We start from the raw sequence: 72,089 nt of genomic DNA, 5'->3' as shown, positions 1-72,089 counted from the left end.
TTAATCCCTGCAAATCGAAATATAATATAATTTATATTTTTACAGAAATGAACACCAGAATTCAGGAGATCCCTACATAAAGAATTCTTACTTCAAAGGTAAGAAATTATATCATTATATTGTTTATATTGGATGATATTTTTGTTTTTGACTGTGACTTTGGAACAAAATGATGTATTTTTAAATACATAAATATATACATATTCCAGTATTTGAAGTTTAATGCTACAACGAATAGATAATGTTCAATTTGTAATTACTTACACAGATATGCATCATTTGAAATTTTAGAATTTTATTACACAATCATACATTATAATGTAAATCAATGTAAACTTTTTTAAATTATTTATTTATCTACTGTCATAGTAAAGTACTTACTTTGAGATATAGTGCTTTGAGAAGTTTACATAAAATTTGATTTTATTTAAAGTTCTTTTACTTAAAAAAGATTTGAAGTTTGTTTGAACTCTTCTATTGTAATATAGCTATATATAAATGAAATTGAAGAATGAGTGACTTTATTTCCGACGTGTTGGTATTGTATTATATTTACGAAGACCATTCACGGTTTAAATATCCGAACAATTATGAAACTTCTCGTACTTCTATCTCAGGATCGACCGTTTTCGACCCTTTTAACCATTGGGTCGATTCCACTTACCATGAATCGGGTTCACCTACCTTATTACGTTCCGTGATAATCGATAGTGATGTTATTTCAGAAACGATAGGCACCTTAAAGCACGATAGTTTCATATAACTGTTTGAAACTTATGACTTATAGGTACTTTTTCATCGATGCTATTCCCAAAATCGATTTGTAACGAGGACATTCAATGTTAGAATTAGTTATTAGAAGTAATATACTAGAATCTCATGATTTCTTATACAATTCTACTAGAATTATTTACGAAGTTTTACAAGTCATAAGTTATAAATTGTGACCAATAAATGTTTTTCCACAGTCAAAATAAGTTTGATCAAACTAAACTATACAGTATTTACAAGAATTATAGTAAAAGAAAAAATTAACAATTGTGTTGTCTTCTGATTTAGATCTCATTGAAAAAATTTGAATCAAAATTAGGAGAGAAATTTAATTTAATAAAGGAGCATCGAATTGTCTTAGCTTCCTTTTATTAAAATAGTAATTTTTAATAGATTTGATAATTTTCTAATGATTATTTAGATTCGTTTATCTTTTCAAGTATCTTCATAGAATCTATTATTGAGGGTAGTCTTTGAAAGAATCAATAATTAGTGGAATTAGCAAAATGAATAATGCGATAGGTACATACATAAATGAGAAAAAAATTTAGTACAATTATACATATCTAGACATGTTATCAACGGATAATTGCTCAGGATTTATCTTGATAATCTTGATATCTTGATAATATTTATATATATATATATATATATATATATATATATATATATATATATATTATCTTAATCTATTTATATTTATCTACATCGATACACGTGACAAAAGAAATAAACTGCGATCGAGAGTTATTTTTATTCGAATGGAAGGACCACACTAGTAGACCACCGCATGGCGGTGCGTTGCAAAGTGAAAGATATCAGCAGCAAGTATCTCGGGCTTTTGTCCTTTAACGGGGCTGCAGAGAGCACCGAAGAACCAGTGGTTTGCGTGCACGATGCGATAAGCTAATTAATTAGATTCCTCTGGAAAGGCATAGCGGCAGCCGGTAGAAGGAATTGGGCGACGTGGATGACACGGGAGATAGGTTATGTATTCTAATCCAGCTAGGCAGAGATACTTGCACATTCCCCCGGTGTGGTACGAGTTCGCATTTCAATGAGAGATCCGTTCGTAAGACGTTAGATCGTCGTCGTTCCCCCTGTTTCGCTCTCTTTATCTTTCATCGAGCTTCCTCTTTCTCCTACATGCCTGTTCGCAGGCTAACCCGATCCATAGGATACGTTTAACCCCTCTTGCGCGACGTCTATCTTTGGCGGATGGTTTGTAGTTCGCGCCAACAACTCGGAAACTGCTCATATCGAGCATATACCGCGTATGAAACCACCATCACTTTGAAATTGAACTGTGTGGAGTTACTAGCGTCGTTCGAGATGCTTAGTTGGAGGGTTACTCGGTGTTATACCCTCTTTCACGTATGGAAGTTAGTTCGACCGCAGTCCTTCCGTCAAGACTTACTTACGTTATTCCGTCTAACAAGACACTCGAGATCGTTTCTCGGCCTTCGGCTGAAGAACGGATACGTGTGCGTGCGGAATGACAAGTGGCCGGAGTTATGGACCTCCCTTGGAATTTGGCTTTTCTACAAAACGCCAGAGAGACGCTCCGTGGATCTGGTTTTTGTTAATGATAACAGGCACTTTAGCCTGGCGCCTGGCGATGAACCTGTTTCTCGAGGTTCGGAGCACGATCGCGATAATGCGTGTCGACTTGTTCGCCTCGAGTATATCTCGTACTTGGGTCTCGAGCGTTCGGCACCTTTGATGAACTGAAACTTTGAAGTTTAGAAGTGGTTTGATTAATTCGCTCCGAAAGTTGTTTTGTGGTATTTTGTTCAGGAACTGTGTGACAGGGAACTGTGTTATCATAGAAATTATCGCTTATTGCGAAGATAATTTTCAAGTTAATTGTAGGTTTAATATTATGAAATGACTGAAACGAGAACAGATTTTTATTTGATTAAATGTTTTATATTTGCGAATCTGAAAGGAAACGATATTGGACGTTGTGTAGGAAAGTTCAAAATTAATTTCAAACATTTATAATTCGCAACACAGTCACTTATACATACAAAAGAATTATAAACGGATGAATTGAAATGTAAAAATTATCTATATAATTATATAGAAAATAACCAAAAGGTTAGGTCAAGAAATGACGATGAAATCGCTGTTTCTCAATATAATATTTTTAATTTGTTCGTCTGTTTGTTTTAACAGAAAATAACAAAAATTTTATCATTTAATATAACATAGCATGTTTTACTTAACTATGTAACACGAACTTAATTATTTGAAGACGTAGTTCTCTCCGCTCACGATATTTAACAATTAATCTTGCTTGTTGGTAAACTCTGAGAGGATTTCACCAACTACGAAGGTTAGACAGCAGTACATAAAAATTTACTCGAAGTCGAGTATTTTTAAGCGGCAGCTCGTGAGAGTTACATCTCGTGAATTACGTCAAGAACAGGGTAGGACTCTCCTAGAGCGGGCTTAATTTGCGAATTACGTCGGGTACACGAGAGAAGTGCAATGTCTCTTGCAACGAGACAGTCCTCCGCAGCTTTCAGACGGTTTATGCTCCGCTCTGTTGAAAAACGAGTCAAGGGCCGCAATAATTCGAAACGTCCCGTGAATAATTTTCGCCAGGGTATTTATGCACTCGCTACCGCATCGCGATAATTATCGGCCCATTAAATATCAATCCGGCATGAATTCTCCCACGACAAGATAAGATAGGTCACGGGATATTTCGTCACGAGAATATTTTCGTTGAACCGAGCCAGTTTTTCTTTCTCGCGAAGTATCAGCGATCAGGTAAAACGACGATTTCCTGCAGTTCTGCCTCGCGAATTACGTTGGCAGCAGAGTATCGCGAAAGTTGGCTGAATCGAATCGTGGCAGGCTCTCGCTGCCTTTCAGGTGACTTATCGTCCTCGTCGACAGGAATTACGAGCACCGACATGGAGAGACGAGGGGACACGCGAGCCTCCGATCGATCGATCCGTGGAACAACAAAACCATTATCTGCTTCAGGCGTTCAAGCACAAGGTAAACTGTTTCTCCTCGTTGAAGTAGGACTGTTCTGTCGGAAGTCGCAGGGTCACTGGATGCTTCTCGACGTTGCGGCAAGACGTGCACCCTCCTCCGTTCTATCTGTTAGCCGTTTCCAAACCATTGAGATCGACTTAAAGTTCACGTTCCAGCGATGAAAAGACAATATCGACCGTTTCAGCGGTTTTAGCATATATACATACATATTGGACACTTGCGACAAAGGCCAGACAACTCGAAAGAGGACAAGCGAAAAGCAGTTCTTGGATATACTTAGACAGTCTTGTCATTTGTTCACTGTAACAGGGTGAAACTTAGAATAAGAAACATGTATTTCTTGACAGAGTCACGTGAATCAGCTTTCCATCGACCAAATTATAAAGATAAATGAATAAGTCTAATCTTATAGCGTTGACTATCACGTTTATTGCAAGTATATGCGATATCAATGTAATTTTTAAGTATTTTTAACATTGTATAGATATATTTCAAATTTCATATATTTCAATACTCCATTTCATAAACGTACGTAAACTTGTTTTCTAACTCGATATTAATAGAGCTTTAATTTTTCAATAATCGAGGTTTTATCAGTTAACGTACAAGTACTTTCACTTCATTTGCGCCGACGACTTCTCAATGACATTTCACAGCTTCTCAATCAATATGTCGCATTTCTCAATCCTAGTTCAAGTTTCTTTCAATGAAAGGAATAATTTAACTTTCTGCCAGGGATTCATTTAAAGACGATAAACAATGGACGATTGTTTTCGAGGAAAGTTTCAGCATAATATTTAGATTGGCGTAGCTTCCAACTGGAATCGTCGGTATCTTTTCTTAATTTCAGCCTGCCTCTTCTCATGAATACCGTGGTTTACTGAGGGCGACACGCTGACGTGGAGCTAAGAAAAGGATTACAATGATTATTTGTACAGGCCGATTCCGGCAGCGCTTTGCATCTGCCGTGGGAAATAGAGCATTGAACCCGGGTGCAGACACATATTTTCCATTTTCTTACCACGAATACCGCTTCCACGAATTGATTCTTAATCTCTCGAGAATAGATTTAATCGATACACGCGTCAGAAAATTTAGAAACTCTTATTTACGAAGGAAATTATATATAAAATTTCAGATTTAAGTTCTAAATTTTGATATCGACTGGTTTAGGAATTAATAAATACTTCGCCAAATATATTTTAGTAGAGATGCTTAATATTTCAGGATGTTGTGAATGCGTGAAGAAATTCAATTATAATAAAAGTCGATTCCTCAGAAAGGGATGTTGATTATTTGTATTTTTAAGATAAATTATAAGTTGAATGAATTTTGCTCCATTCTTTTTTCACAAAAATACGATAAAATTTATTTGTTTCTGAAATCTTGGTCTTTAGAATAATTAGAATAATTTAAATGAGAAAAATTATTACGAAAGAATATCTATTCTGTTACAACGCACACATTGTAAAACATTTTTCTGTTTTGTATTACATTTGTTACGAACGTGTTTGTATCCACACATGTTTCATTTATTAATGGAATTTTTCACAAAAAGAAATGAACGGCAATAGAAAAAAGTAAGAGAAATTAAAAGTCAAGGGATATTATTCTCAAATTATTTAAATTTCTGTCAAGTTTTAAAATTAAATCGCAGAAATATGTAAAAAAAGAACGATGTCATAAGGCGATAGTCATTAAAACAGCAAATATGATTTGACATTCAACCTTCCATATAATTATTTCCATCGCTATGAGACAAATTTAGCAAAATAATGAACGTTTCGTTAAAATTTTTAATACTTCTTGTATATCTGCGGACCTATTTTATTGAAATGTATAAAGTCTCTGATTGAAATACTCGCCGAGAATTCCCGACGTAATTATTTTCAACGTAGAAAATATTCGAGGAAAAATAAATCGCAATGTTGTTACATTTCTATCGAAATTTTTGACACAAAAATGTTTACTTTTTATTAAAAATGAAACTCAGGAAGTTATTAATAATACGAAGTGGAATATTTGTTGATTTTTTAGACTTTAAAACTGCACAAAAACGCAACAATTTATCAAAAATTTCATTTAATTTCATTTAATTTCTCGCAATGATTGATCTTAATTTAATCTTGAAATTGAAAAATTTAATATACGAATGCAATCAGTTGGCAATTTTTTTCATTAATTATTTATTCTTTTCAGTTCATTTATAGCGAATTTTTTGGATAAAATAATTTAATTAATTGCAATAGTTTTTTTTTAAATATCTCACATAAATGTGTCTTCTTTAGATATGTATTCTCAGAAATTTATTAGACTGTATTAAATTATGGATAGTTACAAATTTGTGAACACAATTAAAAGAGTATGACTTCAACAAAGATTTGTATGACTGTAACAAAGATTGTACTCATTAAATATAATGCTGGCAACTTAAACTTTTTTATACTCTTTGTATATTACATTCCACGTATTTTTATATTTTTAAATTGTAAATCTCCCATAAATACACGAGAACAATGGAATAAATCTTTCTCTTATTTTCCTGTCGTGCGTGGAATGAGGAGAAGTTATCATCTATTTTAAGATTTCATAAAAACAAGTATAAGAAACATCAACGCGAGTCAAAGTTGAAATGTTTCAACCTCATTAGTATGTAAATTTCAATGTAAAAGCGTGTTTGATTTTTATCGAGAGGTTGAAAGAACGGTGTTAGAAGTGATTAAGTGGGTTGGTCTACGAGGCGTTTTACGATTTCGCCAGTCGTGCAAAACGTCCATATGACGTGCACGATTCTGCGACGTTATGCTGCAATCAGCCATACGTTTTTTGTTGATTTGACCTATCAATTTCAAGGGATTAGAGGCTCCTGAACCCTTTGGTTAATTAGGTTTCTACTATGCAGGCACGTACGCTAGAAAGTCGTCTCGCGACGGTGTCGAACCTTTGACTCGAGGTTATCAGATCTTGTAAGTGGTAGGAAATTTACGAACAGCCAGCACTTGCTAATGCTCTGATATGTATCCAAGGCCTTTCTAACTATACCTTAGGATATCAAATGCTTTGTTACCTTCGTTTCCTTTCTTGTGATCGATAATTCTAGGTTTGTCCAGTCCCGTTGTTCAAAAAGGAAGAAATCGACCGTCTTAATTTAAATATTTTCATTCGTCATTTAAATGTTTTTATCCCTTTTGCAACATTTTCCTGAATGTTACGTGTATTTTAGGACAACAGAGGGAATATTTTTAAATAATAGTGAGACACTGTCTACGATTCAAACATGTCTTGGCATTAAATCTTCGAGTTAAACCAAATTTCCATTTTCCTTAATTTTCTAACTGGTCGTTACTCGAGATATTAAGGTGTACCTATTTGAAATTAATTTCTCTGTTGATTATGATAGTTTACCAAACCGACGACATGCTACGTATTTGACAATAGAGATCGTTGAAAGCGTACCTTCGCCACCTGCTGTGGATAGGATTGTGCGTTATTGTCGATGAATAATGTATACAGCCCATAACGCGTGTTCTTATGAAGAAAACCCTATTCTATTCTCTAACACACGTGTGGTTGCATATGCGTTCATGCACGAAAAAGTGCGCCAAGGGTGGTAAGAATTCTCTTTAAAAATCCCGTCAACGTTTCTCCTCCATTATTATTTTCTTTAACATTCTTCCCCTTCACATTCAACTCGTGTATTATTCTGTCCATAAATTTGATTGTACTACTATCACTTTCAATGGTCTCTTCCTTCTTTTTTACTTTTTTTGCCATACATTATTCAATCATTAATATATGTTAATTATTATTAGTGAATAAGTAACGCGATTTCCACAATTCTGTGTCGAATTGACCTGAATTTTAGGAAATGTTAGACTCTAAAATTAATCATTGGAAATTTGGAAGCAAAGAAAGTCTACTGAATATTTCACTTTTTAATCAACTTTGATTTGGATTAATTAGGATTTCTATTTCTCTCTCTTTCTGATTTGAACAACGGGCTGAATTTTAATGTATATATGTATGTCCTCCTACTACCGCAGATTTTTATGAAAATTCATCTATGTCTAACGACATAATCAAGCAGGTAGAATCTCGGTAAAATATTTGTTTTACGTGCCAAACATTAGAGAAAGTATATTTTCATATTACATGAATTCTATTTAAAATTTTTTATAAATGATATTATAAAACTCCGCAGCCTAATTATGAGTTTTGTCCTATCATCATGAACGAATATGTACGTGTATAATGTTACAATATACTTTGTTTTCCACCTCTTCTGGGAAACATACTTTTCCGAGTTATAAATAAAAATGTAAATAGAGCGTAAACATTTTAAAGTAACAAATCAGAGAATATCCCAAAGTATCGTGGATCCGTTTCAGATAAATACGAGAAATATCATTCTTCGAACCTAAATAGCCAAAATACACGTGTGCACATACACATATACATACATATGTCAACGTGTAAATTCCTGCACACGAATAATTTCAGTAAATGTATTTGTCACGATCGTGGCATGTAATCGCTGCGTTGTACAACCTTTAGTTGTAACAAATTATGCATTCTCGCGGCTGCGACAGCTGTTGTTTACTTTACGTGCTATCAGCATGCATTTATTTGCCTATTGGCATCATTAGTCACGTTCGCATGCTTGTTCCGTGCTCTTTCACGTTTCTAAGCTCTATAGCCGACTTTGATAGATTGATCCTCATGATCCTCTAATAAGCCTGACATTCGTTGCTAAACGATAACAAAATTCGGTATTCTAGTGTTATTTCGGTGATTCGAATGCGATTTAACTCTCGCCGTTGTACGATCAACAGTCGTCAATTTTCCTTGAAAACACACGAAAGACACAGGTACATATGTCAAGCATGTAGACAGTAGAAAACAATGTTTGTTGGGTTTTCAGAAAATTTATAAAATTTGCGTACAGTCTTCCTAATTTATACTGTAACACCTGTCTTTGAGTTTAGAGATTCTTTTTATAAAATTTAATTGAACAATTGCCAAATGATGAGTAATTTTCCTTTTTCAACAGCCGATTCATTGTACTTTTAATTCGGGAATACGAAATTGTTTAATTGAGTAAAGTAGAATCCCCAATTGGAAATAATTTTTCAAGATGGAAAATATCAACAAGAATTACAGATATTAATATCTCACCATTTTACAACATTAATCATATAACATTATGTAATCGTTAAAAGCGAAACATCACACGAAAGCTAAATGCCAAATTATTGAAAACCGCGATTAAGTTACAAACAACATACATGTAAAAATACTAAAAATGATACAAAACGAAAAATAGTTTATGATTATACAACGGCTATTCTCATAAATCTACAATATGATATAATCTTCATCACGAGAAATAATTAGCACGGTATTGCAATATTTCAATTTCCTAAAATTCAATGATATTACCAATACAGGTGCTATTGTTCAAAATTATTATAATTGATTCAACGCGTGAATAAATAAATAAATAAATGTTACGAAATTTCTTTCCAAATTGTGTTATGTACGACTGACAAATATCCGTCTTATTTCATTCGAAAACGATCCGTTTCGGATTGGCTTCCCCCTGGGCCGAGTATTTTCTTCGACAGCCGGTCTCTGATATTTCAAGCGCGTCGACGGAAACGTAAGAAGTGATATCTTTACGAGAGTGCTTTTTTTCCGTCGTTCTCCAACGAACTCCTCGTGTTTTTCTTCGAGCTTACCCGACTGCACCGGTGGTCGTATACCGAACGACAACCCTGCGATGAGGGATCGAAACGAGGGTAGGAAGTGACTCACTTTCCAAGCATTCTCAACAGACGCAACACTTGCATCGAACGAGCTTCCATTGTTTTCCTTCTCCCCATCGGATTTTGATGAATCTCAAATACCGAATCCGATTTTGATCAGCACCCGATCGCTTGGCAAGGCAGGAAAATTGGTACGAGTAATTGTATCACTTTCGAAATGCAACGATCCTGTTATTCCTCTGTTATAGACTCATTGTTCTTTTTTATTCTTAATAACTGCAGAAAATACAACTAATTTTCTTAACTTAAAAATTAAAATATATTTAAAAAAAAATATACGTGTATATTTTACTAGGATGAACGTCAATGTGAGATTCAGTTTATTCCAGACATTATGTATCTTTAAACGTCTTCATAATTTTAATCATTTTTTAAAAAGAATATTGTACGTGCGTTAAAGTATTTAAAGAACTTGTGCATTTACTAATACCTTTGCAGAGAATTATTGCAATTCACTGATCCTGCAGCTCTTAATAGAATTACGGTGATAGACGAAAGAAATTTAAAATTAATATTTGATAGGTGACTTGTGTTTATATTAAACGCTATAGTAGTTATCCGTTCTAGGACAAATATCATACATTCATTGTACGTTCATGATAATTTATTCCTCGCTGTATCTCAATTGTTACACGGTTGAAACGATTCGTAATTCTCCTCAAGGCACATTGATATTTATTTAATTGATAGCGAGAAACAAAGAAATTAAGTTCCTCTCGAATAGATTATCTGCAATGAACTTGCGTAACGGTGTCCCATTCATTTTTTCTCTTCGGTCGACAATTCAAACGGGATCCTCCGCGAACAACGCGTTTCACATTTGCATTTGCGCTGGTAATTGTAACTTCCTGAATGAATGTAATCTTTCTCGAGCCGAGGATTTTTATTAAAAGGAACTACGATGGCGTTTCCAACGTTATGAAGGAAACATTCGCGTTTCCCGAAAGGAAGGAAAGTGACTTCGTTCCGTTCCTTTCGCGACAGGGTGGCGTATTAATGGGGAAAAAACACCGGAAAAGTGTGAAACGAACTTAAAGCGATGCTGCGCCACTCTTGTTTATGTAAAGTCATCCTGTTGTTGCCTGTTTCGCGAGGAAAATTCTTTTAACGTGAAAAAAACACGGCTAAGTGTTTTTATACCAATTGAATTTTCAATTGTTGCGAATCTCTCGTTTAATTTCGATTTACGTTCCATTTTGTTGTTTTACGACGTTCATTCCTCTATCCCGTGTTCGGTTTTAAAACAAATGATAGCACATCATAGTACTGTAAATATACATCTCAATTTTTTTCTTTTTAATTCAATAATATTACATTAACTTGTTGAATTTATGCAAAATGTATTCATTAAATTTTTCAACTATATAAAATCACGCTGTAGTATCTATGAAATAACTATATGAATATTTAAAATTGGACAAGAATTATTTTGACATAGATGGAAAATATAATAAAAGTGTATGATTCCCCATTTATATTAAAATAACTCAATTTTGAAGATAACGGAGGTTACGCAATGAAAGTTGATACCTAGAAATATAGAAAAATAAAGAAAATATGTTTTATGGTTATACCGTATTCTGTCATTAACATCTCTCCGGAGAAGTCACGCGAACACTCAGACGTCAATTTTTGATCAGCCCTGTTCAATTTCGTTCGTTTATAAAGCAAACTATCATTTTTATCAGCTAGATTAGTTCCCCGTTACTTGAGATCGTTCTCTCCGCGGAAGATTAAATTTTGTTTGTTCTCTATAACGGGCTTCACGAGAGCTTTCATCTTACAAAGAGGCAAACTGCGGCTCGACGTAATGCGATTGCTCGCTACCTTTCTTCTGCCTTTCCTTTCACCATCATTCGTGTCTATACGCTTATGACAACTCGCGTTTTAGGCTAACCGAGTCGTTTTCACGTCCATTTCCCGATGTCGATCCATTACGACCTCTTACATACAGCGTAGCGTTAGATACTTGCACGTGTTAGACACACGCACGTGGAACGATGACGAAATCACTATCGACGATTAAACGAAAGTTGCACAAACGAGGAAGCGTCTGTTTCATACACTGTGCAACTGAAATACTATTATGACTGTCATACGGCGGCTCAACCGATGCATTATGCTGTTTCACGCGTGGAGCATGTAAATCTCTCTGAGGGAACGTGTAACAACAACTGCGAGCGTTTTCCTTTGTTTTAATTCATTGCTTGAAATAATTGCAAATCGCGTTGCTTAAGCGAGGCGCGTGGTCGATATTCCAAAAGTCAGATTGATGTCGTTTTAAGTGAAAATGGAGTTAAAGGAAATTTGATTCGAGTAGCCGAGTACTCGATGAAAATATTTTTTTATGCCGTGGTTGATTGAGATTGCTGGTTGATCCAGAGTTTCGTAAATATCTGAGATTTACAAGTTCTTGCCTGTATCGTCTGTGGCAATGATATTTGCCTGTAAGTTGAATCAATTTCAAAATGGATATAATACATTAAATATTTTGTTATATGTGAAAGTGTTAAAAAGTAAATTTTATATCCTCGTTATATATATATATATATATATATATATATATATTTGTTTTTGATCAAATTATTTTATAAGTAGGCTTTGATTGAATTCCATATATCGCATTGTTATAAAATGATAGTTCGAAATCATTAGAATTTATAATATTAACTTTTTCTGAAATTTAGTTTCATGGTTGTGAGTAATTGGATCATTTACATTTCTTGGCTTCACGTTAGATGTACACATGTAAGACGATGACCTTTCGACGGTTAGTTGGAAAAATCTATCATATTAAAATTATATAAAATCTTTTTTTTTCACGATATTGAATCTCTCCCATTTTATGACAATTTATACTTGTTCAAATTTTATATCGGTACACGCGAATTACATTATTTAGCTTAATTTTCAACTTAATTATGCAGATTGAAAATCAAACTATATACCAGGCGTTTAAACTGCTAAATAAATATCAACGCACGGACATTCATATTAAACATTAAAATGTCACATTCGACGAGTTAAAAGCGATTAAGAGTTTTTTTTTTTTCTTTCCTTATTATCGACAGGAATTTGCGGTCAAACTTAATAATAAATAACGACGGTGGCATTTCGTGGAAACGACGCGAACGATTTAATTGAAAAATACTCGGTTTTTTAATCACGAGAAATTGATAGAGAATGAAATGGAAACATTGTGCGTATTCGTTGTTTAATTAATAGATATTTTAAGCGTTTCTTAATTAATCCATACGTATATGCATAACCCGCGTAACGGCGGATATTTGTTTCAGCCGGATCGGTAATCAGTTTACAGGATTTTACTCAAAAATCATCGGCAGACAGATAATGGAATTAAAAACCAATCCGTTTTAATCAAACCGCTGCCCGATGAATATTCACGCCGCTGTCGCGCAAGATTATACGCGTATAATCCGATTCACACTTACTTATTAGTATGAATTACTTCTGTCAGAGTGTTTTAACGTCGTGCGTAGGTTAATTAATACAAACTGTCTGTAACAGTTGATTTATCGGTCGATCGCGAGACCTCCAAAGGATAATTTTTTATTGAAAGTAATTTACCAGAGACGCGCGAACAAAAGTGTAATAAATAGCGCGAAAGGCTATAAATCATGTGCGACGCGTATCATGCGTTGAAAAATGCAAGGGATAAACAATACAAGAGAATGATTTCGATGTTGCAACGAAAACCAAAGTGCGGAATTGTATTGATTCAACAAAATGTCCGCCACTGTTTTACTGGTTCCCACATCAATCACGATAAATAATTTCATCTTAAACATCACTCGTTTTTTTTTTTTTTTTTAAGTTTTATTAAATCGTACTGTTAACTGTTTGGCCATGCTTAAGAAAAAAAACGATAATTTAGTTTGTAAAATATCGTAAATTAATTTAACGATTAAACTATGATTCGTTTATACTAGAAAGATAGAGTTAGATGCAATAAGCATAAAATATTCGTAGTTGGAAAAGAGCTATGTATTTTTATATATATATGACGTTTTATATTTCGTATCGAGGCTATAATATGACATAGATTAGAATTTGCAATTTGAATTTAAATATAGAATATGAATGCGTTATGCGTGTTCAAACTTTTGATCGATGGTATAAGTACATAAACTCGACTCGTGAATATTTATGCAAATGCTTATATTTATGGAAAATTGATAATAATGCAAGACCTAGATGGAAACTCGTTCTCCCTTTAGGCGATTGAAACCTGGTATTACGTATTTTGCATATTTTATATCTTATCTATATTTTTCACGGAGTTTGAATTTATGATATTTGCTTTGTAAAATTTACTAAGTTTTACTGAATACGAGCAATACGAATTGTGTAATCGTGAATATTTACTCTATAAATTAGAGGAGTATTGCAATTTCGCAAGTATTAATCATTAATTCGTGACCTTTTTAAAAAATTTTGTTATTGTCGTATTTTAATACAGTCGGATATAATTGGCATTCTCAAAAGTACGAATTACTTCAAGTCAATTTTATTGTCATGTTATTTCACAGAAAAATATTTCTGCGTCTTATACATTTGTCCCTATTTCATACCCATATATTATTTTTTGATTGCATTTTAGAGATCCATATGTATGGATCTGCAGTCTAGTAATAACATAGGTTGCAATGTTACATTTTTAAACTATTTTCTCGAAAACGTTTAATTAACTGTAACTCACGTACTCGGTCATTATTAAGGCCCCTTTCATACTCGAGCAGGGGATAATTTTGTACTCGCATGCACGGTCGAATTCGATTCCGTATTACATTTAGTATATTTCTATTTTTACGTACCCGGAAGCGAACTTTCGTATCACATTTTTCGCAGATAAATTTCAATAGAAAATTCTGCATGTTTTCGAACATTAATATATATTACTACATTACTTCCGAACTCGTTAGTGCCTGGAAACTCCTATTAAAATTTCCCGAATAAATTTAAAAAAGCGTTTAATAGATTTCAGTTTTAAATGATTGAAAGTTTAAGCTGTCCCGACATATAACAATCGAACGGAGGGGAAGGAACATCTACAAAAAATTCACATATTATCTTACAAATCGACAATTTCGTTTCGAATCGAAAATTGTATCGTCAACGCAAATTTACCTACCGACTGTATAAATTCTTCGACACTCAAATAACTTCGTTCGAAAGTTAATAAAGCACAATCGATGCTAATCTCCCAAGAACACAGCGTTTGCAGCGTAGTAATTCTAAATAAATTGGGGACGATGATTCGACGCGGGATTTACATTTTTACGAGGGCTTATTTCTCCATTTCTATTTCGCTGGAAAAGGAGGAGGTCGATATCGCGTGGCAACGACGGTGTCGTAGAGTCTAAGGTAAATGCAGATCCGGAAGAAACGTATACGATGGTAAGAGCAATATTATCGTTGAGAGGGAATGATAACACCTGGTTGCATACGTTACTCCACGCTGATACAAGTGTTCCTCTTCTCTTTGGAACACTGATATACTTCCTGCGGGCACGCTTGAACCAATACCGCGAACGGACGTAAGAGTGTTTTAAAAGAGAGACAAACGTACCGCGAACGTACGTACATACATATGTACGTAAGAGACGTTCGGAGCCGAAGGAACGATCGCTTTGAAGGTAGTATCGGCTCTATATATATCGACCTATCGAAACACGAAGCAACTAGGCGAATTTGATCGTTTAGGTGCGCGTAAGTTTCAATAATTTGCCATTAAACCCGGTAATTCGACCGTAAGACGACTATAGACGATTAACTCAAGACGTTAGCGTAATTTATTTTCTCGAAATGTTTTTTGCATTTTTGCATACCGTAATTGCATGATGCAAGTATTAATTTAAAATTACTTCATTGCAGCTGTGTTGCAACAATACCAAGTTATTGCCTAAACTTTTACGGATGAAATCGAAATGCTCAATTTCTGTTTAATTTCTTGCGTCTGATCCAGTGAAAATGATCGTAATTAGGAAACGTTGCATAGTGAACGACAAAAAAAAAAAAAAAAAAAAAAATGAGAAAAATGAAATCGAAATGGTTAGGAAAAATCGGATGAAATCGATTTACTCGTTACAGGTTGACTATGTTGTAAAATAACTAAGTTGCTTTCATATTTCCTCCGTACAGAGACTTATTTGTCAATTTATCACAAACACAAATATTTATCACGAGGGGGAAGAAATATTTCGTAAAGTCCCTTCATAATACGCGATAGTTAATCCTCCGTGAATTTTCCCCGTTTTCCCCTGTTTTCGGCTGTTAATACAGAAGCGCCGAAATTCCAGGAACGAGCATCGAAAAACGAAAGGAACATCAGCTGCGATAAAGTGGTGCAAAACAAAATTTAACGAAGGCACTTTATACTTGATCCAGGCTGGCAAGACGGAGAGAAAGAGTGAGAGGAAAGGAGAGAGAAAGAGAGAGAGAGAGAGAGAGAGAGAGCAGTACCGCGATCGAGAATATGTAAAGCCAGCCGGATCGTTAGAACTCCATTTCACTTTATTGTAATTCCATTTTTCTCGTCTGCAAATAAATGCTCGGCTGGTTAACATTGCGTTAACCGCGAGCGGTGGAAAAGTTTCGATTCGGTTCGAGGGTTAAATAGCCCTCTTTCCTCTTTGCCGTCTCGCTTCTCCGCCATTCCTCGACTTCACCCCCTGTTCCTCTTCTACCATCCCAAGTCTTCACCCGTCACTCTCTATTACCATCGTATTTTTCGTGCCACTTCCTCTCCCGCGCCGGGGCTCTCTCGCCTTCCCGCGCCATATTTCGTTCTTCTTATTTTATTAGCCGGCGATTGTGCCTATTTACCGTTGAACATTTCGCTCTTTCTTCCATTTTGCCACAATTTCTCGAGCCTTTATCGCATCGCCTCTGTCTCGTTGTACCGTTCACCAGGCCGCTTTGATCATCGGCTCTTTCCCCCTCCAACCCCCTCTTTTTTCTCCCTCAACTCCTCTTATAACGCCTGAAATGATTTCCTTTTATGCACCCCTATATCTGCTATCCTCCTGTCGTGTGTTCCCGCACTTTCTTAGTCGCTCTTCTCTCGCGACAGGAATTACCGTTATATCCAGTTCACTTTCTGCCGCTTCGCGCCTCGTCGTTTTGCCACCTTCATTCTGCGATTTGTCCTTCGCATTCTCTTTCGCGATCGTTCTTCGACTCATGCCATCATCGGCAAGATGGCCGATAATATCAGCCATTCCTCAGCAATCACCGAATATGCACTACTTTGCTTGAGATAATATCTTCGTTGTATCTGGAGCTATCTTCTGTTCATCCTCGCTGCTTTACCAAGCATTTGTTTCTCTCTTTACGCTCACCGAGAAGTTTTTGTCTCCATAATTTATGAAATGTTAATAAGATTTCGTGTCTCGTAATCCCGGCAACAGCTCTTGCAGCTAGGTAAAAGGATTTCCTACTTTTTTTCGTTTCGCTGAAAAAGTTCTCGCGTTTTACGATTCACGTGTAAATTGAAAATAATTTCGAGCTCCGTCGTCCGAGCGATATTTTTTATTTCTAATCAATCTGCCGGTCGCCGGCGAAAATTTTCGATCATCTTTTAATAGTCATAATGGAACCGGTCGAAACAGCTTTTAACGTTTTCCGATATCGTTGCTACGGCACGCTAAAAGTGTCTGCATTATTCGTTTCCTCGCTGAAAATGTAACGCCGTGAAAGCGTAAGTGACAGACTGCTTCTCAGTATGTGAAATTCGTCGAGTGTTTCGTGTAACGCGAGGCAGTTTCGTTTCTTTCGTTTGACCATGGACTAAATTCCAAATCGATGGCAGAATGAACGCGTATGATTCGCGGACGGAGTTGATAATTAAATAGAATCGGCAGTTTATGCATTTCATCGACAGAGAGCGTGCGAGCGTCTCGTGAAAGAGGACGGGGGGCGAAATTTCAAATCGACGCGTCGAGCCGCTAGGCGCCTCTGTTTTTATCGGCGTGCACGCGAACGGAATTCAACGTTAGCCGGAATCGCGTTTTAATCAATCCTGTTATTCAAAATTATATTTGCGTTGCAAGATTTAAAAAAAATACTCCGTATCATGCCGTATCGTGACTTTTACTATTTTTTCTTTTCTCTCTCTCTCTCTCTCTTTGTCCTACGTACGACTATTTTGCTTTCGCGTAGAGAAACGAGACTGTCCCATTTTTTATTCGCGAACAGCGACGAAAAAAAAAAAAAAAAAAACAGGAAAAAAATACGTTCCGTCAGTGCAAATAAAGTCGCCGTTTGGACATCGTTAAGTATTATTCAAAGATACGCGCGGTGTTCTGCACGCGCTTGTTTCAGCTCGTTTGTTCAAATCTGCGGGATGATAAAATAGTCGCGTGCTTGAGCGGGAAGGAAAGACAAATATACAAAATGAATGGCGAACCGGTCGCGCGGTCCGAGACCAGAATGGAGTGGACGGAAATAGTGGTCTGTTCAGTCGATTTCCGAAACAGGTAACCGTAAAAGCGAGTATACGAAAATACATACGCGTCCGATGCATGGTTCCAGGAGCTAACGAGTCGTATGCGCGGCCCGTTTTATCCTCAATCTTATTATAAATATTTGGTAGAGGCTGATGTTGAAAGAGCTAGGCTCCACGGAGGGATATTCCGTCCAGATGGCACTGTCTGACTTCTTTTTTTCCTTCGATAGTGTTTTCATAAGGCCGGGAGAACGTTATCTCGTCCACTCTCTTTGAATATTTAGGCAGCACACGTGTAGGTACGATCGTGACCGTACTTATGGTTTACCACGATGCATATGTACATGCACACACACACACACACACGGTGCATGATTCCAGTAAAGTGGTTGTCATCGCTTTTTCCATTCTCGTTACGCTGCATATTGATCCGCGTTTGTTTGCGGTTTGCACGCAATTTTGAAGCGAAACGATTGGTCGATATTTATTTAGAAGGAAAGTGAGTTCTGCTCGAGATTTTATTTTCTCAACTGGATGATATGCGAGTTCCTTTCGTACAATTAGTTGGCATTTCTAACTTGATGTATGAAAATCGTTAGTTGGAGCTGCAAGGAGTTGTTTGCTTAATCTCTAAGTAAGGAACTGCACGGTATAATTTTCTTAATTATTTATTACGCAATTAAACGTGCATGCAGTTGACCCAGATTCCTGAAGATTATCACACTACATGCCCGTTTTCATATATTTAAAAATAGTTTTTAACCCAACGAAAAATAAAGAAAAATTATTCCTTTCTTTCCTACGCGGAAGCAAAGTTCTGTATTAAATTTTCCTCTAGTCGAGTGTCTTAGTTGTTCAAGTTAGTCTAGTCAACGTTATTAAGTTGTAACTCGTAATTGTTTTAAATTTTTGCAATGCATGATAATTGGAGGAAAGAAATGTTATTACATTAACAAACGTTATTATTGTATTTTTATTAATGTAGTATTTATACGATAATTATTCTACAATTATACAATCACTACCGTTCGAGGATTAAACTTAACAATACTAACCACGCGTGCCAGAACAAGTGTTCATTGTTTGCAACTTCGTTCGATAAAATCGTTTCAAAATTATCCGGCATTTTTGTGTATCCATTCGAGTTTCACCGCTACTTTGCCGCAGGCAACGCTCGCTTTGTGTCTAAATTCAGCAGTTTGTTCTTCGTGAAACGTCAACCCGCTCAGAGCCAGAGCCGCGCTCCATGCATTCGTCATTTCGCAGTTGCAACGATATGACTCGCGTTCGATCAATTCGTCCCCCGTTCCCTGGTGCACGCTTCTGTTTTGTCGATGTTTCGAACAGTCCTTAACGAGTCATTGTGAACGTGACCGGTCGGATATTATTTATGCGCGGCGCGGCGTGGCGCATCCGTGATAAAAGCCAGATTCCAGAGGCCCTTTCGGTCAGCCCGGATGAAAGATCGGCCGTGCCAAATGAGTTGTAAAGGATGGCTCGTAAAGGAATTTCTGTCAGCTCGGTTTTACGATTTTCGAGATTTAGGGGTGGCCACGGTCACACCGTGTTGAAAACACGGCCGAAACGAACAAAGCGACCGCCGCGACGCTGTTACAATCGGTCGAATGGCTTTAAAGTATATTAGACGATCTCTCCTTTCACTTTGCACGCAATCGAATTGGCAACGCGATTTTGTTTACCGCTGATCGGTAAATGAACGACGCGGGTAATTAAGAGTGACTGAGAAGAACAAGGCTGAAACGGAGTAATTTCAAGTTGGAGAATTTGTTCTGTTTTCTTTGGCGAAAAAGAAATTTGTAAATTAACATGTCGATAATTTATATAAATTGTTGCTAGATAATATTGTCGTTATATTTGATGCACGACGGAATGGAAAACTCTTCGCGATCGAAGTACGCGTGCTTGATTGAAATTCGTGACATTGCAGTTACTTTGCGTATCGAAATACCTAATAATGTTAATACGAAACCGCCTGAAATGAAAAGTTATTCAAATTATGCTATACATGTTATACAAGTATGTGTAGAGTTTCATTTTACACCAAATTGCAATATGAAACTTCGTTCATAAATATTGCAATCCTACAATTATATCATCCGTCAGTGTGGAAGTTAAGAAATTACATTCAAATGTTAAACAATACAGCCCATTCAGATTCATACGTCATTTCTACTTGAATGATAACAAATCTACAAAGAAGATATTACTCCATCCTCGATCTAACATGGAAACGAAAATCAGGATCAGAATTGCTGATGTGGGTAACTCCGTTACCCTTCATTAATATCATTTTCGACGAAATGTTAGCTTTGAAAATCCCACGTTGTACGGAGGCATCGATCTCGGTGGTTCGTATGAAAGAGACGAAACGTATCTTGAACGTGATCGAACGGATGAGCTTTAATCGAAAGAGGAGCGGGTTCCATAATCTCGGAAAGTGGACTCGAGTCCCTCTATTTCTCTGGCAAAATTATCCCTCTTCCGATATTCGAATCCTTCGGCCGATTTCATGCGAGAGCGCCGGACGACGAGCCTGGAACGGAGACAACCGCGAGCGAACTTTTTTACTCTCATTGAATTATTATGCAAAGTAGCAATTAATCTCTCTATTCGGATAATGTTGCCGAGGGACTTTCATATAAGATGTCGTCGATGAATATTTAAATATTACGCGGTCGAAACGCGGTGGGAACCGATTGAACGGTTCCTTTTGCTTTAGAAATGAAGCCTTTCTCCTACTCTCCGTCGCCTGACGGATAAAACGTGATTTCAGCTTCACCTCGCTCTCGTCAAACGAACGCTTCGAAGGTCTATGCATGCAGAGGAATATTTTAATTCTCTCTGATGAAAAGGTCTCTGCGAAAATATTTCTGTTTTATGAGACGTTTCGACTTTGGAATTTTTTGGAAGGAGACAGGACACTGTGACGAACCTAAAAATTACGTACACTTTGGGGGGCTAGTAAAAACGACATGTTTGATTGACATGAGCTTTTGTGGCTTATTTTAACACATTAAGAACTATAAAAAACAACATTAAAAAAGGAAAAAAGAGGGCTGTTATTTAGTTTTTTATCAGCATCTTTTTACATAACTTTTTTTTACATTGCCTATGCGGTGTGCACGATTCCAACGAAACAGGATTAGCTGCAACAGAAAGGCAAACAAAGTTCAAAAGTAAATAATATTCTCTAGGGATTGACGATCCAACATTTTCATGTTTGTGAAAATTATGAAAGTAGCAGCTATTTGTTTTTGATGTGTCGAATTTGCGCCAAAAGTTTCTACGTTTCTTTGTTTGTATTTTTCGAAATTGTTAAAAATTAAAAAATGTTCGATCGTCGATCCCTAGTAAATCTCTAGTAATTACTCTAAAGATACGCATCAAGTTTCACAGTAATCGGTTGGTTAGATTCCGAGATACCTTGCACACCGTTTCTAAAAACCCAGTTTCGAGAAAAACGCGTTTAAAGTTCCAGAACGTCATCTTTCATATGTATCATTTACTTATTTTTTTTTACTTATATATCGCGGCTCACAGTTCCTACAATTCACACAACTAAATTGAATCCAAGTCCCCTAATATTCGATTTCAGCAAAAGTAATATTTGAATCACACGATTTACACTTTATAATACTGCTTAACGTACTAAACAGTGATACAAATTCAATTATTCTATATCCGCGGATTTATTATTATACTCCAAATGAAGTCGTTTTAAAGACTAGGACCTTTTGTATCTCATTTCTAAGACTTCCAACTACTATTTAAAACAAAAACATCGATTTTTTGAAAATTTCACACTGTCCTAAGACTAGAACTACCTGTGAGTAATAGAGACGAGCAATTTTCTATTTGTCTCTAATGTTGTATAAATTCACAACAGTGTTTCGGTTAGGTTTGAGTTTCAATTTCAATTTCCGCTACGCTGATTTCAAATCATGAATTGACCAAAACGGTCGTGACGAGTGATTCCCAGTTTGATAAGTTCACGTCCCGTCGTCAGAGGGTTCAATAATTTTTCGTAAAATACTCGTATTGAATGAAAGCTCGCGTCATAAACTTTCTGTCCATTCCTCGCGTTTCAATTTCTCTGATACAAATCTTTCACTTCAGCCATCGGGGAGGGGTAGTTTCCAGTGTCAAGGATATCGGGCGATATTTCGCGTTACGGACACGAGTCAATTATTTGATAAACCCCGAACGTTCCGCGCGAACAAACGTCCGAGAGTGAATCTAATAGCCGGTGCAAGTTTTATAGCATCGAGATCTGTAACGCGCGTACTCGCGATTTATTTCACGTTACACGGATATAAAAATTCCGGGTTCAATCACCCGGAATTTTTATATCCGTTATATAAACACGCGGTCGTTAGCTCGCGAATCGTTGCATCGCTCGTTAGCAGAGAAGACAGAGTCGATTTTCTCAAAGAGCTCGCTCTGATACCTCGTTTCGCTTGGTCTAAACATTCGGGCGCGCCAGACGTCGCGGCTCCGCCATTGCCAATGTAATTACCGTTGTTGTACGAGAACAAACTGTTCCAGCCGCGAATATGCACGCGTGCGCCGGGGACGTAGGCTTTTGGTGCGCTTTGCTTTAAATTTAGACAGGAGGGAGGCCAAGTTCCGTTCCCGGCGGTCTCTCCGGTGTGGGCCTCTGCCGTGTTGTGATGCGCTCGCAAATTCGAACGACGCACGGAGAACAAGGCTGGACGTGCCGTGACGATGATTGCCGAGTCGCAATGCAGTCGCGCATTATGTCGCACGCATAATGACGAGCTCGCATGAATGCATTGCATTTTCGGGACGTTCACGCCGATTCGAGTGCCGACAAAGGCCGAAATTGGGCCGAAACCTGTGCCCAAGCTACCCCTAGCTGTCTGCCCGGTCGTCTGTCTCTTTCGGCTCGTTGCCCCGCTCTTCAACGCGCTTTCACACTGCCTTTCTCTTGTAATTTCCTTGTCCTCTCTCTCTCTCTCTCTCTCTCTCTCTCTCTTTCTCTCTCGCTGCTTTTCTTTGTAGCCTTCTCGCATGGACGAGACAATGACGTTCATTGAATGGTTTACCTTCATTACGGAAGAAAGAGGCTTTGACGTTTGAACGTATTACTCGGAATATAGAGCGAGACCGGTGGAAATTATTCGTTTACAGTTAATCGTGAAAAGAGAAGGACGTCGTCGGGAATTGTTGTAAATATATTATACGTGTTGCGTAAAACACTTTGACGTTCGAGATTCGATTACATCGAAGCAACGCTGCAAGATATTTCGCACAATTGTTTGTGATAAATTATTTTTGAAAAGTGACGATTATTTGTATTAAAATAAAATTTATTATTTGCATCTGTTGCCATTAATATTTTACACAAGTATCAACAACCATAATGTTCCATGAAATTATCCTCAACAATCACACGCTTCAGATTCATCAATAAGTACACGTGCGTTTACAATAAATATTAATCTTCAACGAGATTCGATTAGACTGAAGCAGTGTGATAAATTATTTTTGAAAAATATCGATTAATTATATTAGAATAAAATTTATTATTTGCATCTGTTACCAAGTATCAACAACCATAATGTTCCATGAAACTATCCTCAACAATCACACGCTCCAGATTCAACAATAGTACACGTGTGTTTGCAATAAATATTAATCTTCAACGAGATTCGATTATACTGAAGCAGTGTGATAAATTATTTTTGAAAAATATCGATTAATTATATTAAAATAAAATTTATTATTTGCATCTGTTACCAAGTATCAACAACCATAATGTTCTATGGAACTATCCTCAACAATCACACGCTCTAAATAAGTACACGTGCGTTTGCAATAAATATTAATCTTCAGCTGTACTAATGTAATCGCAATAGTCGCGTCTTGTTACGATATTAATGAAATCTCAAAGTGTTTTATGTAATGCGTATAATTAATTGCCGACTGGTCATAAATATATCATTACATTTTATGACATTATACACGGTATCTTTGACACTTGTAACCTACTCCCCTACGATGCATAAATTAATTCATTGTGAATCCAGTAGAAATTGTACATTCGATCTCCTCAAATGTACCATTTAAATAATTAGTTTGCCCTTCGTCGGTCTCACCTACGTTAATTTGAGAAATTACAAAAGCGTGCAATCACGTATTATATTACTAATGTAATTAACCAGTACAATATCTTGTAATTGATTTACACTTAAACTAATGAACTGCTACCTCTTCTCACTTGAATTATCAATGCACAGACAGAATCCTCCATACGGCCGAAGGATAAATTTTCGCTGAAAATTTCCATAATTAATTTCACCAGCGAAGGGGTTATTGTCTGTCGTTCGAGTTTTCATTAACGCGTAATCGCATTACAGCGAGCAAAGGGATGGGAGAAAAGTCGCGGGAAGAAATAATCCCAGGAGCAGCGTTCGAAGGTAGGTGAATTATCCCTGAACGCGGGCAATTCGATTACTTAATTCGCGAGCAGATACGTCGCGTCGATCGGGTTGCGCGACGGGTTGAAAAGCAGAGGAAGGATGTATATTCGGCGGTGAAGGTACGATGCAAACTCCGTAATCCAATTAACGCGGTGAAAGGCAAGATTGACGGTGAGACGACGGAGTTTCGAGGGGTCTGTGCAATCGATTCGCAATCGCGGGGGGGACCTCGTGGACCAGGATCGATCGTCGGGACGCAAACCTGTCAAACTGTACTCTTGGGACTGGAGGTTGCATTACGATCGACCTATCAGTCGCGCGTGTTCGCACGATTAGCGCATTCCAAAGCGTCTGTTCATCGATGCTCCTGTGTCCGAGCAGAGATAAGTCGATTTGTGGCCCGTTCACGACGGTCGCATTGTGTTGTTCGCACACCTGCTGCGATCGACGTTTCGAATACCATCCGGCCTCCGCGAGAAGAGAGCAAACGTCGATCGTCCTCTCTAGCTGCGTCGATCGTCGTTCCCTTGACAGCCCGTTTCTCCGTCCCTTACGCCTCATTGTCCGTTTGTCTTCGACGACTTCATTTTAGAGAAACGATCGTGGATCCAGCGTGCACGAATTAGAATTCGCACTATAGATCTATAGAGGGAAATTAAACGTGAGATGTGATTATTACAAATGGAATGCCTTGGCACAGGTGCTATTATACATTTCTTTCAGAAATAATGTCTTGTAGACAATTGTATTGCAATATATATATATATATATATATATATATATATATCCACGATAATTAAATAATTTCATGGAGTTTTTTTTAAATGAATTAAATGATATATTCTTCATATCTTCCATTGGATGGGCTTCTTGGTTTTTGTTTGAAGTTAATACAAACGGAATGTAATTTAGAATTGAATATATTTCTTTTTTTTCTTTTCCTTTCAAAACCATGTTATATTATAATTGAGTCGAGAAATGGTAATTACGAACGAGATCAATAGAAATGTTTTAATAAATAAAATATTTCCCCTCTGCGTTCATTGTCACGTACTAGAGGAGAGAGAAACAACGCAACTTTCTTAATCAAGCGACATTATTTATCAGACGTCGGCGAAATATTAATCAGTCTTTCGATCAATCAGAAATCGATATCGATCAACGAACGTTTTAACGCTCTAACGCGAATTCAATAATTAATCAGTTGCCGCGAGTATCGGAAAAGAATTTTCATAAACGCGAACTTTCATTACCGAGGCGCTACTCTCGCTAGTCTTCAATCATTTTCAGATTTCTCGCCGGGTGAAGCGCGCTCATTTTCTCCGTTTTCTTCGCCGAAATTTTGCGGCGCGGTGTGAATTTCAAGTTACACACGGGAACACAAAATATCCCAGCCAACGCTTTTCCACGTGGATACGGCGCGCGGTAAACGTGTATTAGTCAAAAAAATCAAAGTGATTGCTGTGCAGAAGCATTCAACTTATCAAATCATCGAACATTTGATCGCAATTGTGGACAAAATTAATATTGGAAATTTAAGATGACTTGTTGAAATAAATTTCAGTAGTACGACTGTAAGAAGATCTAATAATGTATATACTTTTCGACCTAAAAATGTATATACTTTTTTTTCATGCGAAGTATTAAATTTGTCTTTGCAGCGCGAATTATACTGTTATAATAGACATTCGTAATACACGGGTAGTTCTACTTGAACTCAAACTGTGCTTGTATAAACATTGTATTTGAGGATAGATATAATATTGATTTAATATCAATTACTATATACTAAATACATTCTGTCAAGTGCACGTACACCCGTTACAATGATATACATACAAAAAAATAGAAATATGTTAATTTGGAATATTGTTAAAATCCTAAGAACCTTGCACACTGAAAGTTCACGGATGAAGTGCCTCGTACAGATCTGGCGAAAATTAAGAAAAAAAAGGAGAATTTCATTTTTATCGACGATTTCGGGCAAATTCAGCAGTGCGGTGGTTCGCAACCCCTTCGTTTCGCAACGAAGCGGCTGCTGCCGGCTGCTGCCATCTACACAGCGGTACGAAACGCTTACTTACGTAAATCCACGTGGGTCTCTGACGACCCAACACACTCCCGCTGGCGCACAGAGAGGCGAGGATCGCGCACAAACGTATCGACGTGTCTCTTTATAACTGATTGCAACGGAGTAGTAGTTGGAGAGAAGGTGGGTAGAAGCTTTTCATTCGATCGCCTTCCTTCCTTCCTTCCTTCCTTCCTTCCTTCCTTCCTTCTCTCCATTCCCTTCTCTCCTCCTTCTTTCGCACAGCACCAACACCGACCTCCCATTCTTCGCGCGATCGTCGTTCTCAGCCCTCGCTCGCATTTCTGTCCTCCGCTTCACCCGGCTCGCGCGCAGCCTCCTTCTCTTGATTTCCTTCCCTTCGTCACGCTCCTTCCCAGCGTACGCTGCCCGACCAAAGGGAAGTCTATAAATTTACCGGGAGAAATTGTCACAAGAAATATGGAATATTGAGTGCGAGAGGAGTTCTCCGGTTTCGCCGCAGCGCGCCGGATGCTGAAAAAGGAGGAGAGATTTGCCAGCCGGTGTAACATTGGTTCGCGCGTCACCTTTCTCCGCGCTTACACCCGTACAAGGTCCGAACCAGTTGCCTCTACTCGTCTATTTCTTTCTTTCTTTTTCCTTCTTTCTTCTTCTTTCTTTCTTTCTTTCTTTTCCGCCTCTTTATTTTTCGTTACTCGAGTATCGCGTACGACAGCTCCCAAGTTTGCCAGATTCCAATGTCGCTCACCTCGGTGGAAAATTCGGCAGCATTTACGAAAAGTTTTCGAAAAAAAAACATTTCGAACTTTTAATTTTTAGAAAGAGTTAATCTTTCTCATAAAACGTAGATCCTGGGGAAAGAAGTCCTTTAATTTTGTGAATGATTTGAACTTGAAACTTGAAAACGAAAACGAATATCTGGATTTATTTTGTCTGTTTTTATTTATATCTGGATCATTATCAGAGGACAAGTATTAGATGTATTAGATATTTGTGAATTTTTGGACTTTTCGGTCGTTGATTATTCCGAAAATTTCTCGAATTTCCCAGTTGCCGGACTTTCTGTGTCAGCTGGCGTCGAGATACGTTTATCTCGCTGGTTGTCATCGATAACGAGAGCCGCGATGATTGTGCAAAGCGAGTTTAGTATTTTTCGGTGAAATTTTCACGCTCGATGGTGTACGACTGTCATCGTGGCTGCTGTTTATTCATCGGGGACGATTAAAAATCGCGAATCCCCGTGTTTTCAGCACCGTGAAGTGCTGGGGAAAGTGGGGGAGGGGGGAGTGCTTTCGTTCAATTAACCGATGGGGGATTCGGGGATGTAATTTTTCGAAACGATGCTCGTTAGATTGGCCATCGAGACGAACGAGCGCTCGAGAACGCTTGTCGAACTTTGTTCGATTGCACGTTATTTATTCGAGGCAACGAGTGAACGCAGACCGGCGTACGTTTCGTGTATTCGACGCGAGGCCTCGTTTTATTCGATTCTTAGGCAGAGCGACCGTTGAACTTTCGATCGTATGCTTCCCGCGCGCGCTAGTTTTTCCCAAACGTAAATTTCTGACTAATTATTTGCGAACAGCTTTTGTTCGAATGGAATAGAAGAGCCTATGCGGCAATTATTATTAAACAAAAGCTTTGCGGTAATGTGTGGATTTTGGTGAAAAGCTTCTGCCAGGAATTGAAATATTTAGTTTAATAAAAGTTTCGTGAAATTTTGGTATATCGACGCGTTAATTATCGTTCAGTCGTTCAAAACCTGTCGAGGAAATTTAGAAATAATTTTTATTAGTTAAAAGCAACGTAGCAAAAATAGTAGTTACAATTGTCGTAGAACACAGGGGTGGTGTTGTATGAAAAATTTCACGAAAACTTTGCTACGAAGTTTTTCATTCGAGGCTTTGTTTTCTAGGAAATCGAATTTGAAAACTTGTCAAGTACGCATGCACGTCAATTTTTAATTCAATCTATTCAAATACTCCTTTTCAAATAACGAAGATTTGAATGGAAATGTTCTACATTTTTCTATCGATTATTTGTTTTTTGTGTCCGAAGCTATCCAAGTTCGAGTGTACTTGATAAGTTTTCAAATTCAAATAAATATCAATTCCGTGTATATAACAAAATATCAATTTCATAATAAAATCCAGAATCCATAATGCATTCAGTTTCTATATTTTTTTTATTTTCCTCCATCACTTTTTCATCGACAACAGATGTGTTATTTAACTAAAACAAACTTTTCTATTTCTGTTATTTATTACCAATAACATTGCAAATTCCACCAAAAATTCCATCGTTTCGCTTGCGATTGTAACACTCGAGTGCCTCAGTACTCGACAGTAGCTTTCTTTGCGTAAGTTAAGTACAGGTTAGCTACTATCACGTGGTAAAAATATGCGAAGAGTGGCAGCTGTCGAATTTCAGATTTCGCGATCGAATACCGATAGCGCTGAAAATGCTTTTGACGAAAAGAATGTCCTTTGCCTCGCTGATCGAATGATGAGTCTGAATATACCCGCCACGTTCCGTCCATCCTATACAAATCGACAGACAGTTTTGAATATCACATAAGTGAATGAATGATGTTGTGCAAAGAGACATCGGATACGTCTATATTTTTTTTTTTTTTTCCGAAAAAGAATACGAATTTTCGTTCACACAATCGAGTTGTATATTTTCTTTTTTCTCTTCCTCGTTCTATTCATTCTTCTTTGAGGTGCACAGAATATCTTTGTTATACAACTTGATATTTATTGACAGAAGTGACACTTTTATGAAATTGTATAATACAACTTTTTTATACAGAGTGTCGAAAGTGAAATGTTGACACAGTAAAATAACCAGACTCGTTAATTCGCTTACCTTGGGTGAAGTATTTCCTTTTAAATTGTCAGACACTCAAAGTTACTTACATTAAATACATAATTGTCCGAAATTCCTATTCTCAGGAATAGTCAAACTACGTTTTACATTGAATCATCATTTGCTAAATTTTCACAGTCACAACTTTTTGATCAATTCTAAAAGTAACAGTACCTTCACAATGGTGATTCCAAACTTTAGGCATATTTATTTTGTAATAATTCTATTTCTTTTACTCTTGCAACTGTGTGTCCTGCAGTACTATAATTAATTATTTAACAATATTTCCGATTTTTTTTCGCTGCAATCTGCACACACGGAATTCTCACTCAGGGAAAGTAAAAAAAAAAAAAAAAAAAAAAAGTACTCTTTACCCTTTTGACACAACGAACGTTGTTTATCGTTCTTCGATAAGTTTGGCTGATCAAAGCCAAATTATTGCTGCTCAATTACCCGTAGTATTGATGTTCCCGTGCCATACAAAATGTTACATAATATTGCACGTGTATATCCGTTATCCGAATTATAATGCATGTTGTATTATGCGAAACTTCGTTGACGTGCATTCGCCAGAAGATCCGTATATGCGCAACGATTTGAGGAAGAGCACGACGACGGGGATGGCGAGACACGGGCTAACGGGATAGGGATGGGGAGGAGGGTGGACCATCCATCATACGGCGGAAACCAACCGGCACATTGCCGGAAGTGACGTCATGCTTGAAATATCGACTAATAATTTATACGCAGACGTTAGCGCCCGCTTCGCGTTTTGCAGGGTTACCTATCCGTAATAACAAACTAACGCCTCCCTGTATTTGTGGCCGGCGAGCGTGCACGCGACGTGTGAACACACATTCGACGATCCGACTCTCCGACCCTCCGAAAGCCACGATCGTCAACGTTTTTCTTACATTCGTGCGAGATTCTTAATGACTCTTAATACCTGCGTAACTGCTGCTTTCAGAATAATTTTTAATATACAATAACACGAAGTTTGCGATGATAACTTGGAGGAACATGAGCTGTTTTCATTCACACGATTATAATAGTACGCGTATAAAAGTTACAGACTATTTATCGCAAGCATATATTATAATTATGTTATATTTATTTATATATTTTAGTTATTTCTATATTTATAATTATATATTTTTATTGCGGTAAAAAGTAAATGAAAGAGAACACGCCAAGTATTTTGTAACTGCTAAAAATTTCATCGGTATAAGCATTTCGTTGTAATAGACGTTGCAATGACGTGTCATTGAATACACCTAATATATTCGCAAAAGTCTATATCGACAGTTGCCGCTATGTATGATACAACGTGTTTAATAAAAAAAAAAAACGTTGTAGTTTGAATTGTGTATTGAGTAACAGACTTGGCCAGTATCTACTGGTTTATAACCTGTAAGTCGAGCAGTTTCCGCTTTCCAACGAACAGGGTTGTGTACGTGTGTTTGTGTAAAGAAACCGGAGAGGCGATGCCTGGAGAATTCTCTGGTTAGCTGTTGCCATTGCAGTTGGAATTTCAGGTCGTCGATAAATAAGACGGCGGGGTTATTAGATATCATGGCCGCGGATCAAATTCCAATTTCACCGTCAGAGGGCAAAGAGTTTCTTCGCCAGTGGATCAAGCTCAAAGGGGTCGGAATCAGTGTCTATCCGGGCGCCAAAGGATCCACGCCCGATGCCCTAACTGGAACCACCACGTTCGGTCATTTGCAACGTTTTACGCTTGATCTGTTGCAACGATACTCGAAAGCTGATCGATCGTAATTTCCTAATCTTTGTTTCACTGCCTCTCGTTTCTACGAAAACTTGTGTTCTTACACTGCAAAAGAAAATGTTCACTTCCGGAATACAGTCGAGGATGACTAAGGAATTAGTTCGCTTAATTTGTTACGACGATGATCTTTGAGAAAGTTGATCGACGTAATTTCACAATCTCGTAGAAATTCGTACTTTTATTACAATAGGGGAGAAAGTTTGTCTTTGAAAGATCGGTGTATTTTATTCGAAGTTGAACGAGGAATTATCCTTCGTTCACTCGGAACGTTTGCGCTTCATCTATTACAAACGATACCTGGATCAGTTGATTAATCGTTTAATCGGAGTCGGTTAAACGTGATTGATTTGTAAAACGTTGATTTCGTTGGTTCTCGTCCATCGTAGGAATTCGTAATTTCAATCACAACAGAGAAAAATTTGCTTCTGAAACGTGGCCAAGTGCGAGAACCGTATGAGAAATTATCTCTTTGATATTTAATAGTTTAAACATTAGATATATCTATATCTCGTCCACGTTTCAACTTTCAATCATATATGTTTATACGTACATACATGAAACATGCTTTGCAATACGAAAGAATGGAAGATTCAGCACAAGATTGCTAAAAAAACAAAAGATTTTATACTGCTTTGTATTATATTTTCCTTCGTACCTCCCAGTAGGTATTTAAATCCAGCGAAATTCAGATTCATTTCGTTCTACAAGTCGAATCAACCGCTCAGCACAAACAGAAAGAAAAACAAAAAAAAATCAGCCTCTCCAACGTCCACTTCCGCTCGGGTCCAAAGGTTTATCGTGCTTTTGTGCGAAATCTCCAAACGCGCGACGAAAGCGGAAAAGGCCGGCTTTCGACAATACAGCGGCGCGGAAAATATTGGTTTAGGGTTCCTCGCGCAACCCGCGTGACAAATAACATATCCCCGTGGTCTCGTGCCACGAAATGTAGGTCGATCTTTGTGATTTACTTGACACGATTCTCCCTCTTTCCCCACCGGCGGCCGCGTATTAAAACTCGGCGTTCCGCGCGGAATCGAAATTTATCTGACCAAGGTGATTGCCGACGTTCGTTACGCGGCGTTCGACAGTCCTGACAACGCGACGAGATTGCATAATTTTTCAGACCGGTTTCGGACACGTCGATAAGTTATGGGATTTATCTGCGACCGTTTAATGGTAAGTTACAGAGCCGCGCCGCGAGAAGAACGGTTCCGCGTCAGCAGGATGCAGACGTTCGATCGTAATCACCGGTGATGAATCTCGGTTCGCGCGCCGACGATTCGTTATGCGTTTCTGGATCACGATTTACACGAAAGTTCACGTCCGAGTTTTGGGCGCGTACACACGATTTTATATACTGGAAATGTAATTTACGTATATTCTTTCATTCGCATCGCAACGGCAAAATTAATCCGCTGATGTAACTTCAACGTGTAAATAAAATGGTGACTAAATGTCGACCATAATTAATACAGCTTGACTGAAAGTTACGTAAATCGTGCAAGAGTATTCACGTTGTTAACTATCGTGAAGCAGAGTTAACCCTCTCGGTTGTTTGCGAGGTGAGAATTTTACTTGTAAATTTCTTCCAAGCAAATTTTTATCCCTGTTGAAAAATCTTTTAGACACTTGACTTAAAAATTGTTTGCACAGTCTGGTGAAAATTTTATTAACGCGAAATTCATTTATAATTTTCGAAAGCTCAGGACTCGATTCTCTTATGGATAATGTTTACAACAATGTAGAGGGTTGATGAATGATAATTAAATAACCAACTTAATGTTCCTCTTAATATCCGTTTCACAAGGATACCAAAAGCAAATGCAAAATAATTAGTCTACAATTTTAAGAATAATTTCAATCTCCAAACTGACATTTGAAATAAATAAAACAATGTGTTATACGTCGAGAAAGTAAAAAAAAAAAAAAAAATATCAACATTACATCAACGTAACATTTCGTTTGTAATTACCAATTTATTGTCATCGAATTCCATTTATTAAATAACATTGGGGCCATGAAAAGAATTTTCCAATTACAAATTAAAAGCCACTCGCCAGTCGTTCAGAATTGCCTTATTATTCGTGCAAATCCTTTTGAAAGCTGGCCGTTGGGACGATTACACGAGATCTCCGGTAACGAAAATGTTCCGCGTGTACAATTCACGCAATATTCAGCAGTCCAAACAGAAAGTAGAGCGGAGATTGCGGTGAACCATACGGACTGGCTCCTCCACTCTGTCAGTGTAAGTTGTTAATTTAAACTTTCCGCGTTGAAAATGCAACAATTCTGTTGTCGAGAAGTTGGCAACCGAGTCGCGCTGCTTGCACGTGACTTTCGTGCCTCCTTTCGTCTCTTTCTTGTCCTCCTCCATGATTCAACCTTTTCGTTACGTATACAACAATGCACGTATGTGCAATGTGGCTCGCTCTAAATGAAACTCACTTCACGAGACATTGTTCTCGTACCTTTTTTTAAATTGACCTGTACCAATTATTATACAAGATTATTGGAGACGCATTATATTTTCTTTAATTGGCATTTAATTTTATTATTGTGCCAATTACAAGATTGTCAGCGATCGTATTCGAAAGGACATACCATGTGAGAAATGTTAACGTTGTATTGATTCATCGAGTCCGTTTAATTTCGATAATAAATTTATTATCTAATTCTTGACAAACGTCAAAGAATCTTTTTCTTTTTTAAAAAAAATGTACGATATCAGTTTTATTATCTTTAATTTATTTGCCATTAAAATCAACGTTCGACCAATTGACTTGCGTAAAACGCTCAAATTTTAATCCGCATTTTTAACAACTCTTCGTCACTTCTGTTAACGAATCGTGACACTCGATACGGACACGTCTCGTGAATTTCGCATTAAAATCAACATGTTCGACGCACGCAAATATTCAGAGATCACCTCGTTTCTACCACCTTCGCGCTGCCCTCGTCAACGAACGAAAGTAAAAAATTTCTTACCGCGAGATACCGTTTAAAGTCAAATATCATCCCTCCCCCCCCCCCCTCTCCTCTTCCTTTCGGTTCGATTTAGTCAATGAACGGCCATTTTCGCCAGTGTCCTCTATCTTGCCGCGTTTTTCCAACCGGCCGGAACTCTATTAGCCGATTCACAAAGGCAAAGCGGCAGAAAACGAACGGCGCGCGCGTATAATCGATTCGAAACAAAGCCGCGAAAAATGATTTCTAGGGGTGCAACGCTGGCGGTGTCCATCAGGTGCAACGCGCGTCCTGATGACGCATAGAGCTGGCCGACGTAATACAGGCCGGTTCAAAGAACGGAGCTCGGCCGGAGAGTGGCGTGCGGTGACCGATGTGAGCCGGTTCGTTAGGCCGGCGTTTGCGTTTCCTGGTCTGGCCGAAAACCACCATCAAGCCGGCCGATTCACCCTCCAGCTCGTTCCAGTTTCAATGGCAGATAAAATAGCGCGGTGTCCAGCCTCCGCCAACAGCAGCCACCCTCCCGAAACCCTCTTCCCAGCCGGTCAATAGCGGACGACGTGTGCACCGTCGATGTGCCGCTGGCATTTTTAACCGTTTTATGTATATGTATGCACATATGTATGCACACTCCTCCTCCCCCCCCCCGTTCATAAGTACCAGAAAACCGGTGGCAAAGCCAGTGTGCTCAAGGCTTTAATTTAATCGATTCTATTTACGTTTGTTTTCCCTCGCGTTTTAATTAAACCGACCGCGCACAAGGCTGCACACTTTTAATTCGCGAAACAAATCGCAGGTATTTTATTTGCTTTTCGCGCGAGATTCGCAAATGGAATTCACGGGTTCGATATCGAATTTGGAGTGAAATGAAACGTCGAACGTTCTTCAAGGGATGTGTATAAAGTAATAACGAAAGTGGAATTCGAGTATAGTAGTTGAATTGGAGGTGAAATGAGCTCAAGTGTCGTTTGTAAATGAAAAATGTATACGTAATGGAAATTGAACTCAAGAGTTTGTACTCACGAGTATCGAATTAGAGATAGAATGGTATTGACTGCCTTCGACAGAAACAGAATTTGAGAACGTTCAAGCATAGTGCCGAGATGAAGAATGAAATAAAATTAAGTGTCTTCGTTGTTCACTCGCTGTAACGACTGGTGACGCTGCAACGTGGTAATTCTTGGCGTTGATAACCGATGACGCTACTGTAACGTCACCTGATTTTCAGCGGATTTATTTTTATCTTTTTATTTGCCGATCGCCAAAAGATTGAACAACAGTTCACGAGTACAATAGGCTTCAGAACCCGTTTATATGTCTTGATCCTATTTGATATAATTACTTTTTGTTTAAACATAATTTTTTTAGACATAAAAGACAAACATGGACGATAATATAGGAATCCAGGAAGACTAGATCATCGAATCAATTTGTCGATCGATTTTCAAACTACATATTGAATTAATAATCGGATTACGAAATTGAATTTCATTCAATGACGCACGAGAATTAAACGCGACAATTGGTATCTTCTTTACTTGAACAATTCTTAAACCTTTTTCTAGCAACGTCTGAAACTCACTTCACTTTTCATAAACGTTCCAATACTCAGAAACAGGCGTGCACATTCACCCTTTTCACGTCTTTATTAATTTGTTTCCGTTTCTCTCGTTCTCGGTTTCGTCCACCGTTTCTCCTCCGTTATTTTCGTCTGTCTTGGCTTTGTTATCGGTTGTTTCTCTCTCTCTCTCTCTCTTACACGATGCATTCACCCTTTTACCTGTCGCCGTCGTTCCTCGCCCTCGCTTCCACGTTTTCTATCCACTTTTCCATTGTTCTTCTCGCAGTCTATCGTGCACTCGGCTCCCTTTTCTCTCCGTTTTTTCGTTTCATGCTTACTCCTTTCGCTGACTCTTCTGCGCCTATCTTCATTCTCTCGTCCAGCTTTCTCTTCGTCATTCTCCACGCTGTTTCTCGCTATTCCTGTTGCGCGACGTTTGCCCGCAGTGAATTTTTTTGGTATTTTAATTTCGTTATTTCTCCTCTATTTTAATTAATTCTCGTCCGCGGGCCACTTCACCAGCCTCGTCTGGTCGAGTGGTCCGATATGACGATATGGTTTGTGCTCTTTTATTTATACCGTCGCTAGCAAGTATGCACATACTTGCTTATTTTCCTCTGTCTTCTTTCTTTGGATAAAATATAATTTGGCTAGGAAATTACAGAACAAGAAAGCCCAGGAGAATTTTATTCTTTCGTAGAAAATCACGACAAGATAAAATTCGTTTATATTGTAGTAAGAATTGGTGAATTTTACATATTGTAGAGCTATTTCATTATTTGACGAACTAACTCTTCATTGGGAAATTAGGATTAGTTTATCGCAGTGTTTTAGAAGATTTCGTTATCAAGTTAACCACTAGATGGAAAACATTATGTTTAAAATAGATAGGAAGGTTGTCATGAGATTTCTGAGATTTAATCCACGAAGTATTGATAATTCAACAATATAATAATTTTTTTCTTCATTATTTCATGTCATTTTTTACTTATAATAATACGTGTCACGTGATGTTATCGTTTAATTATTTGACAAATACATCCCTTTGATGACGAAATCTACGCATCTTCTGTCAAAATTCAAAATTTAATAATATATCGCTAAAACTTAATACTGGAATTATCCACAGCTGAAGTATAAATCTGGCAAGAATAAAGCGCCAAAGTGCAAAGGTGCATAGAATATTTTATGCACTTTCATGTTTCACAAGGATTTGTTTGAATTTCTAAAACTGTGTGAATGAATCTATAAAATCGTAAACCTACGAAATTTAAATATATGTAAAAAGAAAGATCGTTTCGATATTAAATTTAACAGCCTGAAAAATAATGTTCCAATCCGGTCTTATTTTTAAGAAATAATGAATTCGGAATGTTCGAATTTCCGAAATCGAAAATATACCAGCATTTGCTATTTTTTTTCTTTTTTTTTTTCTGGTCGGTGTATTCGAATCGAAAAGAATACACCGGCGAAGTCTTTTTTCCGTAGCCGGTCCGTTAGCAGAAACGAACCGAGAGCGAGAGTATAGCCGAATGCGCCTATAGGAAAAATCGTCCGCGAAAAATCGGAATGTAGTTACCAATCTGCAATGCAAACTCGCGGTTTCGCGGCAGTTATGTACTCGATTCCGACGAGCGGGCAAAAACGTCGGTGGAAGGGATACGGATATGTAGCATACTGACGCGAAACGAAAAAGGATGATCGTGCTCGTTCCGTTTTTTCTCTAGATTCGTGGAACCAGTTCTTCACGATACTAATTAAATTCCGGTGTTTCGTTTCTCTGCGATTATTCTACCTCTCGTCGCTCTGATTTCAAGCCTCCTTCGTATTTTTGCCGAGAAAGAGAGAGAGAGAGAGAGAGAGAGAGAGAGAGAGAGAGAGAGAGAGAGAGAGAGAGAGCCACAGAAAATTCTGGAAACGTTCACAGTGAATAACGCGACATGTTTTTGGGATTTCACTCTTTTCTGACCTAATTTTCACTATACATATTTTGTTGTTTCCCCTTCGAACGAATATTTTCAAGTGTTCTTTTTTTTTTTTATTTTCTGTTTTACGTGTTCCGTGGAGAGATAGAATAAAGATTCGAAATGTGAAAAATTATTGGTCTCATACATGTGACAAAATGATAAAATTATCTAGCAATAATTATACATTAATATATATATACATCATGTTTGAAGATGAATATATTCTTAATTTGTTACACGCTGTATTAAAGTTTAGGAATATAATAATTTTAAGCGCTCAGAAAAATAATCATTGAATAATACATCAAAAGATATTTTATATCTCTCAATGAGCAACAGATCCGGTTAGTAAGATTATAATGGCATAGTTGCACGCGAAAGAAATAAGGAAAGCTGAGATACGAGTCGCGATCAATGAAACTTTTTTCCACGGTGTTTACTAAGAAGGACAGGGCCGATACAATCAACGGAGGGACGATTCTCGTTCTATTCTTGTAAAAAAAAGGAGGTCGGGCGATCGAGTGTCTTTTGCAATCGATTAACAGACTTATGTTAAGAGATTAGTTGACGTCAGACATCGAAGTAGGTATATACGTCGAGTGTCAAATATGTATTTCGATCAATCCTTCAAACATTTGACTCTTAAAATTCTAAATCCGATCTCTTCTTGGAAAAAAGTTCCTTAAAAATTCCTGAAAAATATTTCTTAGTGTAACACAGACCAAGTGAACGTATGAATATTTAAAAAATATTCCCTTCTATCTTGATTTATAAAATAAAAGGGGAATAAAAGTATTTTCAGTGTCAATTTTCAGAATACGTTTACACGTTAGAATACTTAATAATCGTCCAGAACTGTATAATATTTTACTTGAGATAGTACATGATAAATATACAAAATATGACACGCTATTACACTACATACTTACATAATATGTATTATAGTTTGAAGATACACTCGACGAGGTTTGAAAATTAGTATTGTACTACATTGAAGTTGGTTTATCTTTCAGCAGTTTCATTTGACGATTCCGTTATTAAGTTAAATGTAACTTATGAACACGCGACTTTAATTGGCCTTATAAACGTTCGTCTTCGTTTCTCTACGGTGTATACTAATTAATATTGTCACATTAAAGGTAACAAGTGCTAAATCTACCAAAAATGATTGTGGCAACACTCGGTGACCCTTAAAGTACTTGTTTATTAAATAGATCACGTAATTAATTCCATTATACTAAGCTATTGAGAATCAATCGAGAATTTATCGCAATATTATAAATATTTCAATATTTCTTTCGTCTTATAAAATTATAGGTTATGTACTCATAATATTAAAAACCATAGTTTGACAATATAAAAATTGATTAAGAAAAATTACAAATTAAATATTACTTATTACAAAAATAAAATGATAAAGGAATAAAGTCCACTATTACTATTTTTATGCGACTTCCTAGTTAAAAAAGAATACTCTAATAAATTTTTTGGAATTACTAGATACCTATAAATGAAATGACTCGTTGATATTCCTGATGAAACTTTCAGTTTGCCCCGAAAGCAAACGTTCGTCGAATTAAAATTCATCAGATTTGACACACGATCGTCAATCAGGAATTAATAAATTCATTGCCATTCAATTTTACTTTTACTTACAAAGAATATTAAGAAAAATCGAATTTACCGTGTGTCCGATATCGAGCGACAATATTAAAGCAAATTCCGATATAAATACGATTACAGGATTTTAATTTTCAAACGTTGAATATTTAAAGCACGTTATTGGAACATTTTGACACATTTCATCAGATTTGTGTAACAGTTAGGAATACGACTCTTTCCTCAGAATACGATACGATCGGTGCAATTGGAATTCCCGTTTGCATAGGAAGTCGAGCGCACTCCAGACGCAGGCGTGTAGTCGATCCTTGAAACGACGTAAATCCCTGCGAGTGCATGAAAATTTGCAACGAGACGTCGCATAATGAAATGTTTAAACGCGTTGAAGGAAGGGAATCACTTGCAAAATATTTAGTCAGAGTCAAGTAACGGGGGAATTGAATGTGATATTCGTATGGTCGAATGAAAGAGTTGAGGAAACCAGAAGTCACAAAGAACGATTTGCGTGGAGTCGTGTAGATATAATTTAATTCGCGAGTACTATGGATACAATTTACAAGATCGTCTTCGATTATATTTCAATGCGACATTTCTATTATACTACCGTTATTCGTATTATATGCGTGGAATTTTTTGTTCTTAATGTTATGCATACATAATGCAAGGACGCATTTAATTTTTATTTGTTTCTTAGAATTAGTCACGAAAGTCTACATATACTTGTGAAATTTTTAATGGATCTTGAAAATTAGATTATTTCTAAAATATACACTGACAGCGTTTCTCAGATTTGTTTGAAAGAACATACAGACAAATGGAGAATATTTCTTTTTTATTTTTCAGCATCTTCAAAGCACAAAGTCCACATAAAACATTGCTAATTAATATTTAAATAATCCATATTTTACCTGTTGCACTTTTCATCGATAAATTATTCCCAAGCGGAGATGGTTAATCACCGACTGCATAATTTTCACATAAATTTCGTTTTTATTCTCTGTCATCCTCTCTGTGCGATCGAAATGAAATATATTACAAATAAATAAGTTATACCATAATGTCATCATATGTACATTTTAAATGTATGAAATTAACGTAACCTGCTCATTATACAAAATATTTATTTTGTTAAATTTAATGTGTCGCGGAAAAACTATGCATCAAATAAATTAGTAGCCCTTCTGACTACTCTATCGCGATTCTTTCCTCAGTGGTCTTTCTGGCTACTGTGTCGTGATTTCCTTTTCAGTGACTCTTCTGGTTATTTTATCACAATTTCTTTTTCAGTAGTCCTTCTGACTGCTGCTTTAGATTTTCTTTGTCAGTAACCTTTCTGGTTTCTGTGTTAGATTTTTTTTCAGCGTCCTTTACTACAACGTTTTGTTACTGAAAATACTGCTAGAAAGGCTGAATAAAGAAAAGGTTGTTCTTTCTTCTTCTCTTTAATTCCTCTCACATTATATCGAACTGTTCATAAAATTTATTTGAGCCGACAGGTTAATAACCATATCGTAATCAGACGAAGTAAGAGTAGATTTACACATTATCATAAAAATTCTGGAAATCTAGAAATTACGGTAAAATTCGTTTGTTTGTTACGGAAGAAGGACGACGCATAACGGAGAAAACAAATCGTCGAATTATTCCCAAAGGACCTGACTTCCAACTTAACGTCCCAATCCCCCCCCCCCCCCAAAAAATCATTCGCTGGCAGAGGAGCAAAACCGCGAAAACAGATCCCGGCAGCGTAGCCCTCGTTGCGGGTACATAGCCATGAAGATTAATCACCGACGGCCGGCGGCGGGCGTAATAATTTTACACAGGGTAAAATTTCGTCGATCACCTAACCGCAGCTTCCGCTCGGAACGCGAACCTTTCGGGGCTGGACGTTGGCTTCAATCTGGCCGTCACGTGACACACGGCAGTTAAACCGGAGGGTTAATTTTCTCGCGCAATTCCCTGGATTCGTCGCCTGCAAAACCCTCGGAACCACCGCCATCCCACCCTCCCCCTCTCTCCCACAGAACCCGACCTAACCCCTTTCAGCGATCGCGATCTGATCGACAATTCTCGTGTCTGACTGAGTGCGTCCGTACAAACGCTCATTGCCGGCATCATGTACAGGCAGGAATTGCAACGACAGCGCGAGTCACGTAAGTCACGAGTCTATCATCCGCCCACGATAATAGCTCGAGCACGATACATTAAACCGCGCGTGCCTTATTTCCGCGGACGTGTGCTTAATCCACGCCTTCCGCTACCACAGTCCCATCGCATTATCTACGCCATTTTATTCGTTACGAGAAGCCCGCAGGCAGTTTTTATCGTGTGTCGTGTAATTCTTTTTCCTTCGAAAGTTTGAACGCGAGATGCACACGCGTGCAGGCGACGACGAGAGTCCAACCGGTTCCAATTGGTAGATCGCGGATTCTCGGAAGTTCGAAGATGCACGATGTACGGAGAATCTACCGCGTCAACTAATTAGGATGTTTGATAAGTACACGCTCTGCTGAGAATAACAGCGAGCGTTAAGCAAAGAACACACAGTGCGCACATTCGTATACGCGCTGGTGAAGAGAGGAAAGAGAGAATAGGAAGAACAGAACCACATAATATTCGCGGTTGAAATCCCAAGATATTTTCGCGGTTGGTAACATTGCTGTCACGTGCACCCGCTATCACCGCGGGGGGATTTATCCGAGATGCAGGCTGGGTTATATTTATATTCAGCGGTATCCACCGCCTGAAGATACATTATCGTTTCATTCCTCTTCTGCCTCCCCCCCCTCCCCCCCCCCCTCCTCCCCTTCCCCGACCTGCCGATGAGCAAATTTTGCGCTTCTTGCGGCAAACGGGGAAGGAACATGCGCAGCGGAGAGAGGAAGACTCGCGCGGAAGAGTAGGATTACCGAGTAGAACGGAAAGCAAAAGGTAGAACGTGCCTCCGCTCGGAGGAGAGAAGAAGCGGACCGATTTAAAATGCCGCCCACGATGGGTCATACCCCATTGTCTCGATGTTTGCAACGAATTTGCCTACGTGCTCGAATGCGGCCACAGTCGTTTTTCGGCTGTTTTGCTCGCTGTGTGCCGCAGTTTATATACGCGCCAGGAATAAACGTCTCTTACGCTGTTACTGCCGCCGCAAAAACTCCGCGCCGTTTGCCCGGCCACGTTTTAACGTCCCGTCACTTGTCCAGCAAATGAAAACGCTTTCCCTTTCTTTTCTCTCTTTCTTTTTTTTTTTTTTTCTTAATCTCTTTTTCTTTCCTTTTTTCCTTTCTTGTCTTCTTACTTTTATCGTTCAAGCTTCAAAGCGTTGACAGTGTTCACGCTCGCTTTCGAAACGATACAGGGGGTGGATGTTCCCACGTGTGACGATAGATGATACTGACAGCTTGGAGGGAATTTAGCTTGGAGGCAATTTTAAATTTGTGCGAATCGTTGTATGATCATCTTGGTAATAATCTTTTCTTTGTCTTTTTACGAAAGGCAGATGATTTTAGAACGTAAGTTTCCATTTATATGTTCTGCGAGAAGATCATCGAATTGTAACTTCTTTTGAATAGTTTGTAACTTCTTTTGAAAGTGACTCTACGAGAAAATGAAGTGGTGTTATAATAAGTTCCTCAAACGTACCTGAAAATTATGTTAATTTTATTAGAATTAAAACCATTGTGAAAATGCTTTGAATTTCGCATAATCTTGGATATCTGTATAATTCAGTTTGTAGACGTGATATCTCTAATCAATAATGAAGACTCGCTACCATCCGTCATTCGACGAGATAAATTCATGCTTTGGCATTCCTGTCATTAATCGCTAGATTTAAATTATGAAGTGACTGAGTTCACCGACATTTGCTATTTCCGATTTCACATAAATTACTTAAAACAGTTACGTTTGAAGGGAACTATGCGCATGAATATTCGCGAATAAGTCAGTAAGACAATTGAATCGTGATTATTATAGATTTCGACGTCGAAATCAATGTGCTTCAGAAATTAAATGTGGAAGACAGAAAGTGATGATTGATTGATCTAATTCTGAATTAATTCTCTAGAAGATAAAGTATGGAAAAATCTTTTATATAATATAATATATAAGTAGATATAATTAAATGTAATAGATATAATTTATATAATATAATATATAATAGATAGATATAATTAGATATAATATAATATATAATAGATAGATATAATTAGATATAATAGATATAATTTATATAATATAATATACAATAGATAGATATAATTAGACAAAATAGATATAATTTATATAATATAATATACAATAGATAGATATAATTAGATATAATAGATATAATTTAATACAATTATATAATAGATAGATAGAACAACAATTGCAGAGTATAATAAAAGGAACACGTAATAAATTTCTCAATAGACAAATAAATAAAATTTATTAAAGGTAATATAATTGAATGGATTTTAAATTCCGAGAACAATCTATCAAGGAATTACAGATGTAGAGAATAGCAATCATAGATGTTTAATTGTATAGTGAAAGGATGTAGTGAAAGGAACGTGCATGTGTTTGAGAAAACGGTGTTTAACAGCGTTGTTTGGACATAGATTTAGATTCGATGTATTTGGCAATTTACTGCAGTAGTTTGGTAGATTGGTTTGTTCGCAGGAATTAATCTGCCGGGTGAGGAAACGGAGATATCAGTATTCAGGAGGCAATAGGTACTATCTATACGAGAAACACTTCTGATTGAGAGAGGGTCCAGTTAACAGGTTAACTAGTTTATTCGGGCAGAATAATTTATTTGAGTGCAGTACGATTGAATGTACACGTATTAAATGAAATTGTTTGCTAGAATAATTCCGCCTCGACTCTTATTGTCCAGTTGCTCTTCCTATTATTTGATACGTCGGGGCTGAATTTTCGTGTACATTCGTACGACTGAAACGTAGAAAAATAAAAAGAAAAATCTTTTCTTCGTTTCTATATGTAATTGTGTTACATTGTACGAAAGAGAAATACAGTCTGTATTATCGAGTATTATTCTCCCTGACAATGAAACAAGATTCATGCAGTAATAACATATATCGTTAATATTTTGTTTAACTTCTTTTTTCACGATTAATTGCATACAATCTGTTGCTGGTTCAGTTTTTAACAAAATCTGGTACTGCACTTTTATAATCTATTTTAAGTACGAATTTTAAAATTGTCTTTTGACTTTGTGTGCCATATTTGAATGTATTACGAAAACCATTTCTCTTCAATATAATTTTCTATAATATATGATTATATTGCATAATAATTTATATTATGTATAACATTATTAGGGATGTGCGAGAACCTGAAAATATCGGGAACCCGGCTACTCGAACTACTCTACAACGCTGTATAACAGCCTACGAAATATGTAAATACACAGTTCAATTTCTTCTGCCAGACAAGTTATTGGAAACGGATTCTAAGAATCGTGCGACCTGAGGTAAACGAACGTGTGACTGCGTGCTCAGTACTTGGACATTATGTACGCTGTTGATCAGTACCGCTGAGAAATTCGGGAAGTTCAGACGTATATTTCAAAATCTGTGTGAATGTAATAAGGATTGAAAATCGTTAAAAAAAAATGTCGAATGATAGTGAGAGTAAAGTTGTGGTAGCAGGAAGTAGTGCAGAAGATATCGTGTAAAGGAAGTCGTGTGAAGAGAAGCTCTGTTTGGGGACATTTTCAAGAAAAAGATGACGCAAAGGCGGAATGCACGCATTGTCACCATGAATTTAAAACTAGGTATGCAAATACTACTGGTTTATTACGCCATTTGAAGCATAAGCATCCAAACATTAGTACATGTACTAGAAAAGAAACTGAATCGATATAAAATTTGTCGCATGTATAGAATGATACGCGAAAGATTGTTAAACCGAAAGATATAATAAAAGGAATTGCTCGAATGATGGTTCTAGATCTGTGACTTTTCGATACAGTTGAGGGCGTGGACGTTAACGAATTATTTAAGCTTGTTCCCAATCCTTTTTCAAATCCCGGCTCTTTCGAAAATCTCGAAAATTTCGTGTTTCGACCCGAACCCTATGTTCTCGCACACCTCTAATTATAATATTATATATGAATATCTCTAATTCCAACAAAGCACTCATGAACTCGCGTTTAAACGACATCTTCCTCACATTTCAGGCTCGTGCATAATTTCTCATGGGGCCAATATTCAATATCGTCGTCACCTACGTTAACGAAACGCAGAATGTTTCCTCTCGATGAAAACCTGAAGAACCGAGCAGCACGATCAAGCGAGAGAATGGCTGAAAAAAAGGTAAGCAGCACGTTGCTCCTTCTCGTAAATATCAATTGTTCGGCGATAGGAACGTGTAGTAGCAGAAACCAACGTCGCGTCGCACCGCAAAACATGCGAACGAGCGTTTAAATAGCAGTGACACGCTGCCTATACGTATATAATGCACCAGCTGTGTGTGATTGCGAATAATTATTTAATCCCAGTCAATTCCCTGAACGCCGTTTCTGTTGGCCGGTGCATCGGAGCCAGGGATTCATACTGTCCACTCGTAAATCACGTTTCTCGATAGTCGCTTGTATGTATAAAGCTATTGAGACTGCATATTGGCCCGTGTTACCTGCAAGCCCTTTCTGACCTCTACTCCCATCTTGTTTGCCGGAGTATATAAGCTATAATATTTAACGCGGGATTAAAATTCGAATCGCGCGCCGGGTTTGCGCTGTTAATTAAGAAATTACGATTACATGAATTATGTCGACGCGAATAAACAGCCGTGTTGGCCGTGTTTGATCATCGTGATCGTTCGTTCGTTCGTTCGTTCGTTCGTCGAACTCGTTGAATATACGTGCCGGGAGGGAATTATTCCTAGGTAGTTTTCAGAGAGTTTTCAAAACGTTCAAATTAGTATGACGCGATTGAAATTGCTGTGAATGTTGTAAATGACAGGTTTGTCTAGATAAGCTTAGATTTTGTTGTTTACGTTGCAGTAATTTCACGTTGGATAAGTAACGTTTAACGTGTCTGACTCTGTTTCGATACTTTATGTTCTTCTTGATAGAAATTGGCAACAAATGGAGCGCGGATTGTGAGAAATTTAGTAAATTTACAAGAGATTTTTCAATACTTAGAGATTGCACGAAGATCCATAGTCTAGCAATAAAATTAATAAGTCAACGATGTTAAGATTGAGTGATTCGATTGAAAATTATTCAAATGGCCTAATAGTGCCAATTAAGAATTAAAATTATAAGCATTTCGCGTTTTTGAACGGCCTGATGAAATAGCTCTGCAAATTTCGTGACGTTTGCAGTTAGATCTTTCACTTTACATACATAAGTGAGGTTTACATACATAAGATGCGTCTATACGTATGCACGGATTAGTTTGTAAAATTGCTTTACAACACATATATCCCGTTGCTAACCTCGCGCAACAACGAACTAATATTCTTCCGCATTTCAGAGATTTGATGTTTTTCGACTCTGTAGATTAGAATTCTTGATTCGGCTATTCGCGAGCAGGAAAATTCCATTTCCTAATTAGGACCTAAGCCACGAAAAGTGGGACTTGGAATAAGGTCTATTAGATTGCGGCCCGTTCCCAAGAGTATATACAACGCATCTGCATTGCACACCGCATCTAGCAAACTTCCGCAGCGCGCGTATGCAAAATCCGCAAATCTAATAAAAGATTCTCGTTCGATGATGTATGGCCTCGTCTTTGCCATTTACATTTCGAAAAATAAAAGGACGGTACAATTCGATGCGATCACATCTTTAACTTGTACTTTTTACCTAACGATTAAACGTTTTTCGGACGTCGGATACTCTTGGGGAAAATATTTTTGAACCATTTCTCTCGGAATACTTAAATCCAGAATGGAATTTTTATCGGTGGAAAGAAGAATTCCGTAAATTGTAACATGACAGTTGCGAACTGAGACACGTGCGAACAAGCTTAAAATTGCCCCGTCCGTGTGAAATTATGTCAGTCGCGTGGAGGAAGAAAGTCTCGATAATTCGTTCACTATCAGTGATATTTTTATCGATGATATTTTTAAGGTGGAAAATTGCGCAAAATGCATGTGCTACGAAAATATAAAGTATCCTCTGTCAGTTGTTAAAAAATATGAACAGAGATCGGCAGTCTATAAAGAATCTCTGCTTTTTATTGCTTTCGAGTTTTCCACGTTACCTCCAGCGACAGTGCCTATTTAAACGCTATCGTTCCCAAGATTTATAGACAGCTTGCTTACACAGTAATTCCCAACGAGAGGGAGCTGAAGGAGGTTGGAGGTATATTTCAAACTTAAATTGTCAGATTCAATGGCGAAGGCGGTCTCCGCGATTGATCATTGTTTTCCATCCTTTCTCAATGTTTGTACTTCGACATTCCTCGAGCTTTATCATTGTTTTATTCTGTCAAGCAAATGTAATGTTATGTAAATACAGACACTCACAGATATCTACGTACTTTTGTCAAATTTTGGATATTTAATAAAAAAAAAAGGAAAGAATGTGGAACATTTTCTAAATCAGTTCGTTTCTTAAGATTGGATCATTTTTAAAATCGACAATGTTTCTTACGTTTGTTTGAGAGATCATACGAATATTAAAATATTTTGAAGTTTTATCAACATTGTAATACTTTGTACGTTGGCTGACTTTGAAACAAATAGAAATTATAGATCATTTACATACAAGTAGACGCACATTTCGTAGACATCACATTCATTATATTAATAAGTCTCAATAATAAGACTGTAACTTTAATAATATATGTTCAAGATCGTCGTTCATATTGGACATTAATCTCTTCAATAAATTTCTTGTCATTTCTACATACATTTTTCAAACTTTACCAGTACAATCAGAATCGTCGTGTTAACTTTAAAATGTTCTACGCTTGTAAATATCATACATAAATAGTTTTTCTATGCCAAGCGTGTCCGAGTACTTTCGTGAATATCACTGCGTATCGCACCGAAGATTTAGATCCTCCCTGAAAGAAAATCTTACAAAAGTTAGACGATATTAATTGGTCAAACAGGTAATTACCCAACGGAACAGTGGCCTGTTTGTTATCACGATGTGCATTCACCTCGATGCGTGTTCTAGTGCAATCCGCGCGTTTCTCTCAGATAATGCTAGACCTCACTGACTGGTCGAATCCTCGCGTTTACTTAACGAGCAGAAAATCGCGAATTCGCGCGGCTAACGAGCCAACGTTTTCGCGTTCATTTGCCTTATTCCTTTTCGCCCCGAAAATATTCTATACCTACACACAGCTGCGCGAGCCGCTTGAATCGATCGAATCGTCCCCGTGCCGAGAATAATTGTTTCCTAACGCTAATTGCGATAGAATCGAACACAACGGACGGATATAGACGAGTAGTTTCCTTTGATTGGCTCGGTGATTGCCTTTCTTCAAGTCGCAGAATTAACTGTGTCAAATTAACATTATAAATAGACGCTCGTGAATATTCCATAATTGAGATAGAGATAGAGACGCACCGGTAGAGACTACGGTTAGCGAATCGATAAATTTGATAAATGCGTCGATAGTTGATTTTAGACAACTTCCATTAACAAATTAATTAAAATCTATAGAATGTCCGGAACATTCCAGAGTAACGTAATATTAATAGCTCGTGATCTTGCGACCTGCGATAAAATTCGAGAGTAACAATCTCGAAATAACAAATTAATTAGTAATTAAACCGCAAGTTTTCGTGCGTTCGTGAAAAAATTCGAAGATGCAACGGAATACGTGCAATGCAAGTAACATAAAATAATGTATCAGATATTCAAATGATATTACGATGCTTCTTTCAACAAGTAAAATAATTTCCCAGCTAGGTCTCATCTTTGAAATATAAAACTTTCGCAATTAATATTTCAATTGCAGATGCAAATGAAATATTCAAATGATAATATTTCAAAGATTCGAACCCTGCAGATACAGTACACATAATGTAAAATGTCGAACTGGAACCATAGAACTCCAACAGATCTACTTTCCTCTATTTCCACAAACGTTTCGCATCTTCGACCAAGCCCCGGCCATTTCGATTCGAAAGACCAGAGGCGAAACACCACCATGAGCTTGCACAACCCGCGTAATTAACTCCGTTTCTCTCTCGAAATAATCCACCATTAACCTCGTTCAATCGCATGTTCCTCCGTGTTATTACTTCTCACATTACGTTTGTACTTGTAAATCAATATTATCACGCCAACTTCGAAACATTCCTCCGTTCCAGCGCCGCACTCCATTTCGCTGTTCATCCACGCGAAACGTCGACACGTACACACTCATGCTTCTCTCCCGGGGAGAGGAGCACGTTCCCATTCTATGCCCGAGCGTGTCGTTTCCCTATCCACGAAGAAACTTTACGAATAGCTCCCTTTTTGAAAGCGTCGGACGTTACCCGGGCGATCACCGGGCGAAAGCCGTGTCAGAGGGATTTTTCAAACGGCTCGCAAACCCGTTGGCGAATGTTTGGTCGGCCGAAGCAATTATGCGAATTCCGTGGAAGATGGATACCCCGTTTTGTCGGGCGTACACCGACGGATTCTTCCCGAAACGATTCGCCCCTCGTGCCCATCCCTCATTAGGCAAGTGCAAGTAACACGGAGAAATTCCGTAAATAATTGCAGGGTGTCCGCGTCCTGGCCTTAATCCTTTCATATCGGACGAAATCTTTAAACTGCAAACCGCACCGCCGCTGGCTTCCACGTTAGACTTTCTTCTTCGTGGACATGAAGTTTTCAGATTTGCAGGTTTTTGATTTTTTTTTTTTTTTTTTTTGAAATTTGATTGGTCGTTTCAAGGCGATTTTTATTAACAGTGGAGGTGACGAAGAGGGGGAAGTGACCGATTGGTAGCTTTCAATAGAAATTCCACGGATTTAGAAACATTTAGTAAATAAAAGCCCCTTGCTCTTTGCGAAGTTATAAAATTTTTTCTAGTGTGAACTGTTGCAACTTCGATTGAAAAATAATTTAACAAAAATATTTCAAATTCAACATTTCATTTTCCAAAGATCCTCGCTACTCAAATTATACAAATTGGTCTTGAATATCAAATTTCATTTACAAATAATAATTTTGTATCATGCCTTTTCACTCTTGTCCTAAACCCGAATGAAAGCTACAGACACGTAAGAAATATATTTCAAAGGGAAGGTATAAAGCACGGAATATGCTTTATACCTATACTCAGATCATTTTCAACTCGTAATACCACAATTTCGTCCAAAGTACATTTTTACGAGCACGAAGCGCTACTAAGAAACGGACTACGAATTCTAAGATTCAAATCTCCTTCATCATAAACAAGTTGAGCCGAGAGTACCACAGAAACTCTTAAAAACCGGCGTGTAACGAAGGATTTACGTGCAGCAGAACTGCCTATTTCTGCCGCAAACAAACAACCGCGCTTAGCTTTGGAAATGCGCTTTACAGATAGACGTATAATGCCATTACAGGCCAAGCGAAACGTTGGCCAATGGTGCAAATGCATTTGGAAACAAGGAAAAACATTTGCGGCGAGTTACCGTAATGCATAATGAATGCTGCTAGATTTGTCACTGTTCCACTTAACACTCTATGCAGAGCTATCCAGCGCAGCTAATTCGAGAATGACGGGCGCAATTTGTTGAAAAGAAGCAATGCACGTCGTTATCGATTGAGTGAAATATTCAATCGGACGAAAGATTCATAGATGTAGAAGTATTAGATTCGTTGGAATACTCTTTCGAGTGAAATGAAATTGATTGTTTCAAGTGAAATTATTTTACGACGTTAGGAAGCAAGTAGTAATTGATATTGCCGAAAAAGTATTATATTACATAATACTCGTTAAATCAATTTAATATTTATCGTTGTGTGTTGCTAAAAATATAAAAATCAAATACTTCAGCTTTTTTTTAAATTTTATAAAATTGTAGAGAACCTAAATAATTGTATAGAATTATGTCGAACTTTGAAATTTTTCAAGTACTTCTGTGTAAATTCGTTACTTCAGCTTTTTTTTAAATTTTATAAAATTGTAGAGAACCTAAATAATTGTATAGAATTATGTCGAACTTTGAAATTTTTCAAGTACTTCTGTGTAAATTCGTTACTTCAGCTTTTTTTTAAATTTTATAAAATTGTAGAGAACCTAAATAATTGTATAGAATTATGTCGAACTTTGAAATTTTTCAAGTACTTCTGTGTAAATTCGTTACTTCAGCTTTTTTTTAAATTTTATAAAATTGTAGAGAACCTAAATAATTGTACAGAATTATGTCGAACTTTTGAAATTTTTCAAGTACTTCTGTGTAAATTCGCTAATATCACGGTAATAATTTTCGTGCCTATGTTAGTAGAAAATGAAATTTTTTTTAACCTGTCAAACGTGTTTTTAAAAAATAATTCAAGTCCAACGCGTTTCTGAAAGCAGTTGAAAGGTGTATTTTTAGAAAAGAGCAAAAATCTGAAAAAAATTCTCCGCCTTCGAAATTGAACATTAGAGAGAATATAAGAGATTTAAAATATTAGAAACGGGAGAGTGACACGTTGCCGTGTACACCGTTGTGCTTTTTACGCTTCATTTCCCCGAAACTCTTTTTCCTGCTGTTCGTCATTATGCTAATTGCGTCCAGTCGGGAGTGCAACAACACTCTGTCTATTTCGTTACCTTTCGCGAGTAAACAGTTTTTCCACGCATAGGCAAAGTCGTCTCATTCCGCCGGCCTAGAAAATCTGACTGACAACGAGATGCTCTCACAATGCAAATAAGTGGATGTGTTATTCAGTAGGGCAGAGGTTCGCGAAGCCGCGGCCGAGATTTGTATTCGTCGAGAAAACCCCCATACTCGAAACTCCAAGGTGTTCCCCGTTGAATCTACAATTCTTTATTGTTTTCAGCTTTTAGAGCCAGTAAGCAATTTTCGACGTAGCGGCGGAAAATTTTCATCTCGTGCCTCGAACCAATGGCGCGATTCGCCGGGGAATATTGTACAGTTTTCTACCTGTAAAATAGCGTGTACGATATTGTCGGATCACCCCTTTGATATAGATATTTAAATATATAATGTATTAAATATTTTTTAATATAGATATTTGAATATCTGCATTAAATATTTTTTACATATAGATATTTAAATACCTAAAGTTAATATTTATTAATATAGATATTTAAATATCTAAAGTTAATATTTATTAATATAGATATTTAAATATCTATGTTAAATATTTTTCATATATAGATATTTAAGTATCTAAATTTAATACTTATTAATATAGATATTTAAATATCTATGTAAAATATTTTTCATATATAGATATTTAAATATCTAAATTTAATATTTATTAATATAGATATTTAAATATATAATAAATATTTTAAAATATCTCAGTTGCAAATGGTGCTTATTATAATCATATACAGTATCCTTAACACTGTTGCAATGTTGGTCATTTGGTAGCGTTGACTGTCGTTCGCTACACAAAAGAAAGCAAAACATACTTTGCATTATCGTCAGTTGGTCTTAATAAATATTACGAATTATAAATAATTAAACTTATAGACTTGAATGACACGAACCATTGTACAATTCAGGTTGCGATGCAAATAATTCAGTGGACTCATATCACCATATCACCTCCATCTGCTATATATTGTATTTTCTCCAGACACGAATGCTAAACGCGTGACTGCGTGTAAGCACGTGTAAGAGTGAATAGAAAGTGGTAATAGAAAGCGAGTTTTTAAAAGCGAGGCGAACGCTACGGGGGGAAGATAGCGTGACACCATCGGTGAAACACGTGAAAGCACGACGAGGACGGATCCAAATAAAACGGATACCTATCGGTGTTAGGAAAATCGACAATGGACAGGTGGATAACGGGGAGAAAGGACGACGCGACAATCCGATGGAAATAAAAACAGCGAGAAATTTCGATGTACGTATGTAAGTGGAGTCTGGTGATGGAGGGAACGGCCAAGTGGACTCGAACGATGGCGGGAAAATGGCGGAAACAATGGGAAACGGATATACACGTCGCGAAATTAAAACGGAAAGGAAACGAGTAAAGCGTTGGAGTAAATGGCGAACGATTACACGATCGTCGATTGAAGCTTGGGGGAGGAAAAAAAAATCGAAGGAGAGAATGACTCGCGAGGGGTAAAGTGTAAAAAGTGCGTGCAGGCAATAGAAAAAGGGAAAGGAAATCGATGGCCGAGCTTATTGACGAACGCGCAGAGATGGCGCTCGCGAGCAAGTAGAAGCGGTCAGGATCCAGATTGAAGGGAAGAAAGTCCTTTAAAATTTAAAAGCAAAGGATTTAAAAAGCGAGAGATTAGGGTATAGTGTACCATTGATTTTTCTACGTGGAGAGTTGAATTTTTTGAACAACTTGATTGGAGACAACGAGGGTCGTTCAACATGCACGTATATATCTCACAATCAGGAAGATTCGAGAAACGATGGATGATAGAAAATGATTGAAGCGATTGAGAATGAGAGATCAAGCATTTATTGACTCTTGAAGTGTTGAAGGTTTAACGAACTCGCTGGTGATTAATGGATCGCGATTGACCCTTCAATTTTCATGCAAATTTCCATCGGACGCAGGTAGCAATTGAGAACGGCACAGAAAGTCACAAAAGTCAATTCGTCGACACCACCGTAACTGCACGAAACGAATTTGATCAGATCAAGCGAGGCCGCGAAATATAAATTCAATTTCTACGACCGTTCTTTGAATATCTGAACTCTCGGATGAAATACCGGCGCTGTAAATAATTTTTCCACGTTGCGAAAGCAGCTACGTGTACCGCTCTGTACAAGATTAGAGAAGAGGTTACATCGAAGGAGGAAGAGTTATTTGAAACGATGCAAATGGAAGGAGCACTTGTCGTTGACAGCGGGAAGCATAAAAGCTGAGAAGAGAAGAGAGTGCTGCGTTCTAGGAAATAGAAAGTGTTGTGAGATCCAGTGAAAGAGAGAGAGAGAGAGAGAACAAAATAGAAAGCAGGAAGTGGTATCAAATCTAGCGAAAGAGAGCGAGGGAAATGGTGTAAAAAATGGAAAGCGGCGTGGGAGCTGGTGAGAAGGAAGAAGGATAGTTAGGGCGAGAGAGGAAGCGAGAGTAGTGACTTTACTCGATCGTCGGAAACGGACGTGGGCGGACGGTAAACGCGGGACACGCTGGCAATACGATGGAGGAAGCTGATTTCAGCGGGGGTCGCCCGAGTATCGAGAGCCGATAAATTCCGACAAATTGTATTATCCGCGTTATATACTGTCGCGCATGAAGTCAAACGGCCCGTATTCTCCACCCTGTAGCCGCAAGGATCTCCTTGCCACAACGTACCTACGTAAACCTCACGACGACAACGACGGTGTGTCATTGGTTATTGCGACCGATACACGCGCGCCCTCTGCGCGAAACGAAAATTCCTGCAATTTCTATAAAGAATAACGTTGCCTCCTCTTTTTTTTTTTTTTTTTTATTCTGCTTCGAGGTATTCTTTTAGCTTTTTCTTTGGTTTCTCCCCCGACGCAGCTTCTTTTGCGTAAAAACGACACCGATAGGAGAGAGACGTTTCTACGAGGAACAGATAACAAGTTCGCGTTTTTTTGTTTCGAAATTCTACTGTCGGAAGCAAAATTAGTTTTACTAGTACTATGCGGAAATCGTCAAACTAAACGGGAGAAAATCTAGACGAGGGTTTCGTCTCGAACGAGTAGATACTTGTTTGTTCTCCATTTGAACTAAATTCGCGGTTTTATTCGAAATACGCTAAATGAGTGTACTCGTTTCGTTACCGAAACCGAAGCGTTTGTATCTGTATTTTCTGTCGTTTAGTTTGATGGTTCTCGTACAGCAAAAAGTGAGTTTGATTTTCTGAGAGGTACTATAACGAGTTGGACATGTTGTGTAGGATATGATCTAAAATGTCAATCTTGTTGTGTTGCGAAATAATTGAACAGATTGCTGGTTTGAAACGAATTGTGACTGACGGGTTAAAAATCACAGTGATGCGAATCGGTGCTTTGAAGGCTACAATTCAAGTTCTAAAAATATCATTTATCTTTTATAATGTTAGAATCTGTTAGAATCAAAAAATATCTTACTTTTTTTCTATTGCTCCTTCGGTAATTCTCGCGAAGCTATGCTAGATTTATTTCACCGTGAAACAAAGAAATAGAAAATAAATGAATTTACTAAATTTTATAATTTCGGAAATGTAATTTCTAATTACTAAATAAATATAACTTTTAAATTTTATAATTTCCAATTACTAAGTTTTATAATATTGCTCGACAAACACTATTGACAATCTTAGTCTATAAATGCGTTTCATATTTCCAATTATTCCAAATCGTTTGAACAAGATACCTAAATTGTTTCATCATAAACCACTCTATTCGTTTAACTCATTTCAATATCTCAGAAATCAATGTGAATCGATTGTAAATCGTGTCGCTGAGACTTAATCGTCGAACGCGAATCGTTCGTTTGTTCGTTCACGATTGATAAAATTTGAACGACGCTACGAAATTAGTAGCCATCTTTCTCGTTTGATTCTGTATAATAAATGTCGCGTACCTCCCTTGTTTCGCGAGGTGAAAGACTGGCCGATTGCCAGAGTGTTCGGCAAGGTTCTGCGGCAACAGCCTAGACCGAAGCACTAGCAGTCCCGGCAGCATCGCTGATGGAATGAATTAACGCTACACCGAGCGAAGTCGATGAACGGCTCTTGTCGTAGGCTCCTACTGACAACCGGCAGTTGAATAATTAGCAGAGGCTCGAGTCGATCTTCGGGATATGGTATGGCTCGTTGCGCTCGATTCAGCATCGTTTATTTCCAGTCAATTCATCTTTTCCACTTCCACCCTTCCGCTGTACTCGCGTCTTTTTTCTCATCGCGTCGATGATTGGTGCTCGGATGAAAAAAGGAAAGGCCACAAACGCATACATTCCAGCTCAGAAGTTTAGTCCAACATTTTATTTTTTTTTTATTTTTTATTTTTTTTTTTTTTTTACATGAAGTCAATTCTTTCGTACACGAGTAAAAGTACTGTGATTATAATGATACAACAGATATGATTAATTAGCACTGAAACTGTAGTTTATGTATATATTATACTTGGATAGAATTTAATATTCATTTCCCTATACACAAATACATGGACGTTCGTCACACTTTCGAGACACCACCAGTGCCAATACTAGCTTTTCAGCGGGAATGTACACGAGGAATCGTCGCACGAGCGCGGAACGCAGCACTTTTGTGAATTGATCGTCGTTGCGGCGGAGGAGGCGCGTGTATACAAGCCTGCACGTACGAGCGTGCACCTGAATCCGCGTGCACCTGCATAGCTCGGTGGCGCGCATTTCCATGTAGATCCGAAGCTCTTCCGGGCTGGTTAAGCCAGCAATAAGGCAACGTTGTCGAGACCGCACTCGCGAGAAAGAAAAGAAAGAGGCAAAACAACGACAAAGAAAAGGAGGAGGAAAGAGGAAAAGAAGGGGGAGAGAGAGAGAGAGAGAGAGAGAGAAGAAGAAGAAGAAGAAAAGCAGATATGGTTTATCGACCCCGGGGACCGGTTTCTCGACGGAGGCGAAATTGGAGGAGTAAAATGTGCAAGCTGTTACGGATGGGAGATAAAGCAACTAATAAGATAACGTCTAATTTGCATGATTGGGTCAGCCGTCCTGGGGATCGAACGCGGAATTTAAAAGAAGCTGCCCCGGGTAGCGCGGCGTTGACAAGGCGGGGGCGTGTCGTCGTCGCCCCGTTCCTCGAGGAATATTTATCCACCGTGGTCGCTCACGGCGAGGCCTCCCCTCGCTCGCGTTAATTCAATTATCGTCCGGGCTGCTTTTCCACGTCTTCGCGATCAAGACGATACCGCCGCCGTCGGCGGCACATTCGTACCGTAGTTACCGAGCTCGCTAACGTCGCACCCAGCCACTTTCGAGTTCCTTTCAAATTTTCGCGTTGAACGCGCGGCCAACCCCTTTTCACCACCCATCTCTGCTGGCGACGAAGCTGCCGCGACGAAGGGTTTAACGAACAATTACAGAAGTAGCGGCGGGGGGAGGGGGGTGGGGAGAGGAGGTGGGAGCAGGCCCGTGCAATTAACTGTATAATTGCGAACGAGAAGGAGAAAAAGGAGCGATTGCGAGGGAGGCTGGAGACAGAGGCAAAGAGATACATCCTGCTGAATGTAAGGGTGAAACGGACGGTGAGTGTATGCGCGAGAGAGGGGAGGGAAGGATGTACTCGTAAGCGTCCCTCCGCGTTCATCTACTCCGATGCGTCGCTTGAACGCAGACCGAGCCGCACATAAACCTAGGTAGGACTCGGCTGGCTGCCGCAGCTACGAGGGAAACTACCCCTTGGCACGCGAGAATAGCGTATACCGACCATTACGTTCTACCTTAACCGCCTCGCGCCGCCTCCTACCTCGGTTCCTCATCAACCTCGGCTCCCACCACCTCGTGCTCCCGTGGTAAAACGGGGTATGTCGGGCCGGGGGTACGTGTACGCCAATGGAGAGGAAGCGTGCGAGAGGGCTGCCACGCGAAAAGAGGGTGAAAGGCAGTTTTGGGGAAGGGCGCGCAGTCACGTAGCCCCCGCGGGCAAAGAATGGTTAATTGTTTGTAATTAATATATTACACGGCGAGTAGTAAGTCTCGAGTGCTAGTGCATTAAGCGATAGCCATCGCTTATTTACGAGCGTGGCTGGGGCTCGTGCGTCCTGCAATTGACTGTGCGGCGGAACGCACACGTACATACTTGTGTGCAGCCGGGAAACACGTATGTATATAGACACGTGCGCGCTGATCCGATCGTCGAACGTCAGTCGAATCGATTATGTACGTTCAGAGATTCCAGTTTAAGGATGAACGTGGTTTTTGATGAATTTTGGCTAGAATTTGGATCAATCGTCTTTGACGCGGATAATTCTGGATGGATAAAATTGTACGCAGCCAGGAACACGTGTATAAATATGTGCGTATCGTTCGCATCAGGCGAATCAATTGTGTACGTTCAGAGATTCTAGTTTGAGGATGAACGTGGTTTTTGATCGATTTTAGTTAGAATTTCAGCCAGATTCTGGATGGGTGATATTGTTACTGTATATTTATAGAATTCACGTATGTACATGTAGACGTGTGCATGATTTTGATCACTGATTTCAGTGAGTCTATGATCTTAAATTCATTTGCTTCGGCAATTTTTCAGTTGACTTTGAACGATTTCTTTATTCCGTATAGGGTAGTTGATGTGATTGTTGAAAATTGTAAATATTTCCTTGTTTCTAGGAAAAAATATTTTAGAAAAAAAAATGGTATTATCGTTTCAATTATAAATTTTAGGTATGCGTACAGTAGGATTATGACAGCTCTCCAATTTTGAAGGTTAAATTAAAAGATTGTAGAAAATTGTTTTTCGAATTATATGTATTAACTGATATTTTCATCAACTGTCTAATCTACCTGTAATTTAGCAGTGCAAAATTTTAACGAGCTAGTCAAATTTTCGCGAATCGAATTTATTTCTAGAAGTTAATTAGCTTTTTACACGGACCGAGTTCAGATAAAAGTCAGATTTAAACTAAATTTGAACAAAGTTACTACAGAAAGCTTGAGAATTGTTTCAACATTCGCTGCTTATATTGTTTTCACACGTCAAGTGGTACTCTGCTTGAGTTCAGTATGGATTGAAATAGCAAAATTTGTATTTTTTTACAGTGCGTCAAATATAAGTTTTGTTATAAAATTTTCATGTAAGTAAACGATGTCTGTACGATCATACATATAATTATCTAACAATAAATTTACATCTACTGGATTTTCATTCAAGTACATGCTTTAACAAATTACAATTACTCGTCGAGAATTTATATATTATTCTACAATTTTATCCACCTGGAATCGAAACTTCTACGGCAGTACTACAAACGTGTTAAGGAAAAAAGAATTGTTTCTCACAGTTCGTCTTTCGGTTCACAAAATTTTTTTTTTCTTTTTTTTAAAGAGAATACTTTAAACTCGTAATTATTTACTACTGCGTCAAAGTGTGTACGATGTATATAAGTACTCGAAACGTGCTCGGAGGAAAGACGAACGCTCGCTAGGAAGGGATAAAACATCGGTTGTAACATTGCATTCCTGCATGGCGCACGAAAGTGTAGATCGGTGGAGACAGCAATGGGGGCAAAGGGAGCTGGAAGTAGGGTAGGAAAGGCGTCCGGTAAATTCCTAGCGGTTTGCTTGAACCACATCCCCCTTTACACGTCACTATGCACTTAAGTGCGATTCTACTTCGCGAAGGATATACGTCGAGACATAGTGCGCCACGTCCGACCACTGTCGTAAAATCGTTTCCTTGGTCGTCCCGAGGAAGGAACATTTACTTGCATGCGAATATTTCGTCCGATGGCGAAATTCGACGTGTAACGTTGATCGCCAATGTTCTCTCGCACACCCTGTTAAACTTTGCGTGGAGTCACGCGAGAGACGAGTTGACTCGTCACTCGAATTGCCAATTGTCGTACTGGGACACGGTATTTCTCGTATCATCGTCACAAAGCTTTTACAAATTGATAATTTACAGGTAATAATTTGATGTACTACGTAAGAAATAGGTAGAAAGTAAATTAATTAATACTGAACAGTAGTTTAAGCTGTAAAGTTGTTTACCTTCAATTTTACAATTGCGGAGGTTTCTGGTTGAAACAAGCTTGACGGTTAACGGATTAAAATAATTAGCGAATAATTAGTATAATGCGATATGTGATGTATTAATGAAATTGATGCTCATTCGAAAGGAATATTTAGAAAGAAATGTCTTTATCTCTGTTTCAAGAAAATATTTATAATTTTTATATTAATATCTATTAATATAAATATTAATATCTATAATATTTATACTAATATTTATATTAATTTATATTAATATTTATAATATTTATATTAATATTATAATATTTATATTAAATATTTTCGCAGAAGATAATTTCGATTCGCGACGATTCAAAATAATTTATTTTGAAAATAACGTGCGTGTAGTAATCATTTTTCTTTGTGTATAGTGATCATTTTTCTTTAGCAGCAGTGATAATCGTTAAAACACGTTACAACAATGTACAACCTACCATTTCATACCAACAGACTTCTTGCTATTCGACATTTCAGCGACATTTTCACTCGTACAATTTACACCATTCGCGGGGCGTTTATTCAAAAACTGTTCCCGAAACGCGGTAAAGAATAACGACAGAAATTTCGTTGCATAGGAGAGAAGCGCGAGTAAAAACTTTGCAGCGTGAAAACTTCGCTCAAAGGGAGACACACGGGAGTTACTATGTTTTTCCCGCTAAATATTCATCACCGGCTAAGTAATTCCTCTCGATGCATATACTCTTTTCGAGCGTAGCATAGTTTCTCCTCTCGATCTTCGTTCGTCACCAACGCGGCCGCCACTGTCCTCCTCCAGTTCCTGTTCGCGCCACCCTCTGTTCGGATGAATTTCCATAAAATTACGCGATAGCGGCACGACTGCAGCGCGATAGCGCCCGGAGCGGCTTGATAATCACTCTCGATCGTAACTATGGTAATGAGGCGGCTAATTATAAAAAGGAATTACAAGCATTACGCTTGAGAGAAGCGCGAGGAGGGAGGGGAAGTTTCCTCATGGGTCGAACGAGCCAGGACGACGCTTGAGCAACGACTTTCACGATGACTAACTACTTTCAACAAGCAGCCGCGAACGTTTAGCGAATAGAAAACGGCCCTCTCGTTTTATCCTTGAAACGCTGCTGGGATCTTTTGCTGAACTAGCGTCGCCTTTGACGGAGAACGTAGCCTTCGAGTCTTTGGAGAGTAAAGTCTAGAATTGTCTTCGTAGGATTGACTTTAAAAGTGGTAAAATTTCACGAGATTAGATATTTATATTACGGTCTAATCGAGTAACGTTGAAGAGATTGTGACTCTTTTACACAATTACAAATTGCGTTTCTCTGTTTGCTATTTAATTGTTTGTTTAATGAGGAAATTTAAAGTTGTATAAAATTCGGATATTGAGCAAATTACAGCAATTACCTAATCATCTATCTTTTATGTAAATTAAAATGAAACGTTATGTACGTCGAGTTTGTAAAATTTATAACACAATTGCAAGTGAATTAAAATTAAATTGAAATCAATTTAAATTAAATTAAATTAATTAAAATTTAAATAAAAGCCACCGTACGTGAAATCTAGCGGTTGTACTTATAATCTTCAATTCTTAAATACATATGGACGTTCTTCCAAGTCCAGAAAATTATCTTGCGTTTAATGTTTGGGTCACTCTCTTGGATTTTCAAAAACACAGAACATGTGAAGCTTCCTCTAAATATTTTCGAGGATTTTCTCTACTTGTTTAATACTCCCTGGCGTGTATGAAGTATTCTCATGAATCGTGGCGTTCGGCTACAGCCTTATTCTACCCTCGCAGTCGAGAAAGGGAGTGCTTTAGATTCACGGTACATACATTGGTGAGAAACGAGATGCTTTTCGAATGCTAACGGTCATTCGACTTTCGATTTGAACGGCAAACCAACCAGAATTCCCGGAGAATGATATTCTTATATTTATCATGGAAATATTGCATCACTATCGCCCGGAAGATTGCAGCAGCTTGTCAATTTTGAATAAAAACCACATCTTTCCAACGTTATTGAAGATACTGATATTCGTCACAATTTAAATTACAACTACGATCAAGGCAGTGCGTTTTATTTCTTCAATACGAAGTCGATAGATGTTGCAAACTTTCGGGCAAAATTACAATTACGTTGTGACCACAGAATGATCATAACACGCCTTGGATTATTAAAACTTCAATTTCACTCTTCGTCAATACGTCGTATACATGGACAAGAATTACTCCAGCACACTTTTCATTCAGTCTAGTCAATCAAACGAACAAATTAAAAACTGACAAACGTATCGACTTTTCCCCTAATAAAGATGTTTTGACGTGCACGGTGTAAAGCCCTCGACAGGCCAGGAATTATTCATCGTTTCGATTTCGAATTTATCCGTTACGATCGGTCCTCCCAACTGCAACTCTTAATCCGAAGAACGTTGCCTGAAACAAATCGCGAGGATCGATGTTATTAATAGACGCGTTCGAACGTAAGTAAGAATAATCACTCTCGGTGAGTCGTCCCGAGGGGAATAATCTTACACGCGTTCTTGGATCCTCGTTTTCGGTACGGCGGCGCCGGCTGAAAGGAAAATCGATGGGGCGACGCGTTGGCAAAACGACGAAAACTGGTCGGTAACGGGTCAGATAGCTGGTGCTCCCGGTAATAAAATTTTTTTTCCCCCCTTCCCGGTATGATTTGTTAGCAATGAACTGCGCGTACACGGCCGGACGCGCGGCTGGAGATACATCTCTCGCGAGCGTGCAACGCGTTTCCCGCGCGGCAATTTCCCGCGATCTCTGTTTCTTTCAAATCAACGTTAACAGCTCTTCCGCTTTTCGCCGCTTCCTGCGTGTCAGCCGTCGGTGATATACGAACGGCGCAACGTTTAAATGAGTTTTTTTTAAGGCTGGCCAAAGGCGTGCAAACGCGAGATTTGCGAAAGAGGAATGGAAGAGCGCCGGGCGTTTTTCGTTTGTTCTTCTCCAACACGCCGAAATATCGCTCTCATTTTCGTGGTTTCTTTTGTTCCTTTCTTACGACGTAAATCTACGTTTCTTGCATAATTTTGCGTAATTAACCGCGGCTAGTAGAAGAACAATTGTTGACGATGCGTTTAGTTATTTACAGGCGGATGATTGTGAGCTTGATAGAGATTTGGTCAGCAAAGAAAAGAAACTGAGTGGTAAAGTAATCAGTGGGTAAACGGGACGACGTTGTTAAAGAGCGTTAACCTCTTGCGCTGGAACGACGTGCAACGCTTTGCAATATTCTCTCTAGTTTTAAATATATTGAAATACAACCCAGGCGAAACAAATAATAAATTTATATACTTCTTAGTAATTTCTATCCAGTGATATATCATGTGAATTCAAATAGAAGACGAATTATTGTATTTGGTCACTCGTTACGGTCCGCAAACCAGTTACTAGCGCGAGAGGTTAAGAATTTGCGCGGCAGGAGACACTAACAAAGAAATTATTCCGCGTCTTGTTGCCGTGCCAGCCGGAAGCGACGCGACGCGGAGAAAAATGGCCGCGCGTTACCGCGGGAACAAGATCTAAATTAAAAATCGTAGACGACTCCGACGTGCTTGGGCGCAATAACTTCGAGCATGCTGCTCGTTAGGGGCCGTTGTAATTGTGTAATGAGTTTCGGCGACAAAGTTCATCCGCGGCTCTTATAAATCCAAGGCTGGGTGTCTGTTACGCGCGTGATCATTCATGCCCTCGTGAACTCTTGTCCGCGAAGCGATCAATGTTCGATAGCGCGCTCGCGACGAACTCGAGAAGAATCGTGTAATCGTGGTGGCGATATTTGTCGACAGAATGAAGTACAAAAGTTAGGTTTGTTTTTAGTATTTTGATATTAACTCGTAAATGAAGTGTGGATTTTTACTCACGATTAGAAGTGGTAAAAATATTCGCAATCAATTCGTAAGAGTATTTAATATTTGTAAATATAATTATAACGGCTAATGTTGCAAGGTAGTGAATTATTAAAATCCTTATTACTGTTATTGAATCGATATAGTTAATCGATTACATAAACTTCGGGTTTGTTAATTATAGTAAATTAAAAGTAATTATAGATATTATAGTATATAAAAAGAATATTATAGTATATTAAATAATAAATAATAAAAGTAATTATAGATACTATATTATAGTATATAAAAAGAATATTATACTATATTAAGAACAGTATATTAAATAATATAGCATTATATTATTATACTATATTAAGAATAGTAAATTAAATAATATACTATACTATATACTATAATAAATTATAGTATATTAAAGGATATGTATACAAAGAAGAATACAGCAATTTTTAGCAAAATTTAAGTAACAATTATACACGAGGCAAGAAAAATATACACACTTTCATATTTACCTCCTAATTTTTCTTCTTTACTTTATTTCGTTTCGTTGTGTATTTTAGAATGAGGGCTGTTGGAACGAAATATTTGCGCGATTTTTCAAGATCATCCTGTTTAAAACTGCGCGAGTGTGTCACGGAAGAAAAATGTCTACCGATTCCTTTGTTTTTTTACTGTTAGAGTATATTGTATTTTGTACCTACGCTTGTAAATACCAGAATCTTCCTTATAAAAGTGTTTATTACAGTCGCATATTCACTTTTAACGAAAAATATTCATTTTATGTCCTTTTCTGGATATTCGAAATTTGATAAAACTTTTTGTACTGAACACTTTTAAAAAATAAAGCCTCTACATTTGTACAGTCACAGAAATCTATATACAATTCTTTCCAATTTTAAATATTCGATGCAAGTTTGAATATTTCATTAGAGTATTCCATTAGACTATCTCTAAAATTTTGACGATATTAAAATCTATGTAAAATCGCCATATGCAGTATGTGAAATAAATGAAACTTCTCCCGATAATAATAATAATAATATAAAAAAAAATATGACGAGCATATTTTTTATATTTTGATATGTTTAATAAATGTGTAATATACTTTTAACAAATATATTCGAATCTCCTTTTAGGAATCTCTATGACTTCAACTGATAAATAAATTAGTGCTTGTGAAATGTTAGAGATCCCCGTTTCTTGTTGAATATTTAAAATTTCGCCTGTACGTAGACTTTCGTGACTGACTGGTATCTGATAAAGGAAAACGAGAGAGGACACGTGTGTACGTTCACGTTTTGCGATCACGATGTTCGATAGAACATGAGGACGAGCGACCGGCGTTTCGTCATTCACGTTTTTAACCTTTTTTAGTCTCCTTTCGTTCATTCTTTATGCTAGGCTCCATCTGGGCTTGTTCGTACAAAATACAAACCGTCGAGCACGTAACGTTGTATCGTCTTATGCTATTTCCTACAATTCAGGTTCTAAACGGTGTTTGAAATATTCATACAATTCACGAGGCACGTTTTGCGAATTGTAACAATCGAAGAGCGGTACACGTATTTACATATTTGTAAATACGTACGCTACATAATATAGTAGAAAGAATTCATTGATAGAGGAACAAAACTACTTAATCGAAAATAGCAACGTTAATTACAATTTTCTCTTGCAGTTATATCGCGTGCATAATTCTTGCGAGACTTTTATGATCGATAGACGAAAAAGAGAAAAATATCTCAACGCACAAATAATTTCTCTCTTCTTTCACATTCTTTCACTTTCGAAATTCTAATTTATTGCTGTGACACGTTCGTCCTTGATCGAGCAAAATATCCTCCTCAGTCAGAAAGGAAGAATGAATTAGAAAGTAGAGAGTTGACTTTTCGTTACTAAAATTGAAAACGCTTTCGTATCGATTGTTTCTCAACAAAAATATCGTGCAATTAATGCGCCGCAACGATCATTACGCGGCGAGATATCTCGTTCATCGATCGCGGAGCGTTCACATTATGAGATTGGCATTCAAATTTGTCGCGTTGAAAAATACGATTGGAAATTCAGCTGCGATTCGCAACCGCGATTACGGCCTTCGTTATATCGGGAAATGATCGCCGCGATATAATTCAGTTGTTCATTTCGTTCGATAGAAAATAAACGTTCGTAAGCCTTGGTGGGATACGTTTGAACGACGATGTTTATAACATAACTGCAACTCCATTGAACTATAAGCGCATACACGGCGAAATGCACTCTCATGCGCGTTCTGAGAACACGTGAAATCAAGTTTTAATCCTCAGTGTGGCGGGGCGAAATGCTTGTTGTATAACAATTCCGTCGAGCTCGATTTAATTCCAAATGGAGAAACAGATTGAAATGCGCGTTCCATTAAAATAAACATGTTATTACGTTTTCACCTATATTTCCGCTACATTAATTTATTTATTGAATCCGTTAACTTTCCAAGTCGATAGTATAAAAAGCCTGTGAACGGGCCGCGATGCTTTGAAATATTTGACAATAACTTAATGAAATAATATTGTAACACGAGTTCGTTTGTTATGATTGCTTGATTTTGCGTTTGGAGTATCCAGTAATTGAACAATTATACTTTATCGATAATAGGGCCGTGATAAATCATTGAGATATCTCTGTTGTTGTAGAAATTCATTTCAAATATTTTTAAATATCTACCAAGAATTTTATTAATATATTCTATATAATAATCTATTCTAAATAATATAATAGAATTTTATTAATATATTCTATATAATAATCTTGTAAAAACAATAATGTTTAATTAGTTTTAACTTCGAAGTTAAACTACACTATTCAGAAAGTTAAAAAAAAAGAAAAGGAAAACATTTCAGATTAGCAAATTTTGCTACATAAATAAAGGTAACATTTTCTGGGATATAGTTGAATTCTGGAATGAAAGCAAATGTAACATTTTCAACTCGAATGGTCGTAATTATGTATAGGGATAGCCCAACATTGAAATGGAAATATACGAAGCTTACGACCGACAATAAAGCAACGGGTTATTCCACCAGAGTATGAAATTACAGTGGCTGCCAAAAGTTCCTGGCGAAAATATACTTTTTATTATGTTGTGCCGAAATAAAAAGTTTCCAAAACTAAAAGCCTGTCGCACAAACGTAATACGTATACTACAGTTCATACAACACGATATCAAGAAGTTTATCACATTAAGAATATTTAAAGTACGAAAAAACGTTTGCTGTTGAATACACGTCGAGAAAGAAATATTCGCTACGCGCGTGAATCTGGAATTAGTTTGAAAGTTAATTTAAATTTTATCCTCAGATCGAAAACTTTTGACAGCAAGTAAATAATACCAGTTAATTTTCTTATGCGCGTACGTCGAAACAAAGCTGAAACACGTACATTGAAAGGAAAATAAAAATTTCCATAGGTCGGTTATTTTTTATTTTACTATTAATATTACTTTAACAACTTCGAGCTAATCTGTACATTTAATTTGCCGAAAGTTTCACACGTGAAGGTTCGAGCACTTCTCCGTGCCATAGCACGTTTATTATGATATATGATAGTTAGCGCACTGTTCGACCCCGTGTCCCATTTTTATCAGAAAACTAATTTGAAATTTCCCTCCCGGTGAATTTATTTTTTGCCTGAACTTGAAACATTTCATTTCCGCCGCTGTTTCTCTGTCCGTGTCGTATTTTCTCTTTTTATGAAACCGTGTGTTACATTGTTGCGATAGTTGGCCCAACAAGACCGAAACAGTTTTTCACAACTTCAACAGAATGGAATTATATTGAAGCGCGTTTATTAATCTGCGTTGCTGTTTACACTTTAATAGAAAAAAAAAAAAAAAAGAAATGGATTATTCGTTTTATATTTTACGTAAAACAAAATCAAACCTATTTGAAACTTTTCTTTTTTTTTTTTATTACTGCAGATTTTATTTTACATTCACACAATTTCATAAATAATCGTAATCGTTTAATAATGTTACTGAAACAAAAGTTTTCAGAATTTGCGATTGCTAATATTAATATTTATTATGAATACAGATAAACGAATATGTCTGTTGCCGATTAATTGTTATAACTAATGTATAGTTTTCTCTTTGAGAGTTGAATTTAAAACAGAGATCCCCAACATTTTCATTGAAACGAAAATTGTCGAAATTTAATACTAACAAACGTATGTATGTGTTCTTTTTTTCCTTAGAAATTGAAATAGAAAATTTGAAATCAGAGATTGTTGAAACACTCGTACATTGGATAAATTAAAATAGAACTCCATTTATTGGACGAACGAAGTTTTAATCAATGCTCGATTAACTGCACTTTTGCTGACTGAATTCATTTATTTGAACGAAAGATAGGGAGAGACTGATGAATTCCTATCGGATGAACCTCCAATTATATAAACTGTTTGTCATCCGACTTCCGTTCACATAAATGGAATTCTACTAAATTTGCATACCCTCGTCAATGCTATAGTTAAATTTAAAAATCACTGGTACAAACCATTGGATGAAAGTTTCACGAAAAGGGAGCAGGAAACTTGATGGGAAAACTAATAGTAGTATTATAATATTAATTATAATTAATAATAGTAGTATTGATTTAGTTCTCCACATTCTCCAGAACGCAGCGAGACAATTGGAAACGACTTTTTCCCCAATTTGCGAAGATGGTAAATTGCACGGTGTCTGCAAAATCATCATGTACCCGATCAAGTCATTAAAGCTCGCTTAGAACGGGCCGCATTTCCTCGTAATCCGATACACTCCGATCACATTGTAACTCAGTAACCATTATCTTATCTCTTGTCTGGTACGATTAGTCTCGGTATTCCCGTCAAGGATTAGCAAGGATACGATAATTAGGACAACACCGATGTTAGGCCAAACAGGGGGCGTAACATGCGTGGTCAATAATATTCATAGCGCGTCGTGTCGATAGCATTCTGGCCTTTCACTTATTAACTATCGCGCGTTTGCCAACGTTCTGAGCGACCACTGCTATCGACGAACAATAAGTCACGCCATCAAACGTATTAATCTACGATGTCAAGAAATATCACGATAGAAGCCCGTTCTTCATTCTACATGACCTTAACCAGTCATTTGTGCTAGTTAAAACTTCTTTTTCTCACTAGTGTTCGTTTCATTTCGCGACCGTTCTGAAATATTTAGAATAGAAACTTTTTAGGAACAGAAGTGCCAGTTATTATTCCATAACTGTACAGTTATCCTCTTTCTATACTCGAATGACCTCGTTTCCGACGGGAGAAAACGAAGTATTCCAAAAATTGTATTTGATCGTCCAACGATACTGATCGAGAGAGTGAAAGTGAGATGCAAATGGAGTGATGGCCGACTAAAATTTGAGAATAACAGAAAGGATGGTGAGGGGAGGGGAGAGGGGCAAATTAGATTAAGTTTTAATCTAGGTTCTCCTTCTTCTTCTTTTTTCTTTTTTTTTTTTTCCACTCTTCCGCGTTCCCAGATGGAGCGGCACTCCACACGACAGAACACCACGTACTAACCGCCCTCCCTGCCTGCCAGCTAATTCTTTTAAGGTCTTAATTTTTTAATTTCTCGACTCTCGGCACGGGTATCGCAGTCGCATTACTAAGTTACCAAGCTAATCCAGTTACCGCTTCCGGTAAGCACACCGCAACGGTTGTCGTTGTATTTGTCAACGTTACTTCCCTCGTAACTGGAACTCCTCCGTCAGGCTAATTAACTCAGTCGAGCAGCTTGTTTCTTTTTTTTTTCTTTCTTTTCCTTTTTCTTTTTTCTTTTTTTTTTTTTTTGCCTCATTCAATCTGCTCATTTCGATAGAGACTGACTAATGGCGATGGGATCAAGTTCTTATTGATCCACCTTAATTGATTCGTACGTGGATTTTATCGGTGTACGAATTAATAGGAAGTTAACGACGCGGTTATTTGAGTGCAACTGGAAAAGTAATTATACGTGCATAAAGTAAATATACACTTAATATTTTATTAATATTAATTATATTGATATTGCGTAGTATTTGACAGACAATGGAAATTTACTTTTCCAACGGACTCTTTATTTCGCCGCACGACGGTCTAGTTTTATTTTTTAATTATAGGATATGAGAAAGTACACAGATACATTTTTTTAAATCACAATATATTGCCAATTATTATTATATCCAATGTATTATAAAACCAAGATCATCGTGCATTGCACCATCTCACCTGCCATAAAAATTGCTCACAGCACAACCATTTCTCTTATCTTTATTCCTTCGTTCCTTCATTCCTTCACTCTGCTATATTATAGTGGTCGCTCATAGTGTGCTGTACACACGTCTTCCCTTAAATACACTTTCGTTTAACACTACATTTTACCCAAGTACCAGGTGAAAAAGAAGCTTCTACTTTCCCCATTGACCTAAAAAACACGCTTTTGTTTTTTACGCGTCTTAATCTTCTGAAACTCGAAAGCACGAAGTTTCACGGACAATAACGGGCTCAAGTAGGTTTGAATCTAAACGAGAGATCCGCTTAAGTACCGCGTAAATTATTGAACATAATAAAGAAAAAGGATGAAAGCCTCAAGATAAAATCGTTTTGTATCTATTTATTATACGTGTTCCCGTTTAGATAATTTACCCACCTGTAATAATAGTTTGGATCATTGAATATTACAGTGATAATAAATATAGGATTATCTATAATCATACGCAAGTGCTTGGAACCGTGCGCAATCAATCGCGGTTGAAACTGTATCGATTGAAAGCCATTTATTATTAATGTCGTTTCACTCTGTCGTTGGGTATGGACCATTGGCAAGAGCGTCCACGTGAATTAAGGATTTATTCAACCAAACGTAGACATCTACCAATGTAGAAAATATTTGAGACAATTAAAGATTCTCTGAAATATTTAATCGATGCATTGAAGATAAATAAGTGTCAACAGATACTGAAACGAGATTAAACATGTATTAACAATTTAGATTAATATTAGAGTTAAACTCCCAAACAAAATGTTTTCTTTCGTTATTAATATTTGTCAAAGTTTTTTCTACAAATATCTAACAGTACAAAAATATAATAATATAATTATAAAATTGTCTAATAACAGTACAATTACAACAGTATAATTACAAAATTGTCTAATAAAATGATTTTACTTCAAAATACATTTCAAAAAAGTTTTTCCAACTCTCTAACCTTTTAATCGTGGAATAGAAAAAAATAAATTTCAAACAGATATTAAAAATTCAACTATGAAAGTTCACAGAAATAAAAAAAAGTTGATATTTCCTTTCTGTTCTCAATTTAATTAAAAAAAAAAAAAAAGAAAAAATAAAAACAGATCGATGCTTGTAGTACGTGATTCACCCTCTTGAAAAGGAATCAGCGATTGAAAAACTTTTTCAATAAATTGTTTTTAATTAATCGTCATTGGTATTCAATTGTACAATTGAATTCGCGTAACATTTACACGACTGATGTGCACACACGTGAATATTTAGATAACAAAAGCTATCAATGATTAAAGATAATATTCGGAGAAACATGATATTTAAGGAAAAATTTTGTGTTAAACATCTTGGAACATTTTAAAATCACTTTATTTCCTAAAATGAGAGGAAAATGGAAACAAAAAGAAAAATCTGAACGTCAGAGACAACGTAAAGTTTTTCAGTTAATTTCCAGAAATTAATTAATTTCGTTGTCTAATGTAACAACGTAATAGGGGGAGGAAAAGGTAATTGCGCGAACGAAACTTTGCACGAAACTTCGCGGAACGAGCGTTGTTGCAAAATTGACTGCAAATCATCTTTATATCACTTAGCCGTTCGCAGACGCGGTTTAGAGAAATGAAATCATTGAAACACGGTATAATACGGGACGCTCTGCGGGGACATTTTAAAACTTCATCCACCTGGCCGTAATGGCAATTCTATTTGACACAGAAAATACCTTTGGAAAGATACCTCCGAGGGATGAAAGCGTCGCGGCCTATTCCCAAACGACGATTCTATTCTAACCACGTTGGTTATCTTATTATCTCCACTCTCCTCCGCTGATTCTGAATTGTACACGTAATTCTGAAACCGCATTTTCATCCTTG

The sequence above is a fragment of the Frieseomelitta varia genome, unplaced genomic scaffold (assembly GCF_011392965.1).
Source record: "Frieseomelitta varia isolate USP_RPSP 00005682 unplaced genomic scaffold, Fvar_1.2 scaffold_277, whole genome shotgun sequence".
Taxonomy (NCBI): domain Eukaryota; kingdom Metazoa; phylum Arthropoda; class Insecta; order Hymenoptera; family Apidae; genus Frieseomelitta; species Frieseomelitta varia.
The sequence above is the reverse complement of the archived record's forward strand: the minus strand, read 5'-3'. Positions refer to the sequence as shown.